This window comes from Anomaloglossus baeobatrachus, chromosome 1 (genome assembly GCF_048569485.1).
Source record: "Anomaloglossus baeobatrachus isolate aAnoBae1 chromosome 1, aAnoBae1.hap1, whole genome shotgun sequence".
In the NCBI taxonomy this organism is placed as follows: Eukaryota; Metazoa; Chordata; class Amphibia; order Anura; family Aromobatidae; genus Anomaloglossus; species Anomaloglossus baeobatrachus.
In genome coordinates this window covers 894,572,488-894,644,576 of record NC_134353.1, presented here as the reverse complement: position 1 = coordinate 894,644,576, position 72,089 = coordinate 894,572,488, and positions in this window count along the sequence as shown.

Here is a 72,089-nt window from a genome sequence, read left to right as displayed (position 1 = left end):
TGTATCCTGTATATACCTGCATTTCCAAATTGTAACAATCTGTTTTGATTATCATCATACTCGAGGCACTACTTCTTTGGCCGAAAACACACATCCGTTAAAACCACGTCCGTGTAAAACAGGCCGTTTTTCGGGTCCATTCTCCGTTTTTTAGGTCCGTTTTTATGGTATGTGTGGCCTGCGTGTGTATCCCGTATGCTAGCCGTATGTGCGTGTAGATTGTCCGTGTGTGCGTGAGTGAAATAACTGACGTGTGTGTGTTGTCCGTGTGAAATGTTCCGTGTGTGTGTGTGTGATGCAGAATGTCATTGATACATGTCGGCAGACAGAGTTGCGCGATGAGAATGAACTAGGGTGAACTTCACCCAACTTCATTGTCATGCCGCAGTTCTGTCTGTGTGCCGCGTACTGATTAGCGGTCACCCGTGAAGGACTCACCGGTGACCGCTAATCCCCTGAGTGACTGAGTTGAGCAGCCCTCTCTCATACTCACCGTTCCCCGATCTCCGGCGCGGCACTGCACAGCTGTTATAAAAGCTCAGGCGGCTTTTACTATTTTGAAAAAGCCGGCCGCTCATTAATCAATCTCGTATTCCCTGCTTTACCCACACACAGGCGCCTGTGATTGGTTGCAGTCACACACGCCCACCACGCTGAGTGACAGGTGTCTCACTGCACCCAATCACAGCAGCCGGTGGGCGTGTCTATACTGTGCAGTAAAATAAATAAATAAATAATTTAAAAAAACGGCGTGCGCGGTCCCCCGCCCATGATTAATCTAGGATTTAGTGGCAGCTATGGGCTGCCATTAACTCCTTATTACCCCGATTTGCCAACGCACCAGGGCAAATCGGGAAGAGCCGGGTACAGTCCCAGAACTGTCGCATATAATGTATGCGGCAATTCTGGGCGGCTGCTGACTGATATTGTTAGGCTGGGGGGCTCCCCATAACATGGGGCTCCCCATCCTGAGAATACCAGCCTTCAGCCATATGGTTTTATCTGGCTGGTATTAAAATAGGGGGGGGGACCGCACGCCGTTTTTTAAAATTATTTATTTATTTATTTTACTGCACAGTATAGACATGCCCACCGGCTGCTGTGATTGGGTGCAGTGACACAGCTGTCACTCAGTGTGGTGGGCGTGTGTGAATGCAACCAATCACAGGCGCCTGTGTGCGGGTGAAGCAGGGAATACGAGATTGATTAATGAGCGACCGGCTTTTTCAAAATAGTAAAAGCCGCCGGAGCTTTTATAACAGCAGTGCAGCGCCGCGCCGGAGATCGGGGAACGGTAAGTATGAGAGAGGGGGGGAACTGACCGACAGACAGCGAGAGGGACAGATAAGACAGAGAGACCGACCGACAGACATAGAGAGAGACCGACCGACCGACGGACTGAGGGTGAGAACGAAACAGAAAATGAAAAAAAAAACGACATCACATGAAAAAAGCACAAAACGTAAAGGGAACAAACAGAGAAGCGTCCGTGTCACTCGGACGTGCGCACAGACCCATTGACTTTCATTGGGTCCGTGACACCTTTCCCGCCTCCAGGCCTGTGAACTCCTCGGTGGGTGGGGCCAACAGCCTGGCTCCGCCCCACCTGGTGTGAACATCAGCCCCTGGAGGGAGGCAACAAGGGTTTTTGGTTTGGCTGTTGTAACTGCCTAGGGTGGGTGTGTGTGTGTTGGTATGTTTGTGACTACCTGGCTAGTCCAGGGCATCACACTTGTCTGGTCAAAAAATGGAGGTTATTAATTATGCAGAATAGGTGATCAATGTGAGAATGGTGGAAGCCCAAGACCAGGCACCCTCAATGATCAGCTGGTAACTGCCCTGGCAAAATACCCAGCAGGAGCCGTCATACATGGAATGGAGCTGCGTATTGCATCTCTGCTTAAAGGAAATATGTCACCAGATTTGGCGACTATAAACTGCGGCCACCAATACTGAGCCCTTATATACAGCATTCCAGAATACTGTATATAAGAGAACAGGCCACTCTGTAGAACGTAAAAAACAGCTTTTATAATACCTAGGGGGAAGGTCCGGTCCAAAGGGTGCAGTGCTCTCTGATCTGGTGCCTCCTATCTGAGGCGATCTCTGTTCTTCTACCTAGTCCAGTGTGCATGACACATTCTACGTCATCCACAGGCTGGCATTGCGGTCATGCGCAAGCGCACTTTAGTTTTCCCTGCTTAGGGCAGATCAAAGTTCTGTAATGTGCAGGTGCAAGGAAAAATTAAATACCGCCCACGCATGCGCACTACAATAATTTGATCTGCCCCCAGCATGGCAGATCAAAGTGCGCCTGCGCAGAACTGCAGTGTCGGCATATGTGGATGACGTAGGAGGTGTCATCCACACGCCCCTGCGAAGAAGGAGAACAGCCATCGCAGCAGATAGGAAATGCCATATCGGAGAGCAGTGACACCCATCAGATTGAACCGTCCCCTAGGTGAATGTAATAAACTAGAAGGTGGCCCGATTCTAACGCATCGGGTATTCTAGAATTTATTGTGTAGTTAATGTATGTTTTTTGTTATATATATCAATGTTGTTGTGTGTAGTTGCCAGTGTTTTTGTAGTGCACTGTAAATGTTCTGGGTGTTGTCTGTGTGGGGGTGTGTGTGAGAGCGGCGTTGTATGTGTGTTGCGTTGTGTGTGTTGCGTTGTTTGTGGAGCGCTGTGTGTCTACAGCGTTCTCTGTGTGTGGTGCTGTGTGTGTTGCGCGGTTTGTGTGGGTGTGGAGTGCGTGTGTGTTTTGGGGAGGTATGTTTTGTGCAGTGTGTGTGTTGCGCGGTATGTGCGTATATTTGTGTATGCTGCGGTGTTTGTGTGTTGGGTGTTGTGTGTATGCGGCGTTGTCTGTGTAGGGCGGTGTTTGTGGTTCCCAGTGTGTGTGTGGTGTGTTGTGCGGTGCACGTGTGGTGCTGTGTGTGTGTTTTGGGGGGAGGTGTGCACCCCCACCGTGCTCCATCCCTCATGCTGCGCACCCCCCATCGTGTTCCATCCCCCATGCTGCGCACCCCTTTTCGTGCTCCATCCCCCATGCTGCGCACCCCCTTCGTGCTCCATCCCCCATGCTGCGCACTCCCCATTGTGCTCCATCCCCCATGCTGCGCATCCCCATCGTGCTCCATCCCCCATGCTGCGCACCCCCCATCGTGCTCCATCCCCCATGCTGCGCACCACCCATCGTGCTCCATCCCCCATGCTGCGCACCCCCCATCGTGCTCCATCCTCCATGCTGCGCACCCCCCATCGTGCTCCATCCTCCATGCTGCGCACCCCCCATCGTGCTCCATCCCCCATGCTGCGCACCCCCCATCATGCTCCATCCCCCATGCTGCGCACTCCCCATCGTGCTCCATCCCCCATTTTGCGCACTTCCCATCATGCTCCATCCCCCATGCTGCACACTCCCCATCGTGCTCCATCCCCCATGCTGCGCACTCCCCTTTGTGCTCCATCCCCCATTCTGCGCACCCCCATTGTGCTCCATCTCCCATGCTGCGCACCCCCCCATTGTGCTCCATCCCCCATGCTGCGCACCCCCCCATCGTGCTCCATCCCCCATGCTGCGCACTCCCCATCGTGCTCCACAGTCACACATCAGACAGTATACACACACACATCTGATCGCATACACTCACACCCCACTTCTCCCTGTGCCCTCCGGTGGGCGATCCCAGCAGCTGTGCTGCACGCCGTGCTCCTCTGCCGACACTCACAGATCCGATCGCATACACTCACACACCCGATCGCATACACTCACACACCTGATCGCATACACGCACACACCCGATCGCATACACGCACACACCCGATCGCATACACGCACACACACACACACACACTGACAATATCGCACATACGCGCTCACACACTCACAACATCCGGAGATACCACATGCTTTCGGCCATGTGATCCTCCGGCAGGTCCTGGAAGGTCACTGCACGCACAGTATCGCCGCCGAGAAGTAAGCGATATCACGGGATGTTGTTGTGTGTGGATGCGATCTGATGTGTGTGTGAGGTGTGTGTGAGAGTGAGTGTGATCTGATGTGTGTGTGTCTGTTATTATCTGTGTGCGTGTGTGTGTGTGTTCCGCCGCTGCAGGACCTTGATGCGCTCACCTGCTTCCGGTCGGCGTCTGGTGAGTATGACTGCGGGGTCTTCTTTCTTCTGTCTTCTCTCTTCTGGGGGTGCCCGCTGCCTATAATGAAGTGTCTTGCAGTGTCTTTAATTCTTTCACCGCTGCATGACACTTCATTATTGACCGCAGCGTATGCCGCCTCCCTGCACATGTGTACCGGGAGCCGGTGTACGCTGGAGCGGGGCTGAGCGGGCGAGGCGTCAGCGTATGCCGACTCCCTGCACATGTGTACCGGGAGCCGGTGTACGCTGGAGCGGGGCTGAGCGGGCGAGGCGTCAGCGTATGCCAGCTCCCTGCACATGTGTACCGGGAGCCGGTGTACGTTGGAGCGGGCGATGCGTGCGGAGGTCCGGGGCGAGCGGCTAATCCATGTGGGGGGTGGGGCCAGGCCGAGGCGAGCGGCCAATCCGTGGGGGGGCGGGGCCAGGCCGAGCCCAGCGGCCAATCCGACAGTTGTCACTTTTATGACACTTACGGTGACACTGTCACGTGACACAATTTTGGAGCAAGACAGACAGACAGACAGAATAAGGCAATTATATATATAGATAGCTTTTTTACGTTATACACAGTGGCCTGGGCTCTTACATACAGCAATCTAGAGCTCTGTATATAAGAACTTAATGGTGGTGGCCGTAGCTTATAGTCACCAAATCTGGTGACAGATTCCCTTTAAAGTGTTGACTTCTTGATACCACCGGAGAAATTAGCAGCTGATCGTGGGTGTGAAAGGTTTCTGACCCCCATCGATCTCATATTGATGACCTATCCACTGCCATCAACAGTACACCATTTTGACGCTGCTCTTGGTCTGTCATGATCACTATATCCTGACCAAATATATTCCTGTTTCTGCTTGTGATACATTCACATGAATTCCAGCATTCCTATATATGCATATATATATATATATCTCCTCTTATGTACAGGTGACTGATAACTGATATCTTTGTGTAACAAACAGTTGAGTAACTACTAGAGTGGTCACTATTTGTCAGTCCTTGTACTGCATTTTGAATATTTTCAGCTATTCATTTCTATATATTATTATTACTGCATAGATTTTCTAGGTGTGATGTCCAAACTCTTTGGCCCCGATTCATCAAGGCTTTTACACCAGAATACTGTCGTAAAAATATTTAAACAGTAGTACTTTTTTTGTGCAATGTGAGGCTGTACAAAAATGTTGCAACTTTTATTGTTTTTAAGCCAGTTTCTGCCAACACCATCCATTTTGGTGGGGTGGATTCCCAATGTAGGGGACACAGTGGGCATGTAGAAGAAGGTGCTTAGGTCAGATCTGATCAATGTAGAAGTTTTTGGGCTAAATGCAAAATGCTAAATGGCAGAAAACTAACACTGCACATCACACTGAAAACACCATCCCCACTGTCAAACATGGTGGTGTCATCATCATGCTGTGGGGAGGCTTTTCTTGAGCAGGGGCAGGGAAGGTGGTCACAGTTAAAGGGAAGATGGATGAAGCTAAATACAGGGCAATCCTGGAGGGAAATCTGTTGAAGGCTGCAAAACACTTAAGGTTGGGGCATAGGTTCACCTTCCAAAAGAACATGGATCCTAAATATACTGTAATGCCACGAGTGTAGCCACAGACTCAGACTGTCTGTAAGGGGAGTCTAGAGTAAGGCTGCTCACAAAGCAGGACCCCAAGAACTCTGCAACCCTTTAACCCCTATACAGGGATTTGGAATTACACAGAGTCGCAGAGATCACTACCTGTGGCAGGCTGTAGTCCATGGTCGTCAGGCAGGGTCAAAAACCAGGAGATGCAAAACAGGAACAGAATCGGCAGGCAAGGGCGTAGTGAGGAGACAAAGCAGAGGTCAAATCCGGAACTGGCAGCAGGGTACAAAAACGACAGGCAGGAGGGTAGTTAAACAACAAGCAAAGGTCAGCGCACAGGAATCACAATACAAACAGCACATGAGCCAGGAGTACAGAACTATCTCTGGCAGTGGTCATGTGACAGGAGGGGAAATAAGAAGGGTGTGGTGTCTTCCCATTGGCTGCAGGTGAATGTTGGCAACATCAGCTGGAAGACACGCCACCTACAGTCAGCCAGTGGTACTGCAGGTTCCAGGGAAATCCATCCTACTGGATGAGCGGAGCCTGTGCTCCGCAGAGCCACGGGCACCGACTCCTCTCCCATCACTAGCACTATCCATGGTGGGAACATGGCGTCGTCTGGCGATCGGAGCAGAAGTCGCAGGAGCGGAATCTGGTGGGGACGTGACATATACTGCCAGAGCTACAATGGATGGTTTAGATCAAAGCATATTCATGTGTGTGAGTGGCCAAATCTCAGTCAGACTGAAATCCCATTGAGAATCTCTGACAAGATTAGAAAATTGCTGTTCACAGACACCTCAACCCAATCTCACTGAGCTAAAGCTGTTGGCAATTATTGCATGACGTATCTATAGGGATAACCTGTTCTACAATGTCAAACTTCCCTTACCACTATACTTAAAATAACGACACAGACTACGACTTTATTGCACGAATGGCCACAGCTTTTGTTAAACAGTATATATGTACCCAAACTCGTGGCTCAACATGCCACCCATTGTTAACAACTAAACCGTTACATATATACTTATTCTCCACAAAATCACACCTGATAGATCCGTCCGAGAGGCCAACAATCATTCCTATCCCCCGGCCGTAACCTCCAACCAGCCCAGGGGACCACCTCGGCCGTGACCAACCGACCTGAGGTGTGGGGTAATTAACGTTCCATCGTTAATTACACCTCCCCAGAACCTGCAGGACCTCCGCCCACAAGTTCCCATCTAACCGAAGCCACTCCCCCTGAGTGGCTTCATACCAACAAACCTACTGTCGGTACACCAAACCTCTCTGAACGGACCTATCACCCCGCCACAGACCGGCCAAGTGACACCTTACTTGGCCCGGGTCCTCCACACCCCCAATGCTTGCTCCAATCCATCCCTCAAACCCAACATCCACAAGTCCAAACCTATGTCCGTGAGATGGACCCCATCCCGCCTTAAATACTGCTCGGTGGACTATTCCAATTCTCTATGCCGTACCACCAATCCTCCGTTCCTCGCTACAAACCTGACAATTGCCCGATTCAATTTCACCCGGGCCCTGTTAATTCGATCCACCGATCTCCCAAAACGCCACTGCGTCCGGGCTATGATATCGGACCACACAATCAAGATGCCAGGGAACGCCTTCTACAAATGCAGCAAGTCTAGCTTGATATCCCTCTTTAACTCTCTCGCCGTTCTCACTCCAAGGTCATTTTCCCCCACATGCAGGATTAAAACATCCGGTTCCCGGTCAATACGGCTGTAATACGTCACTTCAGGGCGAACTCTCCCCCAGGTCATGCCCCGAATTCCGAGCCATTTCACACGGGCTTCCGACATCGCCACACCGAGCTGCCGACCGTCCCGACGAACATCCGCCCGCAACGCTCCCCAAAACACAAAGGAGTACCCGAGAATCCACACAAGGCATGGACCTACAAAATATAAAGACCATGAATACAACCACAATTGAACAAGAAAAACTGCCCACCAGAACCATAACACAATCAAGTACCCCTATCACCGCTATTACTTAATCAGATGTGGTCTAATATACAAACGAAACCTGGAAGATTCCCATCTCCCAATCCGCCGGATCCAATCCTAGCGGCTTCAGTTGCTGCCCCAATCCGGAAGGAGTGGGAACCGTAATCACTTGGCTCCTCCCCCGCCTGTACCAAAGCCGTCTTGAGCACTGCAATAAACTGGAATCTCGATAAAGCGGATCCATCCCCATGCCTGAGGAAAACACCGGGGCAGCCACCCCGCACCTTCAAAAACTCATTCACTTGAACCACAAGCCAAAGGTGGTGCCCTGGCAATTCAAACAACACCACCAGGCGACCCCTCCCTCCTTGATCCGTCTTTGAAAACCGTAACCGACACTCCACTCTATCCCTCCCAAGCATAACATCCTACAACAACAGCCCTCCTACCGCATGCCTAGCAGGGCTAACCAACTCTCCGATGCGGAAAGCCCCAAAGAACGCCAGTACGAAGGCAACCGAAAACAAGGCTCGTTCATAAGGGGACGAGCATATATCCCCCAAACACCCCACCAAACGAACCAACAACGGGAACGCTATCGGCCGCCTCGTGTCCCGCAACCGAGCCCCCTTTCAAAAACCCTTCATAGCCTGTCGCACCAGAAAATCCTTCGTCGCATCCCGAACCCCTTGCATTTTAAACAAGAAAGCCAACGCCGCCAACTTGTACCCTATCACCGAAACAGACCGACCCACCGAAAAATCCCCACTAATCAACGACAAGACCCCCATCACTCGGCCCGTGTACCCGGGTTCCATAAAATCCGCCTTCACCAACTCCTCCCATTCCTGCCACACAGCCTGGTATCGGCGCCAAGTAGCCTCAGCCACCAATCTCCTGATTCCCTCAAATGCTACACCGACGCCAGGTCCCACAGCCATTCCGGGCATAGTTCTCCATCCTTGTCCGCTCCTGGCACCAGACTCCTGAACCTGCGGAACTGAAACCGAGACAGTGCATCAGCCACCTCATTTTGCACCCCGGGCACGTGCCGCGCCACCACACAAATGTTTAGCTCCAAACAACGCAACACCAAATGTCTCAAATAACCCACTACCGGGGGCGATTTTGCCGACAAGGAATTGATCGAATGCACCACCGCCATGTTATCACAATGCATACACAATTTCTTGCCTGCAAATTCGGGGCCCCACAATTCCACTGCCACTATGATGGGAAACAGTTCCAGCAGCGCCAAATTTTTCACCAACCTCATTTCCACCCAATGCCATGGCCATTTGCCTACACACCAGTGCGTCTGAAAGATTGCCCCGAAACCCGAAGCCCCCGACGCATCCGTAAACAATTCCAGCTGGCTATTTCACAATGCCTTGCTCATCCATAATGTCCTTCCATTATAGCGGTCGAGAAACGCATCCCACACCAGCAAATCTCCTTTCATCACCTTTGTCACTCTGACAAAATGATTCGGAGCTGTCACCCCCGCCGTCGCGCTCGCCAAACGCATATTAAATATTCGCCCCATCGGCATAATGCGGGAAGCAAAATTCAACTACCCAATCACTGACTGCAAATCCCGTAACCGAACCTTCTTAGCCCGATACAACCACTGCACTGCCGCCTTCAAATCACGCAGCTTGCCCTCCGGCAAGCGGCATTCCATAGCCACTGTGTCAATTTCAATACCCAGGAAACACAAGGACGTCACTGGCCCTTCCGTTTTTTCCCGAGCCAGCGGAATACCCAGGCTTCCCGCTATCCGTTCTAACGTAAATAACAACAAGGAACAAACCGAGGAGCCCGCCGGGCCAACGCAAAAGAAATCATCCAAGTAGTGTATCACTGACTGGACTCCTGCAACATCCCTGACTACCCATTCCACAAAAGAACTAAACGCTTCAAAATAAGCGCACGAAATGGAACAACCCATGGGCAGGCACCGATCCACATAATATTCACCATCCCACATGCACCCTAAGAGATGAAGACTCTCTGGGTGCACCGGAAGTAAACGAAAAGCTGCTTCCACGTCAGCCTTCGCCAACAGGGCCCCTTGTCCAGCTACCCGCACCAACTCTAATGCCTTGTCAAACGATACATAACAGACCGCTGACAACTCAGGTGCAATCCCATCATTCACCGACAACCCTGCCGGATAAGACAAATGATGAATGAGCCGAAATTTATTCGGCTCTTTCTTGGGTACCACCCCCAGTGGCAAAATCCTTAAGTTGGAGAACGGCGGGTCCTTGAACGGACCCGCCATCCTCCCCAACTCTACCTCCTTTTCCAGCTTTTCCCTCACCACCCCCGGATGTTCTTTTGCGGATCTCAAGTTACCCGGGCGAAACACCGGCGCTTCAAATTCAAACGGAATCCGAAAACCCTCCGTAAAACCTTTTGTCAACAGCTCCGCCGCCCGCACATCCGGATATCTATTTAAATAGGGAAGCATCACCTCTACCCTCACCGGTGTCCTCCCTTTTACCAGACCCCTCCCCTGCCTTTCCTTTCCCTTTTTTGAAACACCTGGCGAAAGAGTGGGAACCTCCACAACCAGAACACTCATGTTTGAACCGACATGACGCCCCAAACTTACATTGCCCTTCATTAAATTGCCAACAGGCACCTTTTCTCTGGCCAGCCGGGGACCCGCCACTCGCACCCGGGCTCCCGGCTCCCCCACGAAAGGGCTGAGCCGGAGCCATCATTAATCGCATCCACAAGGAAATATCCTTGTGGTCCCACCGGATGTCAGGCCGCAGATCCTTCCGTTGCCGAAACTGCTCGTCATATCTCAGCCACCCTAAACCGCCGTACACTCTGTATGCCTCCCCTATGGAATCCATGTAACCGAAAAGGGCGGAGCAATGCTCCAGCTCCTTTTCCCCAATCACACTGGCTAAGATCGCAAATGCCTGTAGCCAATTCGTAAAAGTTCTTGGTATCAGCCTATACCTCCTCTTCTCCTCATCCTCCTTTTCTTTTTTGGAGTCACTTGGCTTCACTTTGTCCAAGTTAAACTTCTCCAAGGGGAGCAGGGAAAAAAGTTCCACATACTCCCCTTTCCATATCTTCTCCCTCACTTCCTTTTTCAAATGGACCCCTAATGGACTTTCAAAACACACGTAGACTTCACTCCATGCCCTATCGTCCAACCGCACAACCTCATCCTCTTTTTCCTTCTCCTTTTCTACATCCTTATTCACCTCCGCCACAGCCGCTAAGCCATCCGCCGATCCCGCCACAACCGCCGCCGCAGCTTCCTGTACTTCCATCTCACGCGCCGGCACCACCGCCGGAACACCAACCGGGGGGCCCACCCAAGCCCCCGCCGGAGACCCAAGCCCGCTCCGACCTAACCTCTCAGCAGACAACCCCCGTAATACCCCCAACAGCTGACCCCAAAATTCCGATCCAGGTAACCCCAAATGTCCAACCGCACTCGCACCCTGCATAACGCCCCCCGTGGAGGAACCCCCGCCCCCACTACCCGCAACATTAAACCTATCAGTCATCCTCTCACCGAGCTGCCTCTGAACCGAAGCCGGAGCAGCCGTACTGCGAACGTCCCTCAGCCGATCCATCCGTCCTGTCGCCTCCTCCGGTCTTTCTTCCTCTCCTGAGTCCGAAAAGCTGCTGAGGTCCTCCGAGGGGACCAGCGAGGGGACAGCCTGCACCTGGCGGCCGTCAACCCCCACGGTCACCGCACCCTGCTCCTCCGGATGTCTCCTGCTGGGCCTTCTCCTCTTGGTGCGACGCGGCGTCCTGCCGCCGTCCTTCCTGGCCGGTCTCATCCCTGCCTGCTGCGCTGTCATACTCCCGCTTGCTGCATCTATGATTAACCCTCCCCGCCGACTGCAGGGAGGCCGTGCCGTTCTCGCCGCCTGAAGGAAACTCCCCCCAGCCCGATCCTCGCTGGGGGGACCGTAATCACTGACCGCAGCCCAGGGCCCTGCGGACTACAGGACCCTGCCTCCGGTCCTCTCATGCTGCTGCCCCAATCTGCGCCGCCGCTCCGTCCGCTCCCCCTCCCCTGCCGCCTGCAGGGAGTCTCCCGCTCTGATCCACAACGCTGGGCACCACCCCCAGCCCGCACTTCACTGGGGGCTGCCGCCGCTCTGGTCCGGGACCGTGCAGGCCGCAAACCGGAAGTAGGCCTCGCCGAAGCTCCGCCCACTTCCGGCCCACGGGATCTCCGGCGAGGATTCCTCCCGGCGGCCGGTAACTCTCCAGCAGGTGAGTGAGGAGGGCTCCGCTGCCCCGGAGGGTCCCCGAGGGGGCTCCTAGATCTTGTTCTCCCCACGCCGGGGGAGTAGCGCTCCGGTGGTCGCGTCCGCCGAGCTCGCGTCACAGGTCCGGGCGCAGAAGCAGGAGGGAGAACCGCTCCAGCCCCGCAAACCGCCTCCAGCTGCTCCCGCAGCGCGTCCACTCCGATAGCCTCAGAGGCCCCACGCATGAGGTCCATCAGTGCAGCTAATTCAGCCATGCCAGGTGAGGGATGCAGCAGCACAGGAGGACACGCCGTCCGTAGGTCAAAAGGGGCAGTGACCTCTGTGCAGCTCTCTTTATACCCACTCCAACACCCCACCCATTCCTATGCATCCCCCAATCCCCTTTTCTGACTCTCCTACCAATCCAGTAGCCCCATATACAACCCTCAAACCTCATATCTTAACCCTTTCCTACCATAACCCTCCCGATCGTCATGGGGCCTATTCGCCCCTATGGGGCTCACTGCCCATCTTAGCACAGTTGAAAAAAACTTGTGTCCGTCATATTCAACCAGTAGATGGGAGAGGATATACTAAATAGCGATTGTGTTATCAATCAGAATGTAAAAATGAATAGATGCATGTCACATATCTTGGTGCACACTCTTGCACAAAAAAGCGAAAACGTCATCTCACTGGTTCAGGAGATTTTCCATAGTTGGTGCGGTGCACGGAGACTCCATTCCTGTGACTGTGAAGTAAGAAGTGTAGAGCATAGAGTAGAAGAGGATCCAGCAGCCGCAAAAAATTGCATTTATTAGATACATTTTAAAATAAAGGGAAAGATAATATAAAGGAGGAAAAAAGAGAGATACCAAATCCACGCGTTTCGAGTCTTGGCGATGTGTATCCTAAATGACATAAAATATTTAGACAAACCAACACCAACAAAGCCAAAATGCATTGGAAAAACGCCCTACCTTCCAAAATACTTAACCCTTGATGGTACTCAGAGCAACGCAAACGAATAAAATACCCAAATGGGCCATGTAAAAAATCAAATATAAAGTAGTATATGTCTCTACACATGTATATACTGTTTATCTCTCATGGATAACTGACCCATTTTTGAAGCTGCTCGATCACTTACTCTTCTACTTGTATTTCCATTCCTCTGTTCAGTTCACAAAAGTTATGAGAAAAATAGGCCATGTTTAATTGGAGGGCAATGCCTCATACTGGGCAACAAATTTACTAGAATTTAGATAGAAATTGTCATAAGAGAGATGGGTATCCACTAAAGAGCAAAAGGGTAACAATGTTTTGAGCTTTTTCAGTTTCAAGCTCCATATCTCCCCATCCACTACAGCTTTGAGCGTAAGATGATCTTCATTTATAGACAATCATCTTGGCTATCTCATATATAAATTTGACTTCCAACTATTCAGCATATGACTAGTTATGCAGATTATTGTCTTGTCTCCGCATTGTTACTGTTTTGCTCCTAATGTTAATAATGATATTATGGAGACAGGTGTTGTAGGGGGTGTATTATTAATTTTCTGAGGGAAATACTTCATTTTCTGGAATACAGTATATATATATATATATATATATATATTTATATATATATATATATATATATATATATACACATACAGTACAGACCAAAAGTTTGGACACACCTTTCATTCAAAGAGTTTTTTTTTATTTTCATGACTCTAAAAATTGTAGATTCACATTCAAGGCATCAAAACTATGAATTAAAACATGTGGAATGAATTACGTAAAGAAGTGTGAAACAACTGAAAATGTCTTATATTCTAGGTTCTTCAAAGTAGCCACCTTTTGCTTTGATTACTGCTCTGCACACTCTTGGCTTTCTCCTGATGAGCTTCAAGAGGTATTCACCGGAAATGGTTTTCCAACAGTCTTGAAGGAGTTCCCAGAGATGCTTAGCACTTGTTGGCCTTTTTGCCTTCACTCTGCGGTCCAGCTCACCCCAAACCATCTCGATTGGGTTCAGGTCTGGTGACTGTGAAGGCCAGATCATCTGGCGTAGCACCCCATCACTCTCCTTCTTAGTCAAATAGCCCTTACACAGCCTGGAGGTGTGTTTGGGGTTATTGTCCTGTTGAAAAATAAATGATGGTCCAACTAAACGCAAACCAGATGGAATAGCATGGCGCTGCAAGACGCTGTGGTAGGCATGCTGGTTCTGTATGCCTTCAATTTTGAATAAATCCCCAACAGTGTCACCAGTAAAGCACCCCCACACCATCACACCTCCTCCTCCATGCTTCACGGTGGGAACCAGCCATGTAGAGTCCATCCGTTCACCTTTTCTACAAAGACACGGTGGTTGGATCTAAAGATCTCAAATTTGGACTCATCAGACCAAATCACAGATATCCACTGGTCTAATGTCCATTCCTTGTGTTTTTTAGCCCAAACAAGTCTCTTCTGCTTGTTGCCTGTCCTTAGCAGTGGTTTCCTAGCAGCTATTTTACCATGAAGGCCCGCTGCACAAAGTCTCCACTTAATAGTTGTTCTACAGATGAGAAGGTGTGTCCAAACTTTTGGTCTGTACTGTATGTGTACATACATACATACATACAAACATACATACATACATATATATATATATATATTATACATACACACACATGTATTTCCAAGAGTGGCGGTGAGACTGTGGGAGGTTTGAGGGGTGGAGGTGGAGTCTCAAGGGTCCCGAACAATTTGCCAGGGGCCCTGAAATTCCTAGTAGCAACCCTGCTTTCTGATGCAGCAGCAGAGATAGAAAGAGCAGGGATGATTTTATTGTGGCAAAATTTAAAGTGGGGCACTAGATTCTAAAATTCTGCACCAAAAACAGCACCACATTAAATTCAGTACATTGAACAGAGTATTTTGGCTGATAATCTTCAAGCAAAAAAGAAAACAAGGCTAAAATCATTGTCCAAGGATTATAAAATATCAGAAAGCTGTGATTTTTGTAGGCTACAACTAGTTAAGTCCCTGAAAAGACAATTCCTCGGGTGTCCTCACTCACCACCCATTATGATCAAGAAGGGAAACAACATGTAAAATTCTGATAGGGGTTGTCCAGATATAGGTATTTGATCATCCGTATCCAGGTTAGGTTATTCGTAGTAGATCCGCTGGGGGTCCGCTAAGCGCAGTGTAGTGACCTCTGCTGGTAGCTGTCTGGTACTGCAGTTCAGCTTTTAGTCTTTTGCATAAATCCTGAACTGCAGCATCCGGCAGCGGCTGCTGCACTTTGAATGGTGCAACAGATCAGTACAAGGTGTTTGTGTGGCGCCCCTGAGGCTTTAGTCGCCACAGAGCTACTGCACCTCAGCCAGAGGTGTACTAGTATCCCATTCCCGAGTAAGGAGGGGTTCACAAACCGGTATACACAAAACACAGACACTCATTTAGCAACACTCCACTGGACCGTGGTTATGGCCAGTTGCACCTATGATATGCCATGCACAGTCCGAATCCAGGCTGGGAGGTGGAGTCTAGATAGTGGGAGCACCCTGTAGAACGTTGGCGTGTCGGGAAGGAGCAGTGGAGGAGTAAAGACCTGTGGTCTGGAGCTGCAGCAGCTTGGCCAAGGCACACGACACAAAGGGTCCTAGAGCCGATGGGAAGCGTACCATACTCCCGTGGTCTAAATACCATACTATGAAGAAAAAGACATGGATCGCACATCCCAAAAATACAATGATCTAAAGCCGCTAGGCAAAAAATTAAATAGAACATGAGGTTCTTTTGTTACCATTCTAATCAGATTGTATTAAGCCCACTGCCACGTCACGGCAAACCTCTTGAGTGGGTCCCTAACCTGACCTTTTTGTGCGGCACCGTGCACTGACCACCGCCGCAGCGACAAAGCGCCAGCAAGGCGGGCGACCTGGTGCCTCACAGCACCCATGCTGCAAGGCAAAGCCCCCAAGGCTCCAGGCCGCGCCGCCCCACTGACACCACACCACCACAACAGCAGCCACCACACAGCACCAGCACACAGTGAGAGGAGCTGTACACTCACCTCCCACTGGCTCCCATATGTGAACTGGGAGCAAAAAGAAGGCTGACCCCTCTTGCAGTCTCCTGCTGATTAAAATCACCTGTGCCAAATGGGGAGAGTGCAGATCCAAGCAAAAAAAGAGGGGGATAGAATGACATAAATACCATACTATGAAGAAAAAGACATGGATCGCACATCCCAAAAATACAATGATCTAAAGCCGCTAGGCAAAAAATTAAATAGAACATGAGGTTCTTTTGTTACCATTCTGATCAGATTGTATTAAGCCCACTGCCACGTCACGGCAAACCTCTTGAGTGGGTCCCTAACCTGACCTTTTTGTGCGGCACCGTGCACTGACCACCGCCGCAGCGACAAAGCGCCAGCAAGGCGGGCGACCTGGTGCCTCACAGCACCCATGCTGCAAGGCAAAGCCCCCAAGGCTCCAGGCCGCGCCGCCCCACTGACACTACACCACCACAACAGCAGCCACCACACAGCACCAGCACACAGTGAGAGGAGCTGTACACTCACCTCCCACTGGCTCCCATATGTGAACTGGGTTGTGCCTCCAAACTATCCGGGATTGGCTAGAGCCCATCACAGCAGGACCACCACCCCAAGAGCAACATTTGTCTGGATGTGCTAACCTGGAACTCTTAACTGTGAGTAAAGACCTTGTAACTGCATCCTTGTGTCGTCCGGTTTATTCCCTGCTACTCCAGCACTGCACCCCGCCATAACAAACTACTACTCCCAAAAGCCCTGGGGCCCAGCTCTAACTGTGGAGAGCGATTCCAACTCTGCTGCGTCACTACCGACCCCAGGGGGAACTGAACAACAGCGGCGGCACCTATCTTGCCGCATACCACAGGTGGTGTCACAACATCTCCCCTGTAAATATTCCCCCACCATCATCAGCCGCTTATTAAAACGACACCATCGAGGTCACGGAACTGGGCCCTGTCACCGTGACATCCTCCGAGTAGAACAGAGCCGGTAACGAGTAGCCCCCAGGCCCCAGCGCGGACATGTCATTTGCGTCCAGCCATGTAGCATGCAACAGCAGATGGATGGAGGTGCACCAGGTGTAGGACCACCAGGAATCTGCAATTGTTGACCTAGCCTCTGGATAACCCCAATAACATTCTATTTACCTTTATGATCATAACGAGTGGTGAGTGAGGACACCCGAAATAATGTGCTTTTAGTGAATTAACTAGTTGTAGCCTGCACAGAGCACAGGTTGGCCATGTTTTAACAAAGTACATAAAAATGATATCATGTGGAAATATGTCAATCATACAGTATTATCACAACTTGAATTTTACATCCAAGGTTTATTGCTTAGATACAAACAATGGTATCAGGCAACGTCTTGTGACTGCAGTCATATCATCTATATGATAGTTCATACAATCACATGCGTCAGATCTTTTCTTTGCCGTCTGTGGATATTTAAAATGAATTCACTAAAGAGTAAAGTCCTGCTGTGACCTGAAGTAATACATCAATACAGGTCATTTTACACATTGACAAATATTAAGTTAAAACATTTTAAAGGGAACTTGTGAGGTCAGATAACACTATGAAGCTGCAGATATTGGGCTATTCTGTAGGTTAATAGCATTTTGTATCTGCACTGAAAGTGCAGCATAAGGGAGAAAATGAACTTGCTTTCTTCTGGGAGCCGCCGGTTTTCAGTTATGCCTGAAGCAATTGCAGTCACTGCTAACAGCACTGATAGTAGTTGCTGTAACCACTCTTCAGTACTGACTGACAGCCGCCTTGGCAGTGCATCAGTAGAAAACCTGGTGTTAGGTACTTTGCACACTACGACATCCCAAGCCGATGGTAGCGATTCCGAGCGCGATAGTCCCCACCCCCGTCGCAGCTGCGATATCTTGTGATAGCTGCCGTAGCGAACATTATTGCTACGGCAGCTTCACATGCACGTACCTGCCCTGCGACGTCGCTCTGGCCGGTGAACTGCCTCCTTCCTAAGGGGTCGGGTTGTGCGGCGTCACAGCGAAGTCACACGGCAGGCGGCCAACAGAAGCAGGAGGGCAGAGATGAGCGGGACATAAACATCCCGCCCACCTCCTTCCTTTCTCATTGCAGCCGGGTCGCAGGTAAGGCGATGTTCCTCGCTCCTGCGGCTTCACACACAGCGATGTGTGCTGCCGCAGGAACGAGGAACAACATCGTAACATCGGCCCTTCCGAAATTATGGAAATGACCGACACTACACTGATCATACGATTTCGACGCTTTTGCGCTCGTTAATCGTACTAAAAAGGATTCACATACTCCGATGTCGACAGTGACGCCGGATGTGCGTCACTTTCGATTTGACCCCACCGACATCGCACCTGCGATGTCGTAGTGTGCAAAGTACCCCTTAGTCTCTGCCCCTCCTTTTTGAGCTTCACAGAGCCACAGAAGAGTGGATATCCCTTTAAAAGAGTATTCCCACATTAGACATTTAAGACTTTTTCAATGGGATCCACAACTTAAATAAAAATTAATACAAGAGGAAACTAGAAAATGTTCAAGAAAATGGTTTCTAAAGGAGCCCTTGCAGGGCTTTAAAACTGCCATAAGAGCAGACTGCTAAAATCATTGTTAATGTTTACTACAGGCGAAACTTTCTGACTTTTGCTGGGGCAAAATCTTCAATTACTTTGGCTAAGTCCAGATTTCTGCAAATGTCACGCTCAAATGCAATTTCCTCTAGACCATTGGAGCGATCTTGTGACATTGACATTATATAATTTTTCATTAATTTCAGACATGAGAAACTTTTCTCTTTCTCTCCTGAAGCTACCCTCACAGGAGCACTCACGAGGATGTGTAGCGCCACACTATGATTTCTCTACAAATCCAATAGGTTTGTATAGTAAATGTAATTAAGCATTGTTCAGTGGTGAATGGGAAATATCATCGGCTGCTCCTTATAGCTGAACATATGTCAAACTTCACGTCATTGCCATAAATATGTTGCATTTCTTCTGAGAAGTGTTTTATTCTTTAAAGGGAACCTGTCACAAGGTTATTCTCTTATGAGCTATGGCCACAACCAGTGAGCTCTTATATACAGCATTCTAGAATACTGTATATAGGAGCCCGGGCCGATCTGTATAATGTAAAAAACACCTTCATGTTACTCACCCATTGTAAATGGCGGTCTAGTCCAATGGGCGTCGCTGCTCTCGCGTCCGGCACTTCCTCCATCTTGTGTGATCACTGTCCTTTCTTCCCCGTATGGATAACACATCCTACGTCATCCACACAGAAGCCACCATTCCGCTTTGTGTAACGTAAAAAACACCTTTATTACAGTGCTGGCCAAAAGTATTGGCACCCCTGCAATTCTGTCAGATAATACTCAGTTTCTTCTTGAAAATGATTGCAATCACAAATTCTTTGGTATTATTATCTTCATTTAATTTGTCTTCAATGAAAAAAAATAAAAAAAATTGTCATAAAGACAAATTGGATATAATTCCACAACAAACATAAAAAAGGGGGTGGACAAAAGTATTGTCACTGTTTGAAAACTCATGTGATGCTTCTCTAATTTGTGTAATTAACAGCACCTGTAACTTACCTGTGGCACCTAACAGGTGTTGGCAATAACTAAATCACACTTGCAGCCAGGTGACATGGATTAAAGTTGACTCAACCTCTGTCCTGTGTCCTTGTGTGTAGCACATTGAGCATGGAGAAAAGAAAGAAGACCAAACAACTGTCTGAGGACTTGAGAATCCAAATTGTGAGGAAGCATGAGCACTCTCAAGGCTACAAGTCCATCTCCAAAGACCTGAAAGTTCCTGTGTCTACGGTGCGCAGTGTCATCAAGAAGTGTAAAGCCCATGGCACTGTGGCTAACCTCCCTAGTTGTGGAAGGAAAAGAAAAATTGATGACATATTTCAACGCAAGATTGTGCGGATGGTGGATAAAGAACCTCGACTAACATCCAAACAAGTTCAAGCTGCCCTGCAGTCCGAGGGTACAACAGTGTCAACCCGTACTATCCGTCGGGGTCTGAATGAAAAGGGACTGTATGGTAGGATACTCAGGAAGACCCCACTTTGTACCCCGAGACATAAAAAAGCCAGGCTGGAGTTTGCCAAAACTTACCTGAGAAAGCCTAAAACGTTTTGGAAGAATGTTCTCTGGTCAGATGAGACAAAAGTAGAGCTTTTTGGGAAAAGCCATCAACATAGAGTTTACAGGAAAAAAAAAAAGAGGCATTCAAACAAAAGAACAAGGTCCCTACAGTCAAACATGGCGGAGCTTCCCTAATGTTTTGGGGTTGCTTTGCTGCCTCTGGCACTGGACTGCTTGACCGTGTGCATGGCATTATGAAATCGGAAGACTACCAACAAATTTTGCAGCATAATGTAGGGCCCAGTGTGAGAAAGCTGGGTCTCCCTCAGAGGTCATGGGTCTTCCAGCAGGACAATGACCCAAAACACACTTCAAAAAGCACTAGAAAATGGTTTGAGAGAAAGCACTGGAGACTACTAAAGTGGCCAGCAATGAGTCCAGACCTGAACCCCATAGAACACCTGTGGAGAGATCTCAAAATGGCAGTTTGGAGAAGGCGCCCTTCACATCTCAGGGACCTGGAGCAGGTTGCCAAAGAAGAATGGTCTAAAATTCCAGCAGAGCATTGTAAGAAGCTCATTGATGGTTACTGGGAGCGGTGGTTCGCAGTTATTTTGGCTAAAGGTTGTGCAACCAAGTATTAGGCTAAGGGTGCCAATACTTTTGTCTGGCCCATTTTTGGAGCTTTGTGTGAAATGATCAATGATTTGATTTTTGTTTCATTCTCTTTTGTCTTTTTTTCATTGCGAGCAAAATAAATGAAGATAATACCAAAGAATTTGTGATTGCAATCATTTTCAAGAATAAACTGAGTATTATCTGACAGAATTGCAGGGGTGCCAATACTTTTGGCCAGCACTGTATACTCACCTAGTGGGCGGTCTGGCCCAATGGATGTCGCTGCTCCCGGGTCTGGCATATCCTCTATCTTGTGCAGTTGCCATATTCCTTACTAGCCCCGTGTGGATGACACTCCCTGCGTCACCCACACAGAGGCCTCCATTGTGCACCTGCGCATTTTGATCTGTCATGCTGAGGGCAGCTCAAAGTATTGTAGTGCGCATGTGCGGGCGGTCTTTGACCTTTTCTTGCGTCTGTGCATTACAGTACTTTGTGTTGCCCTCAGCAGGACAGATCAAAATGCGCATGCGCAGAAGTGCAATGCAGGCTTATGTGTGAATGACGCAGGAAGCATCATCCACACGGAGCTGGTAAGGAAGATGAAAACTGCACAAGATAGAGGAAACACTGGAGCAGAGACCAGCGACACCCATTGGGCCAGACTATGTGAGTATAAAAAAGGTGTTCTTTTTACATTATACAGAGCGGCCTGGGCTCTTATATACAGTATTCTAGAATGCTGTATATAAGAGATCACTTGTGGTGGCCACAGCTCATAAGGGAAAAACCTGGTTCCCTTGAAGCCTTTGCTTATTATTTGCAGTTTTCGTTTCCTTCCTGTTAAAAAGGAACCAAAAAAGTGGTAAAAATCGTTTACCTAAATAACTCCTTTATTTATGTCCACAACTGCAGCATCAATGAATTATAGAAAGAAAACCCTTTTCATCATTTCCTCGGTAGCGCTGTTTTCCTCATCTGTATGTACATAAATCAAATATTCTTCGCTTTGTTTTCTTCTAATTGGTAATGAAAGCCCTACATCTGCTTCTTCACCTGGGCCGTTTTTAATAGATAAGGCTGATTCAAAACCATCTTCTCTCTGATCTTGAAGGAAATGGAGTACTGATTCTGTAGCATCCAGGGATATGGGGTACTCGGTTTCGGGCAGAGTCTCTATTGGAAATGTCACAGTGGCTGTTACCCGATTCGGTGCCCTGGGCTTTTTTTGTAATGGAGGATATGTGAAGCCCCACAGGTGCAGTGTCGGTGCATTACCTTCAGGGTCTCCACTCGGCTGGATCCTGTCACAGGTAGGAAATCTTCTATTTGTCGTGACGCCACTCTCAGTATTGCGGTCAGTGGGGACCGCCACTGCAAATTAAGGGATGCCTGGGGCTGATGGTGGGTGCAGTCGGTTGTAGTAGCCTCCTGAGAGTGAGGCAAGCCCCAGGGCCCTGTGTAGGTGTGTAGAACCACAAGGCGCAGAATAACTCCACACAAGCAGAATGTCTTTCAGGGGTTTTACTCACAGAAGGTGGCAGAGTGAGTAACCCGGGCGTAGCTGGGATGAACCAGGCTGGAACCAGGTATCCTTCAGGCTGACTGATGAGGGTGACTACCGACTCGCCTTCCTTAGCCCTTTGCGTTTTGGGGTAACCCCGACTTTTAGTCCCTATGGGGGTCACCCAGGGAAGTTGCTGAAGCCTCTCTCCCCTTCGTTTCGTCCGTTTGCTTGTAGCCTGGACCAGGACACTCCGGCTGCTTGCCTCCTGTGAACTATGGGCCCTAACTGTGGCGACGTGGCTGCGGACTTTTTAGTGTGTTCTTGGGGGCGTAAAGTACCCCCTCAAGCAGGTTTGGCAAGGAAAGGTGGATCTATCCCTGCACTGGGACCTACTACCCGTTTGGGCCTGGTAACTCCCTAGCAGTCTCCTTACTTCCCACTCCGTTGCTCTTTAGCTGAAGATGGATTTCGGGTAGCACTACTAGGTGACCGTTCTCCCCCGTCGGTAGCCACTGCGCGGACGCTGTCAGACTGCCACAGCCTCAGGGGTCTGCTCCTCACGTCTGCTCCCCCTGAACTGCACACTGAACCGGCTCACTGCCCCTCCCCTCCTGTTCTTGCCTACGCCACCTAGCAACCAGGCTCTCCACCACACCCCTTGAGTGGAGATGGAGGCTTTTTACCCCCTCCACTATTCCAGTGGAGGTGAAGGCTTTGCCCCCTCCTGGGATCCCCAGGGGTCCTCTCAAAGGTACATGTGTGAGACCTGATCACTATGCGCCTGTGTAGTCACACCTCGGTCAGCCTTCTGGATTACCTGTTTGTACTGTCCCCAGCATGGGTGCAGTACTCAGTGGTGCCTGACCAGGTCAGGGGCACCACATTCCCCCTTAGTTATCACCAGCACGTCCTCGGGCTGCAAGACAACATTTTAAAATGCATAAAACATTAAAACATGGTAAAACATTTAAAACCACCAGGTACCATACATCACCACCCTCCACCCACAAGTCCGTTAACCCACCCAAACCCTTTCAGGAGGCAGGTCACCGGTCCTTTTGGTAACCAGATCTGGGCCATCTACTTCCCCAGACCTTTCCTCCAATCTGCCTCTCCCGTTGGCCGCGCCTTCAGCCACTTCTGGCAGGATGTAGAGGCGGCTTCCAGGGTCTGGTGGTTTTCAGGGTATACCTGGCCTGGTAGATCCGCACCTTCAGCCTCTTCTGGCAGGATGTAGAGGCGGCCTCCACAGTTGGTGCTGACCAGGTACCCTCTTTGTGGTGGAGAGCCAGGCCCCATAAACAGGCATGCTCTCTGGTTGCAGGTAAGCCAAGGCCCCATCACGGACGTGCTCCCTGGTTGCAGGCGAGCCAAGCCCCTAAACAGGCTGGCTCTGGTGGGGGTACCCTCTGGTGTAACTATTTACACTGCGAGAGTTTGTGGCTATAGCCAGTTCATAGCCTTACGGTTCATTTCTCACATTAGTTTATGTGGGCACATACTTAAACATCAACGTTGCAAACTTGTCAAACTGGTAACTTGCTGTACTTTACTTTTCCTCTACTCCTCCATACCAGGGCTTGGGCCTGTAGGGCTGCGGCACCTGTTGGTTTCTCGATCTCTTTCTTTTCCTTCTTCTTCTACATCTGTTTCTTGTTCTGTATCTGTTTCTTTTGCAGGACTGCTGTAAGGCTTTCTGGTACATGGGGTAACATCCAATGCATACCAGCCTCTTTCTCCCTGATGCATGGTAAATTCCACTGTATCTCCCATCTGTAAGTTCCTTCCCGGATGTCCTCTGGGCAAATGGGCTCTAACGTCTCTTCTATTCACGAATATGCCCTCTTTCATACCAGGAGCTACGATAAACCCATATCCACTCTTCAAACTGAAGTCTTCCACAACCCCACGACAAAGTGGACCTCTAACCTGGGATTTGGCCCTTCTCAGGAACCGTTTCTCCTCCAGGTCTCTGGCTGTTACTTCATCTTTATTATCTGGAGACTGCGGTGCAGGGGAAAACTTGGTTCTACTGCGGCGCCGGGTTTTGCGGGCTTGATTCTGCTGGGTGGCTGCTTCACTACTGGCAGGCTCCCAGGTGAGGTTGCTGGACAAATCTTCCTCTTCATCCCAGCGGGAATACGGCAGCATCTCTGGCTCTGGGCATGGATCCACTGCTGATGGCTCCGGGGTCAGCTCCTCAGCTTCCTGGCCTCCTCTCCCCCTTAGTTCTTCTGAGCTCTCCTTTGGTGGCAACGCTGGGGATGAGTGTTCATCAGCTGGCCCGGGCGGTGGACTTTTTGGCGTGGACATCTCCAGAGTCTTCTGAGGGGTATGTGGAGGGAGCAGATACCGGTCCACCATCTCCTTTGGGAACTGGGCCTCTAGGTCAGCCTTCAGCTTCTGGTATTCGGGGTCCTCCCCCAGCGTAGACTTCCTAGCAGGGACCTCTTTGGACTGGGGAGCGGTGTCTGCTCTGGCCTTGCAGGCCGGGGTAAATGGTGATACAACCTTGTCTTGGCGGGCCGCGCCTGACATGGCGGCGGCCTGGTCTTGGCGGGCCGCGCCTGACATGGCGGCGGCCTGGATCAGCGTCGCTGTTGCAGCTGAAGTCTTAGCGGGCATCGCTACTGTAGCCGGTTCTTGGCGGGCCGGGCAGGGCATCGCTGCGGCGGCCTGAATTTGCGTCGCAGCTGCGATGGGATCTGTGCAGGCTGGGCTGGGCGTCGCTGCAGCGACCGGAGCCTGGCGGGCCGCACCTGGCGTGGCTGCGGCCTGGTTCAGCACCTCGCCTGCGGCGTGGATGAGCGTCGCTGCTGCGGTGGGGTCTTGGCGGGCCGGGCCTAACAAGGCGGCGGCCTGGGTCAGCGTCACACCCGCGGCATGGATGAGGGTCGCGGTGGCAGCCGGATCTTTACGGGCCGGGCAGGGCATCTCTGCGGCGGCCTGGGCTTGGCGGGCCGCACCTGGCGTGGCTGCGGCCTGGTTCAGCGTCGCCGCGGCGGGCGCCTCTTCGGGGACTACGGGCGTGGCAGCAGGGGTCGGGGCACTCGTGCTGGCAGGGGCAACACTGGACTCACCCATCGGTAGCAGCATCGGGGTCTGAGTCGTCGCCGCTCGGTCTGGCACTCGTCGCGTGGCCCTCTCCTCGTAGGCCTGTACCGCCGTAGCCATCCCCAGGAGCTCCTTGCGTCCCTCGCTGAGCTGCCGTAGAACCCTGGTTTCTAGTTGGTCGCAGCACTGAGCAAGCTCTCGGGCCCACCAGGCAGCGGAGCCTGGCTCGGGATCTCTGCATCCAGACGCCATTTTCTCTAACAGCAGGCTTCTGGCTCCCTTTCTGTCCCGACGTCTCTGAACGCCTCCGCTTTCTTCACTGGCGAGGTCAGGACTCTGCAGGGGATCTCTGGGTAGCCACACCTCTTCGTGGGCGGTAACTTCTCCCAGCGCGGGCTGCTGTTGTTTTTCAGCGCGCTTTTCATGGTGGCAATATGGCGGCGCTTCCAATTTTTCAAGCGGACCGCCCAGGCACATGGTCACCTGTCTGGACAGGTCTAGTCCTTATCCTGTTCGTGACGCCAGATGTGAAGCCCCACAGGTGCAGTGTCGGTGCATTACCTTCAGGGACTCCACTCGGCTGGATCCTGTCACAGGTAGGAAATCTTCTATTTGTCGTGACGCCACTCTCAGTATTGCGGTCAGTGGGGACCGCCACTGCAAATTAAGGGATGCCTGGGGCTGATGGTGGGTGCAGTCGGTTGTAGTAGCCTCCTGAGAGTGAGGCAAGCCCCAGGGCCCTGTGTAGGTGTGTAGAACCACAAGGCGCAGAATAACTCCACACAAGCAGAATGTCTTTCAGGGGTTTTACTCACAGAAGGTGGCAGAGTGAGTAACCCGGGCGTAGCTGGGATGAACCAGGCTGGAACCAGGTATCCTTCAGGCTGACTGATGAGGGTGACTACCGACTCGCCTTCCTTAGCCCTTTGCGTTTTGGGGTAACCCCGACTTTTAGTCCCTATGGGGGTCACCCAGGGAAGTTGCTGAAGCCTCTCTCCCCTTCGTTTCGTCCGTTTGCTTGTAGCCTGGACCAGGACACTCCGGCTGCTTGCCTCCTGTGAACTATGGGCCCTAACTGTGGCGACGTGGCTGCGGACTTTTTAGTGTGTTCTTGGGGGCGTAAAGTACCCCCTCAAGCATGTTTGGCAAGGAAAGGTGGATCTATCCCTGCACTGGGACCTACTACCCGTTTGGGCCTGGTAATTCCCTAGCAGTCTCCTTACTTCCCACTCCGTTGCTCTCTCTTTAGCTGAAGATGGATTTCGGGTAGCACTACTAGGTGACCGTTCTCCCCCGTCGGTAGCCACTGCGCGGACGCTGTCAGACTGCCACAGCCTCAGGGGTCTGCTCCTCACGTCTGCTCCCCCTGAACTGCACACTGAACCGGCTCACTGCCCCTCCCCTCCTGTTCTTGCCTACGCCACCTAGCAACCAGGCTCTCCACCACACCCCTTGAGTGGAGATGGAGGCTTTTTACCCCCTCCACTATTCCAGTGGAGGTGAAGGCTTTGCCCCCTCCTGGGATCCCCAGGGGTCCTCTCAAAGGTACATGTGTGAGACCTGATCACTATGCGCCTGTGTAGTCACACCTCGGTCAGCCTTCTGGATTACCTGTTTGTACTGTCCCCAGCATGGGTGCAGTACTCAGTGGTGCCTGACCAGGTCAGGGGCGCCACAGATATTTACAGGGGATTGGTGAATAAAGTTCATTTGCGATGCCACTTGCGGTGTTGCGATTAAGTGTAGGGAGCCGCCGCTGCAGAAAGTCTCCACTGGGGCTGATGGTATTAGCAGCTAGTATAGTAATCCCTCCGCAAGTAGGGTGCCCAAGCAGGTGTATGGTGCGGTGGGCGTCGGAAGAAGGAGTCCAGACAGGTATTCAGTGCAACTGGTTTAATCACTTGGATGTTAACTGGTTGCCCAAGGCTGGCTGGTTTCGCCTCCAGGTCCCCTTTGTCCCAGTGCTAGTCTGGTGTTCTGGTACCTTCTGCCCCTGCACCTGTCTATGGTAAGTGGGTCCCCGTGGTATGGAACACTGGGGGTCCCCGGTCTGTGGTTTGCCAACTTCTGTCCGCCTGACGGTAGCGTAAACCATGTGGGGTCGGAGTCTCTGGTCCTGTCCCCAGTTCTCCCTTTGCTACTGAGTCTTCGGATTCTTTACGGTCAACAAGGTCCTTGATGGTACCCTTTGCTGTGTAGGTGTTAACAGGTCAGCTTGAAGCTCTTTCCTGTCCTAGGGTCCTGTACCCCGTCGGTGCATAGTTCTGGGAGTACTCCACCATACTCCACCGGCAACTACCTCTCCTGGGTACCAGGTCACCGTCATCACGAGCAGGGCATCTCCTCACAGTCACTACTATTCTCCTTTCAGACTGACTATTTGTGCTCCCGACTACTCTCCTCAGCCTGCCCCTCCAACCTGGTCAACTAGTGGACTGGAGTGGCTCCACCTCTAGGCGGCCATCCATTGTCCCACCCTAGCTGGGTATGGGTGTTGGGGAAAACTGGGATTACCTGGGTTTTTGTTGTTACCGGTACTGGGGTTCTGGGTCCCTAAGGGAGTAGGCCCTGCATCCCTGATGGTCTCAACGGCGCTACATTCCCCCTTGGTTAATTCCAGCATGTTCTCGGGTCGCAAGGTAAAACTGGTTACACATTTTGTTTAGTTTCAACAGGCAAATATAACAGGTTTATCCCACGCAGGGGAGGTGTATTACTTAAACGTTACAACCTGGGTATCTCTCCCTGCACCCACCACCCAAAAAATCGTGGTCCCAGAACCCGTCTCAGGAGGCAGGTCACCGGTTTTCCCAGTGACCAGGTCTCGGCCGCCCCTGCCGCAGACCTTTCCTGCACCCGGCCTCTCCTGGTGGCGATGCACACAGCAATGTCCGCTGGATGGGTGTACCCTGGTGGGGCACAACTGGTGCAACTATTTACAAGAACACAAGTTTGTGTTGGCTGCTGCCAGTCCTGCAGCCTGAGTCCATTTTTATCAAAGCATTAACTGGTAACTTTGCAATCTGGAATAGTCCAATGTTCAAACAATAAACAATTTTCAGTTAACGGTAATTCAACTTAACTGGTAGCATTCATGTCATAGCTACCATGGTGCTGGGTACGGACCATCAGGTCCACTTGGCCTCCTAGGATCAGCACTTAGAGTTTGCGTGCACTGGTCCGGTGCACCTGCACTGCCTTCTGGTGGCAGCTGAGGGACTGGTGCTGCAGTGGATGCCGAAATGGGAGCGGGGGCTGGTTTTTCTGCAAGAACCTCCACATCAAGGGCATACCAGCCCCGCTCTCCATAGTGCCTGGTGTAGGCAACCTTGTCACCCACATGCAAGTCCCAATCAGGGTGTCCTCTGGGGAGATGGGGTCTCACATCCCGGCGGGAGATGAGTGAGCTAGACCATTAGTTCCCACTTTTTCATCCAGTACTAAGAGAATATAACGAATTACGAAGTGAGACTGTTGACGCAGTTAATTGCAATGCAATAGCGTCAAGTCTAGTGTGCCGTTAAAATATATAGTTATATTGCATACTGTAACCCTCAGTAGGGTGACACTGACTATCCCAAGACAGAAAAACTGGGATTAGGTTAATGCTAATGGAATTAGTTAACTAGACTCTTTAGTAGTTATATGTAATAGATAGCACGCTAGGTATGGGGAAGTACCAAGCAAGTGGCGAAAGGGAAGGGGAACCCTGCGTCTAGGAAAGGGAGAGATGGTGAGCCCTGACCAAACCTACTGCTGGTCCTTGGAGTGCCTCACAACCCTAGATTGGTTCCGCACTTAGGCGCAAAGCTGGATACCTGACCCTAGATATCCCTAGTTCTGTACCCTAAATAGGGAACGGATGAGATGAGCTCTTCATCAACCCCACTACACACTAAAGGAAGACACAAGGATGACACACGGGGAAAAAGCATGAACTACTTATCTACAGATGACTCATGTAGTAGTTCAGCAGAGCTTCAGCAACAACACTACAGATGAGTACAAGCCACCTGCTTGCAAGCAGAGCTAGAATGAACTGAATATCACCAACACCAGTCCAGGGAAGAAGGGTGTATTTAATAAGCACCAAGAAAATACTGACGATCAGTAGATCAGCAGCTGGGTGGAAGGCAAGCTTCTGCTGGGTCCAAAAGGGGGAAAGATGAAAATCCAGCAGGAAAGCTACCTATACCAATGAATACTAACAGCAGGAACAATAGAAAGTCAGGGAGCATTTTGCTTTATTGCCAGAAACCACATGATTGTCTGTCACCTGTGACAATAGATCAGTCGATTGTTACCCTGCATATTGCCAACTGTGAAATGAATTGCCTTATCTTGAATGTCCATATCACTAGTTGATCACCTGTTCTCCCTCTCACTCCCTGCTGCTGTAGTAAATGCTTGTTGTGAGTCTCCTTTGAGTCACTTTACTTGCGTTGTTGCTTTCCTGGCACCTATTTACATCAGCAAGAGATTATCACTACAGATTAGGTGTCTTGTGCCTTCTAGTCAACTGCTCTGTGTAACCCTGCCCCATCAGTGATTAGCAGGTTTCTGTCAATGTACAGTGTACACAGACCGCTGCCAATCAGTGGTGTGGGCGGGGTTACACAGTGCTCAGCATTCAAAGCACTACTAGATCTGCAGTAGATAAAAAAGCAGTTGTATCAAAATGATGGCATGCAGACCAGCAAGGAAAACATTGCTGGAATCAGTGTCTCTGCCCCCACATCATGCTGCTCTCGGCTTTTGTGACACCCCTGGACTAGTCAGGTTGTCACAGGGTACTGCACAATCTTTCTCTCTCAGTGCAGGACTCAACCCCCCATGGTTCTGGGTCCCCATCTTGCAGCACTGCTTCCACCAGCATCTACAAATCCTAATGACACCTCGCACTACAGCCTGTCAGGCACACCAGTGGGCTGCTAAGCTGGAATAAGCCTGCCCAGCTAGGGGTCAGGCAGAGGGGTGGGAGGTGACAAATCAGTTGAGTGGTAGTCCTCGAGCTGTGAGGAGCTTGAGGAAGCTGGGAGTTGGAGCTCCCAGGAGAGAAGTAACTAGGTTGCAGACGGTGGTCTGGACCTGGAGGAGTTGGAGACCCAGTCGTGGGAGATTGGGACTGGGTGCTTGGCTAGTCTTGGAGGATAGCCAGCAGCCGCAGTTCAATACCCGGGCTGGGACCGAAGGCACATCGAGGTACATGGACCCTAGGTCAGGGAGAAGCTTCAAGCAACCCGGCAATTAACCTGCGGAGGACAGGGCTTTATGGACTGTTCCCACAAAGCTCAGAGATCGGGGGCACTAGCGCAACAAGGGGGATAGGGCTTTCCAAACAAGTGGCCCACTGAAATCCCAAGCATGAGCCCCTGAGAGCAAGCGCCTCTGCTACTCCTAGTAAGGAGCGGGGCCCAGTAAGCTCCAAGCTGACGGGCCACTTGGACACTCTAAAATTACTGTGCCAGGAGGCAGGCGACAGACCACCAGGCATTGATGGACACCTATAGTTTGATTTCTTTAAAGAAACAACAAAGAGCCAGCACCAATGTGCACTAAGGCATCAAATATTCCAAACTGCATTATAAAAATTTTTTTTGAGATTTTTGGCAAAAAATTGCAATTTCTTGAGCTGCTTCGCCACGTCACGGCAAATCTCATTTGAAGCAGTCCTACACTAAAATATTTTTATAAAATGTTCCATGCGGCCTCACATATAAATAGCAGAACTGCTCTCAGCAGCACTCACCTGGTCTATTGCAGTCCCGTACCCATGACTGAGTCATGGCTGTGGGCGGGACAGGTCCAAGCAAATGCTGCATGAAGTATATATATAGCCTGTGGACAAAGCCTGATGACCCAATGTGAACAGTCACCAAACGCCAAAATCTATACAGATGGAATACATCCCAAATTGGGGTGCATAGCAAGGTGGAGGTCAACCACCGACCAATTCAACAAAGAAACAACAAAGAGCCAGCACCAATGTGCACTAAGGCATCAAATATTCCAAACTGCATTATAAAATTTTTTTTTGAGATTTTTGGCAAAAAATTGCAATTTCTTGAGCTGCTTCGCCACGTCACGGCAAATCTCATTTGAAGCAGTCCTACACTAAAATATTTTTATAAAATGTTCCATGCGGCCTCACATATAAATAGCAGAACTGCTCTCAGCAGCACTCACCTGGTCTATTGCAGTCCCGTACCCATGACTGAGTCATGGCTGTGGGCGGGACAGGTCCAAGCAAATGCTGCATGAAGTATATATATAGCCTGTGGACAAAGCCTGATGACCCAATGTGAACAGTCACCAAACGCCAAAATCTATACAGATGGAATACATCCCAAATTGGGGTGCATAGCAAGGTGGAGGTCAACCACCGACCAATTCAACAAAGAAACAACAAAGAGCCAGCACCAATGTGCACTAAGGCATCAAATATTCCAAACTGCATTATAAAAATTTTTTTTGAGATTTTTGGCAAAAAATTGCAATTTCTTGAGCTGCTTCGCCACGTCACGGCAAATCTCATTTGAAGCAGTCCTACACTAAAATATTTTTATAAAATGTTCCATGCGGCCTCACATATAAATAGCAGAACTGCTCTCAGCAGCACTCACCTGGTCTATTGCAGTCCCGTACCCATGACTGAGTCATGGCTGTGGGCGAGACAGGTCCAAGCAAATGCTGCATGAAGTATATATATAGCCTGTGGACAAAGCCTGATGACCCAATGTGAACAGTCACCAAACGCCAAAATCTATACAGATGGAATACATCCCAAATTGGGGTGCATAGCAAGGTGGAGGTCAACCACCGACCAATTCAACAAAGAAACAACAAAGAGCCAGCACCAATGTGCACTAAGGCATCAAATATTCCAAACTGCATTATAAAAATTTTTTTTGAGATTTTTGGCAAAAAATTGCAATTTCTTGAGCTGCTTCGCCACGTCACGGCAAATCTCATTTGAAGCAGTCCTACACTAAAATATTTTTATAAAATGTTCCATGCGGCCTCACATATAAATAGCAGAACTGCTCTCAGCAGCACTCACCTGGTCTATTGCAGTCCCGTACCCATGACTGAGTCATGGCTGTGGGCGGGACAGGTCCAAGCAAATGCTGCATGAAGTATATATATAGCCTGTGGACAAAGCCTGATGACCCAATGTGAACAGTCACCAAACGCCAAAATCTATACAGATGGAATACATCCCAAATTGGGGTGCATAGCAAGGTGGAGGTCAACCACCGACCAATTCACAAAGAAACAACAAAGAGCCAGCACCAATGTGCACTAAGGCATCAAATATTCCAAACTGCATTATAAAAATTTTTTTTGAGATTTTTGGCAAAAAATTGCAATTTCTTGAGCTGCTTCGCCACGTCACGGCAAATCTCATTTGCTATGCACCCCAATTTGGGATGTATTCCATCTGTCTAGATTTTGGCGGTTGGTGACTGTTCACATTAAGTCATCAGGCTTTGTCCACAGGCTATTTACTTCATGCAGCATTTGCTTGGACCTGTCCCGCCCACAGCCATGACTCAGTCATGGGTACGGGATTGAAATAGACCAGGTGAGTGCTGCTAAGAGCAGTTCTACTATTCATATGTGAGGCCGTATGGCACATTTTATAAAAATATTTTAGTGTAGGACTGCCTCAAATGAGATTTGCCGTGACGTGGCGAGGCAGCTCAAGAAATTGCAATTGTTTGCCAAAAATCTCAAAATTTTTATAATAAGTACAGTTTGGAATGTTTAGTGCTGAAGTGCACATTTGGTGCTGGCTTTTTGTTTTTTCTTCATTGAATTGGTCGGTGGTTGACCTCCACCTTGCTATGCACCCCAATTTGGGATGTATTCCATCTGTCTAGATTTTGGCGGTTGGTGACTGTTCACATTAAGTCATCAGGCTTTGTCCACAGGCTATTTACTTCATGCAGCATTTGCTTGGACCTGTCCCGCCCACAGCCATGACTCAGTCATGGGTACGGGATTGAAATAGACCAGGTGAGTGCTGCTAAGAGCAGTTCTACTATTCATATGTGAGGCCGTATGGCACATTTTATAAAAATATTTTAGTGTAGGACTGCCTCAAATGAGATTTGCCGTGACGTGGCGAGGCAGCTCAAGAAATTGCAATTTTTTGCCAAAAATCTCAAAATTTTTATAATAAGTACAGTTTGGAATGTTTAGTGCTGAAGTGCACATTTGGTAAAGGCTTTTGGTTTTTTCTTCATTGAATTGGTCGGTGGTTGACCTCCACCTTGCTATGCACCCCAATTTGGGATGTATTCCATCTGTCTAGATTTTGGCGGTTGGTGACTGTTCACATTAAGTCATCAGGCTTTGTCCACAGGCTATTTACTTCATGCAGCATTTGCTTGGACCTGTCCCGCCCACAGCCATGACTCAGTCATGGGTACGGGATTGAAATAGACCAGGTGAGTGCTGCTAAGAGCAGTTCTACTATTCATATGTGAGGCCGTATGGCACATTTTATAAAAATATTTTAGTGTAGGACTGCTTCAAATGAGATTTGCCGTGACGTGGCGAGGCAGCTCAAGAAATTGCAATTTTTTGCCAAAAATCTCAAAATTTTTATAATAAGTACAGTTTGGAATGTTTAGTGCTGAAGTGCACATTTGGTGCTGGCTTTTTGTTTTTTCTTCATTGAATTGGTCGGTGGTTGACCTCCACCTTGCTATGCACCCCAATTTGGGATGTATTCCATCTGTCTAGATTTTGGCGGTTGGTGACTGTTCACATTAAGTCATCAGGCTTTGTCCACAGGCTATTTACTTCATGCAGCATTTGCTTGGACCTGTCCCGCCCACAGCCATGACTCAGTCATGGGTACGGGATTGAAATAGACCAGGTGAGTGCTGCTAAGAGCAGTTCTACTATTCATATGTGAGGCCGTATGGCACATTTTATAAAAATATTTTAGTGTAGGACTGCCTCAAATGAGATTTGCCGTGACGTGGCGAGGCAGCTCAAGAAATTGCAATTTTTTGCCAAAAATCTCAAAATTTTTATAATAAGTACAGTTTGGAATGTTTAGTGCTGAAGTGCACATTTGGTGCTGGCTTTTTGTTTTTTCTTCAGTTTGATTTCTTTGCCTGTATAGATTGGATGGGTTGTTATATCTGCTGATAAATTCATGTCAATAGCACCTTTAGAAATATATTTACTTAGAACATTGTTGAAGGAGAGGTCTTGTTTTTATAAACAATTTCAAAATACATATAATAGAGTGGTTCATTATGAGGCCATCAAATGCATTTGTCGGGATTAAACCAATAATAAAAACTTTGGTATTTGGAGAAAGAAATATACAAGTGCATCTCAATAAATTAGAATATCATCAACAAGTTAATTTATTTCAGTAATTCAATACAAAAAGGGAGACACATATATATTATGTAGAGTCATTACACACAGAGTGATCTATTCTACATATTATATAGAGTCATTACACACAGAGTGATCTATTCTACATATTATATAGAGTCATTACACACAGAGTGATCTATTCTACATATTATGTAGAGTCATTACACACAGAGGGATCTATTCCTATATATTATATAGAGTCATTACACACAGAGTGATCTATTCTACATATTATATAGAGTCATTACACACAGAGTGATCTATTCTACATATTATATAGAGTCATTACACACAGAGTGATCTATTCTACATATTATATAGAGTCATTACACACAGAGTGATCTATTCTACATATTATATAGAGTCATTACACACAGAGGGATCTATTCCTATATATTATATAGAGTCATTACACACAGAGTGATCTATTCTACATATTATATAGAGTCATTACACACAGAGTGATCTATTCTACATATTATATAGAGTCATTACACACAGAGTGATCTATTCTACATATTATATAGAGTCATTACACACAGAGGGATCTATTCCTATATATTATATAGAGTCATTACACACAGAAGGATCTATTTCACGTTTATTTCTGTTAATGTTGATGATTATGGCTTACAGCCAATGAAAACCCAAAAGTCATTATCTCAGAAAAGTAGAATAATTATCACAAAACACCTGCAAAGGCTTCCTAAGCGTTTAAGATGGTCCTTTAGTCTGGTTCAGTAGGCTACACAATCATGAGGAAGACTGCTGACTTGACAAATGTCCAAAAGGCAGTCATTGACACCCTCCACAAGGAGGGTAAGCCACAAAATGTCATTGGTAAAGAAGCTGATTATTCACAGAGTGCTGTATCCAAGCATATTAATGGAAAGTTGAATGGAAGGAAAAAGTGTAGTAGAAAAAGGTGCTGAAGTAACCGGGATAACCGTAGCCTTGATAAGATTATTAAGAAAAGGCCACTCAAACATTTGTGGGAGACTAACAAGGAGTGGACTGCTGCTGGAGTCAGTGCTTCAAGAGCCACCACACACAGACGTATCCAGGACATGGGCTACAACTGTCGCATTCCTTGTGTCAAGCCACTCATGACCAATAGACAACGCCAGAAGCGTCTTACCTGGCCAAGGAGAAAAAGAACTGGACTGTTCTCAGTGGTCCAAGGTGTTATTTTCAGCTGAAAGTAAATTTTGCATTTTATTTGGAAATCGCGGTCCCAGAGTCTTGAGGAAGAGTGGAGAGGCCACAATCCAAGCTGCTGAGGTCTAGTGTGAAGTTTCCACAATCAGGGATGGTTTGGGGAGCCATGTCATCTGCTGGTGTAGGTCCACTGTGTTTTATCAAGACCAAACTTAGCGCAGCCGTCTACCAGAAAATTTTACAGCACTTCATGCTTCCCTCTGCCGACAAGCTTTTTGGAGATGGAAATGTAATTTTCCAGCAGGACTTGGCACCTGTTCACACTGCCAAAAGTACCAATACCTGGTTTAATAACCACAGTATCACTGCTTGATTGGCCAGCAAACTCGCCTGACCTAAACCCCATAGAGAATCTATCGGGTATTATCAAGAGGAAGATGAGAGACACCAGACCCAACAATGCAGACAAGCTGAAGTCTGCTATCAAAGCAACCTGGGCTTCCATAACACCTCAGCAGTGCCACAGGCTGATCGCCTCCATGCCACGCCGCATTGATGCAGTAATTCATGCAAAAGGAGCCCCAACCAAGTATTAAGGCATTTACTGTACAGACTTTTCAGTAGGCGCCAACATTTCTGAGGGTAAATCATTTTTTCAGTTGGTCTTATATAATATTCTAATTTTCTGGGAAAATGACTTTTGGGTTTTCATTGGCTGTAAGCCATAATCATCAACATTAAATGGAACCTGTCACCGTTTTTTCGGCCTATAAGCTGCGGCAACCGCCAGTAGGCTCTTATATACAGCATGTTAACATGCTATATATAAGAGCCCAGGCTACTGAGTACAACATAAAAAACACTTTATTTTACTCACCTAAACTGGTAGCTGCAGTGAATGTGGCTCAGATGGGCGTCTTTGTCCTCTGGAGCGGGTGCCACCACTTTCGGCCATGTTAGTCGCTGCCTCTGTCGTCCTTCTGAAGCCGCGGTATATGACGTGTCCGACGTCATATACACTCGCCGGCATTAAGGTCCTGAGCAGGGCAGATCAAAGTATTGTAGTGCGCCTGCGCAGGACCGGCGAGTGTGTATGACGTAGCTGCGTCATACACCCAGGCTTTAGAAGGAGGATGAAGATGGCCGAAAGAGGCGGCGCCGGCACCGGCACCGGAGGACGAAGACGCCCATCTGAGCCAACTCCACTGCAGTGACCGGTTTAGGTGAGTATTATAAAGTGTTTTTTATGTTATACACAGTGGCCCAGGCTATTATATACAGCATGTTAGAATATTGGATATAAGAGCCCACTGGTGGTGGCCGCAATTTATAGGCCGAAAAACCGGTGACAGGTTCCCTTTAACAGAAATAAAGACTTGAAATAGATCCCTTTGTGTGTAATGACTCTATATAATATATAGGAATAGATCACTCTGTGTGTAATGACTCTATATAATATATAGAAATAGATCCCTCTGTGTGTAATGACTCTATATAATATATAGGAATAGATCCCTCTGTGTGTAATGACTATATAATATATAGGAATAGATCCCTCTGTGTGTAATGACTCTATATAATATATAGGAATAGATCCCTCTGTGTGTAATGACTCTATATAATATATAGGAATAGATCCCTCTGTGTGTGTAGTGACTCTATATAATATATAGGAATAGATCCCTTTGTGTGTAATGACTCTATATAATATATAGGAATAGATCCCTTTGTGTGTAATGACTCTATATAATATATAGGAATAGATCACTGTGTATGTAATGACTCTATATAATATATAGGAATAGATCCCTCTGTGTGTGATGACTCTATATAATATATAGGAATAGATCCCTCTGTGTGTAATGACTCTATATAATGTGTTTCCATTTTTGTATTGAATTACTGAAATTAATTAATTTTTTGATGATATTCTAATTTATTGAGATGCCCCTGTAATAGTTAGATCCACATCCTTCTCAAAAATGGCACCTCATCGCACGCTGTCGGAAATAGATTGTGCACTTTGCAATTTTCGGAGCTCTATGGCAATGATTGAGGATGATCGAGGTGATGTAGGACCTATTTTTATGGAATATCTTGTCTTTATGTCATTACTGAGGTCTAGATTTTTTAACATGGCGAGCTTTACAAAACATTAGGGTTTTTCCGCATGGTGACATACTATATGTATATATATATTTTTATATATATATATATATATATATATATTTGTGTTTTTATATATATATATATATGTATATATATATATTTGTGTTATATATATATATATATATATATATATATATATATATATATATATATATATATATATATAAAAACACAGCCCAAGGTTCTGATCATACTGAACTGAATGTATATAAGCATCTATGAGACAGGTAAACTTCACTGTGAACACGTAACAAGTCTTCTGAAGATCCCGCACAGGTAGCTACTGGTTCCCGCACCTTCATTTTTCTCAGACCCTTTGACAGGTACTTTCCACAGCTTGTAATATGACAAGGAGTATTACAGATTGCTAGTAAAGGTACACAGGGTCCATATTTACAATGATTGCTAGAAGCCAAATATATTAGATAGTTTAACTGCTGTGCACGACTGCCAGGACAGGTGGTGTGCTGAGAGACCTACCTAAAGAGTAGAGGAAAGGACATTCTAATGCATCCAAAGGAAAGAAAAAATCCATTGTACCAGTGCCACCATCACTCAGCCCAGATTCTATTGGGAATATAGGGGGTTTCCATACAAGAAACCTAACAAACAGAAAACTGATCATTCTTTACTTCAAAATGATGGATTATGAAACTATTCTAGTGGATATAGTACAAATTTGTTGATAATAGGCAGTATTAAAGTAGTTATTTTCTTGTATATATGAGGCGGTATTATATTAGTTATATTCGTGTACATAGGGGACAGTATTATAGTAGATATATTCTTGTACATAGGGGACAGTATTATAGTAGTTATATTCTTGTACATAGAGAGCAGTATTATAGTAGTTATATTCTTGTACGTAGGGGGCAGTATTATAGTAGATATATTCTTGTGCATAGGGGGCAGTATTATAGTAGTTATATTCTTGTACGTAGGGGGCAGTATTATAGTAGATATATTCTTGTACATAGGGGCAGTATTATAGTAGTTATATTCTTGTGCATAGGGGGCAGTATTATAGTAGTTATATTCTTGTACATAGGGGGCAGTATTATAGTAGTTATATTCTTGTACATAGGGAACAGTATTATAGTAGATATATTCTTGTGCATAGGGGCAGTATTATAGTAGTTATATTCTTGTGCATAGGGGGCAGTATTATAGTAGTTATATTCTTGTACATAGTAGCAGTATTATAGTAGTTTTATTCTTGTACATAGGGGCAGTATTATAGTAGTTATATTCTTGTACATAGGGGCAGTATTATAGTAGTTATATTCTTGTACATAGGGGCAGTATTATAGTAGTTATATTCTTGTACATAGTAGCAGTATTATAGTAGTTTTATTCTTGTACATAGGGGCAGTATTATAGTAGTTATATTCTTGTACATAGGGGCAGTATTATAGTAGTTATATTCTTGTACATAGTAGCAGTATTATAGTAGTTATATTCTTGTACATAGGGGCAGTATTATAGTAGTTATATTCTTGTACATAGGGGGCAGTATTATAGTAGTTATATTCTTGTACATAGTAGCAGTATTATAGTAATTTTATTCTTGTACATAGGGGCAGTATTATAGTAGTTATATTCTTGTACATAGGGGGCAGTATTATAGTAGTTATATTCTTGTACATAGGGGGCAGTATTATAGTAGTTATATTCTTGTACATAAGGGGCAGTAATATAGCAGTTATATTCTTGTACATAGGGGCAGTATTATAGTAGTTATATTCTTGAACAAAGGGGGCAGTATTATAGTACTTATATTATTGTACATAGGAAGCAGTATTATAGTAGTTATATTCTTGTACATAGGGGCAGTATTAAAGTAGTTATTTTCCTGTATATATGAGGCTGTATTATAGTAGATATATTCTTGTACATAGGAGCAGTATTATAGTAGTTATATTCTTATACATAGGGGGCAGTAATATAGTAGTTATATTCTTGTACATAGGGGCAGTATTATAGTAGTTATATTCTTGTTGAATAGGTAACTGCAAAAGATAGTTAAGTTCTATGTAGAGTATAGGAATGCTGATGATGATGACGATGATGAGGGAGATATTCCTGATAACATATCTGTCTCCCCATGAGTCATCATTTCAGAAACTTTGACATCAGAGCAGAATATACTGTGGAGAATGTGAAAGTAATGTCCGTCTGTTAGTTCATGTCTTACTCATCTGTGAAAAAAAGACAAAAAGGCACTCATCAATTACACAGGAATATTCTGAGCACATAGACTCTTATAATAAAAAAAATAAGTGCAAAAAGAAGAAGAATGAAATAACATTTTATACACTTTATCATTTTCTTACACTGTCCTTATAGTCATGTGCATATGGGCAGTATTATAGTAGTTATATTCTTGTACATAGAGGGCAGTATTATAGTACTTATATTCTTGTACATAGGATGCAGTATTATAGTAGTTATATTCTTGTACATAGGAGCAGTATTATAGTAGTTATATTCTTGTACATAGGGGCAGTATTATAGTACTTATATTCTTGTACATAGGATGCAGTATTATAGTAGTTATATTCTTGTACATAGGGGCAGTATTATAGTACTTATATTCTTGTACATAGGATGCAGTATTATAGTAGTTATATTCTTGTACATAGGAGCAGTATTATAGTAGTTATATTCTTGTACATAGGAGGCAGCATTATAGTAGTTATATTCTTGTACATAGGAGCAGTATTATAGTAGCTATATTCTTGTACATAGAGGACAGTATTGTAGTTATATTCTTGTACATAGGGGTAGTATTATAGTAGTTATATTCTTGTACATAGGAGCAGTATTATAGTAGTTATATTCTTGTACATAGGGGGCAGTATTATAGTAGTTATATTCTTGTACATAGGAGCAGTATTATAGTAGCTATATTCTTGTACATAGAGGACAGTATTGTAGTTATATTCTTGTACATAGGGGGTAGTATTATAGTAGTTATATTCTTGCACATAGGAGCAGTATTATAGTAGTTATATTCTTGTACATAGGGGGCAGTATTATAGTAGTTATATTCTTGTACATAGGGGCAGTATTATAGTAAATATATTCTCGTACAGAGAGTCAACATTATAGTAGTTATATTCTTGTACACAAGGGCAGTATTATAGTAGTTATATTCTTTTATATAGGGGCAGTATTATAGTAGTTATATTCTTGTACATAGGGGACAGTATTATAGTAGTTATATTCTTTTATATAGGGGCAGTAGTATAGAAGTTATTTTCTTATATATAGGGGGCAGTATTATAATAGTTATATTCTTGTACACAGGGCAGTATTATAGTAGTTATATTCTTTTATATAGGGGCAGCACTATAGTAGTTATATATGCTTGTACATAGGGGCAGTATTATAGTACTTATATTCTTATACATAGGGGGCAATATTATAGTATTTATATTCTTGTACATAGGGGGCAATATTATAGTATTTATATTCGTGTGCGTAGGCGCAGTCATATTTATAGATTTATACGTAGGGGGTAGTATTATAGTAGTTATATTATTGTATATACGAACAGTATTATAATAGTTTATAATAGTTATCTTATGGTACAAACGAGCAGTATTATAGTAGTTATATTCTTGTATATAGGGGGCAGTATTACAGTATTTATAATATTGTACAAAAGTTGCAGTATTATAGCAGTTATATTCTTGTACATAGGGGGCAGTATTATACCAGTTGTATTCTTGTACATTCAAGGCAGAATTATAGTAATTATATCCTTGTACATGGGGCAGTATTATAATAGTTATATTTTTTCTACTTAGGAGCAGTATTATAGAAGTTATAATATTGTACAAAAGTGGTAATATTATAGCATTTATATTCTTGTACATTGGGGCAGCAGTATAGTAATAGTATTTTTGTACATAGGGGGCAGTATTATAATATTCTTGAACATACAGTATGTCTACTATTATAGTAGTTATATTGTTGTGCTTGTGGTGGTATTATAGCAGTTATATATTTGTCCATAGGGAGCAGAATTAATTTGCTTTATTATAATGGTCATATCCTTTTGTCCAAAATCAGTATTATTGTACTCATTATCTCTTACGGGTCGTGGCTCTGCTGCTCCGCGTTCTCCTTCTTCTCCCTCTGGTTCTCTGCCACGGCGTTCTACCCGCCTGAGAAATCGTTAGTGGCTGAGGCTAAGCCCTGAAATGGGGCTTTTGCGCATATGTGAGTAGACAAGCTGCTTTCTGCACTAAGTCAGCTTTGGCTCGTTCTGAGCATGCTCACCACGTGGCAGCTGTTGATTGGCCGCGGGTGACGTCATCGATGATGCGGGATCACTTGACTGTGATGCTCTGCTTCCTGATTGGCCACGGGTGACGTCACCGCTAACGTTCTCGAATCTGATTGGCCGAGAGCCGATTGGCTGCTGGGCGCCTCCATCTTGTGGGAGGTGCTTCATCTATAAATATTCCTGCAGTATGCTGCTCGGCGCGCAGTCGTTCTTGGTGCATACATGGGGTAGACGCCTCATGTGTGACGTCTCCTACTAGCCTATACTACAGTCACAAGCCAGTGATCACCTGCTGGTTAAGCGCTCCTTACCTACTAGTGCACCGCTAGTGCCCGCTTCCTCGCACGTTAGTGGAACCGGGCTTAGGCAGGGATCTCGTTCACTATGCTCTCAGGTGACTCTCTGTGGCTAGCATAGAGAGCTCCCTTGCTCCCTACAGTGTGGCTAGCACAAGGGTTTAGGCAGGGAGTTATTCATTGAGCCTAGACAGTACGGCTAGTACTGTTCGCACCTACACATTAGGTACATACCCTTTATGAGTTAATAATAATAATAATAATTAATAATTTTATTCATTTATATAGCGCTATTAATTCCACAGCACTTTACATACATTGGCAACACTGTCCCCATTGGGGCTCACAATCTAGAGTCCCTATCACTATGTCTTTGGAGTGTGGGAGGAAACCGGAGTACCCGGAGGAAACCCACGCAAACACGGGGAGAACATACAAACTCCTTGCAGGTTAGCGTTATGGATCACCGTGACCTGTAACGGATTTCCTACCTTCTTACTATATATATATTACTTACCTCTGTGAGGCAACAGAGGAGTTAGTTAGTGGACTACGGTTAGGGTTACCATCCGCACGCTTTTGTAGTTTCTGTGATTGGGCAGGAACTACAAGTCCACCTCTATTATTATTCTTCTATTATTATTTAGGCACTCGCCATAAGTTTATTAGCATTCCCTTATTTACGTTTATGCTAATTCGGTAGTCGCTGTGAGCTAAACAGGGAGTACCGCAGCTGGTCCTAGTGCCGCTGTGAGGTAACAGCGACAAGTACCGCTTTTGTGGTACAGTTTCCCCAACCCTCTGCTATCACCAGCAGCAGGTTACTCTGCACGGTGGACCCTTACTGCCTGATGGCCTGTATCCACCTTTTATTAGGCAGTTCTGTAACAGATATCATTGCTGTATTAGCTTTTTTTCCTTAGTAATTAGTTCTATTACAGCTACGTATGAGCAAACTCACCTGATCTCTATTCCACCTAATAGATGGGATTCATCATTACTAAACTTCATGTATTATGTCCACATATCATGATAAACATATCAACCCATCCTTGACCAACCTTTTAGTAACAAATATCTCTAATGTAATCAGTCTCCAGGTTCTGTCCTTATTGGAACTGTAATAAATTTGGCTATTGTATGTGGTCAACCGCAATCAGCACAGCTATTCTATTCTTGGACCGTCTGTTGGGTTTGCTCGGCTTTCTTGGTCCACTGGATCCTCCTGTGCTGGAAGGGTGGATGAACTTGGCTGGTGAGGACAAGCTTTGTCATGTTATTCATACCAGAACATAATAAAGACTATCAGATTTTCTCATTTATGATTTGATTAGATATTCAGTGCTGAGCGGATATGATGAGATCCTGCCAAGTGCAGCCAGACGCTTTGTTACAAGTCTGGTCAATGGTCAGAATGTTTGCTAGTTGTTTTTCTTCCCTGGGTATTAATTAGGACAACGTCAAGGTCAATTTAATTTTCCCCTAAACTACGTCCAAAGCATTTCCTTGAAATTCTACAGGAAAATGTAGGTACAGACAGTTACATTGATCCACAATTAGTAAAAACTAGAGACAAGCGGATTTTTGGAAAGTCGACTTTGCAAATTGTTCCACCAAAATTTGATTTGTAGCAAATACAATTGCACAAATTTCAATACTGGAAAGCTTGTAATTGATCGAGAAGTACATGTGCAGGAGAGGAACGAGAGAGAGCTAGAAAGAGAAAGAGAAAGAAAGAGAGAAGACACAGCAGACCATAAGAGCTTACACTCTACAGGAAAGAGATAATCCCACTGACTGTAAGAGATTACACTCTACAGGAGAGAGAGAGTGAGGACCCCACTGACCATAAGAGCTTACATTCTACAGGATATAGAGAGAGGATCACACTGACCATAAGAGCTTACACTTTACAGGGGAGAGAAGATCCCACTGACCTTGAGTTTACACTCTGCCGAAGAGAGAGAGAGAAAGAGAGAGGATCCTGCTGACCATAAGAGCTGACACTCTACAGCAGTGAGAGAAGACACCACTGACCATAAGAGCTTACTCTATACAGGAGAAAGAGAGAGAGCACCCCACTGACCGTAAGAGATTACCCTCTACATTAGAGAGAGAGGAATCCTGCAGACCATGAGAGCTTACATTGTATAGGAGAGAAAGAGCGAGAGGACCCCACAGACCATAAGAGATTACACTTTACAGGAGGAAGAGAGACAGAACTCCACTAACCATAAGATAAGAGCTTAAAGTCTACAGCAGAAAAACAATCCTGCTGACCATAAGAACCTATACTCTACATTAAGAAAAAACAATCACTGATCTCGGGGAGACCAGCCAGAGAAAACACTGCCTGCAGCCAGCGAAGGCGCTCAACACTGTGAACTCCTAGGTGCATTGCCCCCTGGGAAGTATGCAGATTAAAAAGATCCGTGGAGCCTCTGTTAGGAGTCTCGACATGGAAAATAGCCAGATATCCCTCCGGGAAGGACCTAGCCAAGGAATGGCTCTTTTTAGGAGACCACCATAACCACCATATTAAGTGGCCCTTTTAATCAATATCCAGCTCTTGATGAGTTTAAAGATTGGAATAAGTGCTCAGTCTCATTGGCTTATGATTGGAATAAGTGCATAGTCATTAATTCTATTTGTCTTTCCTTCAGTGGTCTGGGTTTGTGCTTTGGATCACAGAAAGGGAACGTTTTCCCTAGTGAAGACTGAAAACAGCCAGGATTTTATCATTTTACTCTGCATATACGCAAGTGATCAGATAAACATTATCTTGGAAATTGGAGCTGTAAAAATGAATCGAGTTATAGTGGACCTAAATATGACATGGTGATTATGAATGATGTGGAGACCTTCACTTGACTATTAGAAGCAGATTCAGAGATGTAGTTCTCCAAATTCATAAAAGGTCCAAAGACTATAATAATTCATAACTGATGCAAAGCTCACTGCTCTTAGATAACATGCCAGGTTGCTTTTTTAACATCATGAAAGCATTGTGTCAAGATAATGTTTATAGCCAAGGTCAATGATGTTGGCCCAGATGTTTGGATGCCATTATGTTTTCCTGCGTTTCCTTCTAAATCTGACATTAGGAATGGTAACGGTTTTTGACTTCCTAATTAGACTCGTTACTATTAAATATTTCATTACTTTATGCAGAATCCTGTTGGAAGAAACAAGGATTGTTTTCTAAGTGTCCAAATCTTCGAGCATAGCAGGTAAGTCCATCCTAAAGCTTTCAAAGTTACGCATACCTCCCAACTGTCCTGGATTCAGCTTGACTGTCTCGATTTGAGGGCTTTCTCCTGTAGACCCACTGGTCACTGCTTTTGTCCTATCTCCTTCTCTCAGTACGGTGAATAAATTTCGGTAACTCAGGAAGAGCAGTGCATAAATTAAATTCTGGTTTCCCAGAACTCATAAACTTGTGAGCTCTATGTCCATAGGCAGCAGCTCTACCATTGAGCCACTACCTGTATTGAGAGGCATAGGGTGATTTGGTAATCTTGACTTGTGTTGCAGGCAGAGAACCCAGAAGCAAATTTTCAGCTACATAGAGATATAGATAAATATATACTGAATCTTTATGTAGCTGAAGGAAAAAGGCAGATTCTTTTGAACCTATAAAACTACTATAAAAAAATGACAAAAATATAAACTTATATATTCTTGTCTTATGGCTGTATAAGCGGCTTATTTGGTTAATAAGGAAAAACATTTCTGAGGCTTATAACATCTCAAGTATTTCCTTCAATGGTTTTTAAAAGAGGATAATTGCCATGTAAAACCAGTGTGTTTCAGATAGAGGCATAAAGTGGCTGAGGCGCTGATGGAAAATCATGGTACTAGACTCATATTTTGCAGAAGGTTATTTTCTTTTCCTTCACCAGGCACCTGAGCCTGTAGGTGCAACCACATATTCCATATAACACTGCCAGACACTGTGCACCAGGAATCCCACCCTTGCCACCAGATTATCACAGAGATCATGAAGATATCCCTCACTGCCACCAATTGTCAGGATAATCACACGATGGACTTACAATTGATGTATGATGCAATGGCTACTATTCCTAGTAGGTAGATTATTTGGAGTTTTCACAGTGAACACAGTGAAGTTTATACACATACGATGCCACCTTTGACCACCAACTATCCAGGAAGAATCCAACACATGGGTATATATTTATACACTTTGGTATGGTCACTGCCAAGTTCCGAAATAACCAAACAAAAACTAGCTGCCACCACCAATTGTTTATTGGACACCTGCTACTGGTAACATTGAGCCTCATGAGGCTTCAGGCATTCAGTTTTTAGTGCATGAGAAACAAAGCTGTTACATTTTACATGGAGCGTGCAGATCCTGGGAAAGGGTGCACTCCGTTTAGAAAATGGAGTAGTAGTAGCCCTCACAGCACGCTGTAACTCCCAGTCTTGAACATGGGTTTGAGAAGATAATCTGCTATTACCAGGGACCAGCCACTCCCATCTATCTCCACAGGTAACCTTAGATGGAGGCTGGTAAATAAGATGTGACTCAGGTATCAAAAACTATGAGATCCTAGATCTTAAGGATATCTGCCCTCCTGGAGGTCCCCGGTGGGAAATATCAATGTCATATTTCCAATCACGATTTTAGCTTTCTACAAATATGAGATATGGCATTATCCACCTGGTTGATATTAATTCTAGACTGATAGGCAGGTCGCACAGCATTGCAAGTGAATGGATTATGTTCGGCACTGTGCCACGATGCCAAAGTTATGTATCTTTAGAACCTACACCTGTCACAAAAAAAAACAACATTCATAGTGGGTACATGGCTCCACAAAGTCCAGGATCATTGGTCTATGTTACTTTGAAGTCAGGAAAAGCCTAATTTCACATTGACAGGAAAGTATCATCATACCGTTTACTTTTCGTTCTGACCACTTCGCCGGAGGTGGCTTCATCACAGCGGGGAGTCTGTAGAGCAAATGGGAGGAAGAGAATGTCAGCACTTCTTTCCCATGGCCCGGATTTACCAATCATAGTGAAACCATTTTTCTATGGTTGATATGAGTGTGAGACACTGTATGTAGGGAGTTATTCTCACAAGTGTGACGCCCCAGGGGCTGTGGGGTACTCGGTCCCGGGTGTGCGGTGCGCAGTGGGGAACGGTCGTGGTCGTGGCCCGGTGCCGTAGCCCTGGGGTGCCATCCCTCAGAAAAAGGGAGTGAAAAATAAAAGTAAAAGGGGAAGAATAAAGATAAAAGAGTTCTCGACTACTCCACTTGCGGTGTGCAGCCAGGTTATTGGGGCTGCCGCTGCAGGGTCCTGCTGGGCTGATGGAGTGGTGCATCTTGGGTATTTGAGCCCTCTGCAAGCAGGGACAGGCCACAGCAGTGAATGATGGGGATAGTAGTGGGAAACTGTCTGTGTACGTGCACGGGGTGATAATAAAACCGTCCACACCAGTATTGCAGTTTCAACTTGCCTTGCTTTTACTTTTGGTACTTGGACCCGTTGGTGCCGGGTTCCGGGTGTTCCCGCTCCCCTTGTTCTCCATGCCAGCTGTGACCTGGGTTCACTGTCCTCTGTGCACACTTGTTGTGGTTGGACTCCCGTGGCCTGGAGCTACTTGGGAGTCCCTTCTCTTCAGTCTTGGTCCTACTGCAGGCAGCCTGGACTATTTAATGGGTTCAGTCCCCGGTCCCCTCTTTGCTGCTTGTGCTTCAGACTTTTTGGGTTGGCAATGGACCCTGGAGATCTTCTCACCCGGCAGAGTTAACAGCTGACCATAAAGTGTCCCGCTGTCCTAGGGTCTGCACCCTGCCTTGTGCTGAGTCCTGTAAGCCTTGGTTCCAGACTTCCACAGGCGTCTCGCGGTTCCTGGAGTCTTTCACTTCCACAGGTAACCCACGGCGCCTGGAGTCTTGGTTCCATACTCCACAGTCCCTCACTCCTTTTACAGCACTCCGGTGTTGCTTCAGGTCTTTTCTGTACCTTTCTCTCTTTTCTCCTCACAACTCCTATACTACTTCCTTCATACTCCTCGACATCACTAAACTCAATACTCAACTGACTACTTCCTCCCGCCAACTTCTCAACTGACCACTCGCCCCTCCCCCTCGCTGGGTCTCTTCCTACAGATTGGGTGGCGACTATCCAGTCAGTGCCCATCCCATTTACCTGTTGCTAGGCAGTCTCCCAGTCCCAGTCTGGTGTTGGGGTTGTGTATGTGACCTGAGGGTGCTGGTGTACTGGCCGGCACGGATATTCCGGGGTTTGGGTTTCCACTGCTTACATTTGTGGCACATGGTACCGCAGGGGTGCTACACAAGTATTGTCTTTAGGGTAGAATATATCAGTCGGAGTGGACTTGTATGGCAGTAAATGGAGACTGGAGGACTATATGCCAAAGGAGTCTGGTGAGATAGCTGCTGACAGCACAACTGACCAGAGGATGGTTAGCTATTTGAGGTTTATGGGTTGCCTAAAGGCCACGTCTCACTAAGCAACATCGCTAGCAACATCGCTGCTGAGTCACGGTTTTTGTGACGCAACAGCGATCTTGCTAGCGATGTTGCTGTGTGTGACATCCAGCAACAACCTGGCCCCTGCTGTGAGGTCGCCGGTTGTTGCTGAATGTCCTGGACCATTTTTTAGTTGTTGCTCTCCCACTGTGAAGCACACATCTCTGTGTGTGACAGCGATAGAGCAACAACTGAACGTGCAGGAAGCAGGGAGCCTGCTTCTGCGGACGCTGGTAACCAAGGTAAATATCGGGTAACCAAGAAGCCCTTTGCTTGGTTACCCAATATTTACCTTAGTTACTATCGTCCGCCGCTGTCAGGCTGCCAGTGCTGGCTCCCTGCACACGTAGCCAGAGTACACTTCGGGTAAATAAGCAAAGCGGTTTGCTTATTAACCCAATGTGTACTCTGGGTAGAAGTGCAGGGAGCCAGCGCTAAGCGGTGTGCGCTGGTAACCAAGGTAAATATCGGGTAACCAAGCTCTTGGTTACCCGATATTTACCTTAGTTACCTAGCGCAGCATCGCTTCCACGCATCACTGCTGGCTGGGGGCTGGTCACTGGTCGCTGGTGAGATCTGCATGTTTGACAGCTCACCAGCAACCCGTGTAGCGACGCTCCAGCGATCCCTGCCAGGTCAGGTCGCTGGTGGGATCGCTGGAGCGTCGCTTAGTGTGATGGTACCTTTAGTCTCTGCTTTGTTCTACTCATGAGGATTAGATGAACAAACACCTGCTCTTATCACAGATCTCATTTCTCTCAAATACAGGAGGCAATAAAATGATTTCTACTTGGTTTATTGAAACCAACAGGGTTGGAAACTATGTGTCTCTGCCAATTTCTGTCTGGCATCTTCCATCTATGAGGAAGTGAGAGCTTATGATTAAATATATAGTAGGCTTATACTCATATTCATGAGCTTTAGTAGTTTAAAGCTGTAGAACAATATAACTGAATGAGCTTCTAATCACTCATCAAACTCTTAAGCTGGTGTCACACATAACGACGACGACAACGACGTCGCTGCTACGTCACCATTTTCTGTGACGTTGCAGCGACGTCCCGTCGCTGTCGCTGTGTGTGACATCCAGCAACGACCTGGCCCCTGCTGTGAGGTCGCCGGTCGTTGCTGAATGTCCAGCTTCATTTTTTGGTCGTCACTCTCCCGCTGTGACACACACATCGCTGTGTGTGACAGCGAGAGAGCGACGAAATGAAGCGATCAGGAGCCGGCACTGGCAGCTGCGGTAAGCTGTAACCAGCGTAAACATCGGGTAACCAAGGGAAGACCTTTCCCTGGTTACCCGATGTTTACGCTGGTTACCAGCCTCCGCTCTTGCTGCCAGTGCCGGCTCCTGCACTGTGACATGTGGCTGCAGTACGCATCAGGTAATTAACCCGATGTGTGCTGCAGGAGAGCAAGGAGCCAGCGCTAAGCGCGGCTCCCTGCTCTCTGAACTGTGACATGTAGCTGCAGCACACATCGGGTTAATTAACCCGATGTGTGCTGCAGGAGAGCAAGGAGCCAGCGCTAAGCGCGGCTCCCTGCTCTCTGAACTGTGACATGTAGCTGCAGCACACATCGGGTTAATTAACCCGATGTGTGCTGCAGGAGAGCAAGGAGCCAGCGCTAAGCGCGGCTCCCTGCTCTCTGAACATGTAGCACAGCGACCTTATGATCGCTGCTTCTGCTGTGTTTGACAGCTAAGCAGCGATCATAACAGCGACTTACAAGGTCGCTGTTACGTCACCGAAAATGGTGACGTAACAGCGACGTCGTTGTCGCTGTCGTTTAGTGTGACACCAGCTTTAGAGATGTGCAAACAGCTTATCTCAGTCCAGACAAGTCCAATTATAATACTCAATGGAGCAGCACTCAGCAGATACTACATAGGAGCTTACTGGATTCACCCAGTGAAGTGAACTGAGTTTATTCCATATTTACTCACTTTTTCTGCTGTAACGATGGTATCCACTTTGGAATGTAACACTGGCATCCATTTTGTTTTCTGTATAGCATTTTTGAACACACAATTGGTTTATATTTGACTTTCTAAAGAAGATTAATTTCCTACACAAACTGACCTTCAAGCTATCTCTTAAGGAACATTCTGTCTATGACCTTGAAGCTTCCTGCTGATAGAGCATGTAATAACCAGTCTCAGAGATATTGATTATTTCTCCCACAAAGGTGAAATAATGAATTTTTACATCTGTCAATTTAATATTAGTCCTGGAGGTCCATTGCCTACTCAATAACATCCAACATCCAAGGGTTATTGATAGCATATTAGTCTAGAATTTAATAAACCTATATGTTTCATAGTTTGTTTGTAGAGATGAGCGAAACTCACAAAATTCAAATTTCGGCAGGAAATTAAATGCAAATTGAATGTGTGTTATTATCCTCTGGGGTTTCTGCAGATCCCAAAGCAAAATAAACATAAGGAGGAAAAAATGTTAAAAAATTATACTCAGCGCTCCCCAGCCCTCAATTCACCTTGTCCGTGCAGCCCGCTTCTTGGCTGATGGTCTTCATTATGCAACGGGTCCATTGGGTCTTTGGTGCCTCATGTTGTTTTGATATCATAGATCAACTCATTTCATGACGTTGTGTGAGCCGTAGACATTCTAGGTATTGGATATTGTCAAGTCATTACGACAGAATCCCTAACACACCCCCTCATTCCCTTGAGAAATAACCAGACTGCACACCGACATGGATTTAAATGACCACAGCAGCCATTTATTATAACAAACAACATAAATATAAATATGTAAACTACCGAAACCTGGAGGGGGGTCCTTGAAGCCCCTAACCCGCCAACGGGTAGTCCACTCAAAACATAGCCAGGCTGATCTTCACCTCGAGCTGTTCAAGCACCAGTTCAGAGGCACCAGTTAAGCAACCTGGTTTCATTTTAACACTGTCCCCATCCCGTGACCCATCCGGGCCTACCACAGGTATACCTCTACCCGCCAGCATATAAAAAGTCCACTTGACGGATCTAGAACCTTTTGGGTTCCCCCATGCCAATTCGTCATTAGCGTAAAAAAATCACCTATTTCGAGGACCCTCCTCCCCTTGCCCCGCTGCTATGACAAAAAAAGACAAACAGCACCATCCTCTTATCATCCCTTTTTTTTAAATTACATCAAAATCAATAAAAACCAGAAAAAAAGAGGGTAGGCGGGTGGGAAATTGTTCCCTTACTGTGTCTAAACTGGCTGCCTTCCCTAACAAACATTGCCTTATAACCCCCCCACTAGCTCTACCCCTCCTCTGAACTACACCCCAAATGCCTTTTCAAATCCATAACTTCCACTCTGTATAACTTTATCCACTTCCTAACAACAAATCCATCATTTCAAGTAATTCCCACTTTAACGCCGTCATGTCGACCTCCCTTTAATGGTGTGGGCCCAGTACAGCCTCACTTGACTTTAAAAGGCTTATTAGGCTCAGGAGACCTCAAAGACCCAATGGAAACTATGAAGAAAACAAGAAACGAGAAGAAAAAACGCACTTGATAAACCAAGTGAGGAACTGCATGGAAAAAATGCGTATCAAGGTGAAGTATTAATTTTCGGTAATCACTTGCCAGTCGTTACCTAGCATCAGGCCAATTGGTCCTCTAATGACAATCTATTGTTGATAAAATCGTGATTTTATAAAAACTACAGCAAGCATGGTCCCCGCTGACAGATTGGGACTCAGAGGTGCAAAGTTAAATGTCAAAATCCTGTAAATCCTGAAATTCGTTGACAATGGGAGTATCTGGACCAGCTGATGCAGGCAATTAATATGATGGCTACTCAGAAGCAGGATGTGTCCACCTTTGTTTCCACCTTAACTGCACCTTTTGCCATGTCTAGACATCTTCCTTCTGAACTGGCCGCCTCTCCCGGGGTACCGCCGAAGGTTTCAGTGTCCTGTGCTGTAGTTAAGATTCAGCTGCCACTTCCATACCGCTTTGATGGAGATACAAAGGAGAGTTGTGGCTTTATTAACCAGTGCCGGATCCATTTCATGCTCCACGCTCATCAGTTTCTTTTGACCCAACTTTTAAATGTCTTCCTCTCTCTCTCAATTAAAATCACCAGTGTACAGAGTCTTCACAATTGCAGTCTCCTTAGTCCCTGGTGACAACTCGTGTCATGTTTTCCACATAATGCCCTAATCTGTATGACACCAAACTGATTCCACCCAATTCAGCATGCACGGGCCAAATCAATGCTATCAATTACGTTGCTAAGCCCCTTACTGCTTTCCAGGCACGAGGAACATTGTGATCCGTTGTCAAAGCTGCAAACATGCGATGACCAAAAATCCAATCAAGATCCCTTGGCATCTAGCAGGGTAGATTGGGAACAGCTGGGGACCCTGTGGAGAAGATGGAACTCTTCAGTCCTCATTAGTGATGGGCACACCCGAACTGTAAAGTTCGGGGTCCGTACCAAACATATAGTGTTCGTGTACACGATCCCGAACATGAGCTTTCCTGGGAAACTCGTATTACAGTTTGGGCCCAGGGGCTGTAAAAAATGCACATTATTAAAAAACATTATTATCATACTTTTAGGTCCCGCGATGCGTCCTGCAGACTCTGTCTCCTTGTCACTTCTGCTTCCGATCATTGCTGTGACCACCACTTACTACAGGACCTTCCATGATGTCATAGCCATGCGACCAGTCTGGTATGATTGTTGTACAGACATTGGCTTAAGGATTGGTCCCATGGCTATGACATTATGGAAGATCATGTTAACCTCCGGGGGTATTCACTGCACTGCTTGTCACTTGGCAGTCTTCGGCTGTTTTCGGCCATGTACGCGGTGATGTCAGGTTCACCCGAGTCCATGGCGTGCCACTGCCATCAGGGCCGCTGGACAAGCTGGGTAAAACGCCTGGAAATGGTGCTAAGAAACAATGCACCATTTCCAGGGGAGGCTGCGGGCTGTGGCTTTTAGTGTGTTGGACCCAGAACGCTTGGGTCTTACCACGTTGAGAATTCCAGCCCCTAGCTGCCTGGTTTTAACTGACTGGCGATCAAAATACGGTGGAGCCCACGCATTTTTTTTTAATTATTTTTTTAAATAATTAAAAAAAATGGATGGGCTTCCCTGAATTTTTATTGCCAGCAAAGGTAAAGTCAGGCAGCTGGGGACTGGGATTCTCCGCAGCCCACAGCTGCCCCTGGAAATGGTGCATTGTTTCTTAAAGCTATTTCCAGGCACTTTAACCAGCTCGTCCAGCAGCCCTGATGGCGCTGGCATGCTGGGTAATAAAGGGGTTAATGCCAGCTTTGTATTCTCAGCTGGTAGTAAGCCGAAATTCATGGTGTCATGCCAAATTAGACATGGCCACCATGAATTTCTAGTAAACAGTAAAAAGAAAAACACAACACATAGAATTTTTTTTATTAGAAATAAAACAAGAAAATATTTAGAGACTCCATTTTATAATTAAAAAAATCCTTTGTCCAACGTAGTCCACAGGGACAGCAATATCAGCTCTGCTTCATTGCTCTGTACATATAGTCTCTACAGAGTGAGAAGCAGGCTTACACTGACAGTGATAGTCAAAGTTCAATTGGTATTCACTGCAGTGCTCGTCACTCGGCAGTCTTCAGCTGTTTTCGGCCATGTTCGCGGTGACGTCAGGGTTCATCTGAGTCCATGGCGTCACTCGGCAGTCTTCGGCTGTTTTCGTCCGTATTCACGGTGACGTCAGGGTTCACCCGAGTCCATGCCATGGACTCGGGTGAACCCTGATGTCACTGCAAACACGGTCGAAAACAGCCGAAGACTGCCGAGTGACGAGCAGTGCAGTGAATACCACCGGAAGTTAATGATCGGACCCGGAAGCAGAACCGGCCGGGAGACAGCGGCTGAGTGGGTCCACAGGATGCGTGGGGGGACCGGTAAGTAAAATTGTAAAATCCAACTGTACAATCCAAGTTCGCTGTTCAGATGCAAAAAGCTCGGGCGAGTCTCCCGAACATTGGGGGGGGGGGTTCGCCTATCACTAGTCCTCATTTCTCCACCTTAGGCCTCCTCCACATGTACGTATTTCCGGTACTCGTGACATATGTTTGTTTTCATGGACATCACATGTACTCAGTATAACCTATGGTGATCTTCACATGTCCTTCTTTTTTCCGGCAGCATGGATGACAAAGGCGAATACAAGTCTATGGATCCGTGTAAATGTGACGCCCTGGGCAAGCCAGGGGTCACAGGTCATAACACTACCACACCCTACACCCCGGATAGGTACACCGAAGCTACACCAAAAATCCTTGTTGCCTTCCTCCAGGGGCTGATGTCCACACCAGGGGGTGGGCCAGGCGGTTGGCTCCGCCCACCGAGGAGTTCACAGTCCTGGAGGCGGGAAAACCAGGCAGATTAGTGGGAGCTGAAGTTGAAGTTAGAGTGAAGTGGTAGAGGAGCAAGTGAGAAGAGTAAAAGTGGAAGAGAAAGTGACAGTTGAGGAAGCCTGAAGTTGGTCCGGGTGTGTGCCCCAGACTGAGACAGCAAGGTCAGCAGACGGCAGTGACCGTCTGCAGGAGAGGCTGATCGGAGGTTGCCGAAAGGACCGTGGACGGGTGGTGGCCCGGCGGTAACGGAGCGGTATACGAAGAGAAGCCAGCACCATTGGCAGGGGCCTTTCGGATCCCGGCAAGGCTAGGAGTCGCCGTGAATTTGCCAAATCCGTCAGTGAAGGGGACCTCCTGGGTCTCCCAACAACTAAGTCCCGATTGAAGGCAACAGTCCAACCATAGGAGAGAGACACCGCTACCGCCAGGGCACCAGTCTCTCAGGGCCAGCGCCTGCGGGCAAAGAGGGGCTCCTCCGGCCCATATCCAAGCCGGGGAGCGGGTTACCGGTGGGAACCCATCACTACCAACAGTTCATTAGGTGCAGGGACAGAGACCGTCACCGTCAACTACCGGGGAAAAGCAACAGCAGCCGTCCGTGGGAACCGTCTTTCCAGCCGTGTGTTTTACCGAGAACTGTGTCACCGTCTCAGGCTGAGTGAGTACCACCGTGCCGTGAGGCACAGCGCTGCCCCCACGACCCTGCACCTCACCGGGCCCTGCACCGGCCCTGCCATCCCTCATCCCCTACCTCATCACTGGGCCCCGGGACAACCACCCCCTACCCACGGAGGGGAGAACTAACAACTTTGCTGCTCCCTGTCACCGCTCACGGGATCCCCATACAGAGCAGCGGTGGTGTCCACACAATCACCACAACCGTGGGTGGCGTCACGGACAATAAATCCCCAAAACCAATCCCCCCTTTTCACTCACGGGCGAGGAGCGCCGCTCGAGTCCCCGGGATCCGGCACATCGCTCGAGCCACCGAGCAGCAGAGGCCGCAGCAGCAGCGGCGGCCGGACCCGAGCAGAGGGAGATCGCAGCGTCCCCTCCTCCGCCCGCGACATAAACACATCCAGCACAAGAATGGCATCACCGAACAGCCCATATGCAGTGCAAGTTTAACATTGCAATGTATAGGAGAAGCTTTGTAATTTCATTTTTCTTTATCCAGACTGGAAAAACACTGAGGACAATTGATGGAAACACTGATGACACTGGTACCGTTTTTCACAGCCCCCCCCCAGCATGCATTATCATCAGCCTCCCCTTCCCCATTCAGCCCCCCAGCATGCAGCATCACCCCTTTGTACACACAGCTCCTTGCGTTCAGTATCATTGCACTGTCCGCACAGCCCACCAAGCATGAAGCTTCACCCCACAGTCTGCATAGGCCCCTCAGCATGCAGCATCAGCCCATTCTCCACATAGCCCTCTGCATTTAGTATCATTGCACTGTTTGCAAAGCCACCACAGCATATGGCTTCACTCCATTGTCTGCCTCGCCCGCCCAGTATGCAGTATCACTCCATTCTCCACACAGCCCCCTGCATTCAGTATCATTGCACATCTAAAGAAAAAAAGGGAACCAGCACGATCTGAAATTGGCATGCATCATATAAAAAGTGAAAATTCACAAATTTATTCCAACTGTACTATAATAAAAAAAATGAGATTTTTAGCAAATAATTGATCCATTTTTTGAGCCACCCCTGCCAACGTCACGGCAAATCTCAATAGGGGGGTCCTACTCTACATTCTGTATTTCATGTGCCATGCGGCCTCCTAGATAAAGTTAAAAGCAGAACCATAATGGCGCACACATACCTGTAACCTGTATATAGCCGCTTCCATGTTGCAAAAAAGGCACTTGTGGATAGAGACCAGCCCAGGTCCCAGCATGTGGAGCAAGCTCTACACATACCAGGACTATATCAGAACTGATCCTCCCAGTGCCAAACAGCAACCATTGATAAAGGCGGACCAGATCCAAGAATGGTGCTTAATTAGCATTGCCTGTGGAAAGGGGTGAGGTAACTGAATCTGAACAGCTACCAACAGGAGGAATACATTGCAAACCAAAATCAGGCGTGCATGGTATGGTGTTGGTCAGTCACCAGAATTGTAGCAATTCAATTATTTGCTAAAAATCTCATTTATATTACAGTACAGTTGGAATAAATCTGTGAATTTGCACTTTTTATATGATGCATGCCATTTTCAGATCGTGCTGGCTCCCCTCTCTCTCATTGCACATCTGCACAGCCCCCCAGCATCCAGCACCAGCCCATTTTCCACACAGCCCCTTGCAATCAGGATCATTGGACAGTCCGCACAGCCCCACCCCCTTCTCTGCATAGCTCCCCAGCATGCAGCTTCACCCCATTGTCTGCACAGCCCTCCCAGCATGCAGCTTCACCCCATTGTCTGCACAGCCCTCCCAGCATGCAGCTTCACCCCATTGTCTGCACAGCCCTCCCAGCATGCAGCTTCACCCCATTGTCTGCACAGCCCTCCCAGCATGCAGCTTCACCCCATTGTCTGCACAGCCCTCCCAGCTTGCAGCTTCACCCCATTGTCTGCACAGCCCTCCCAGCATGCAGCTTCACCCCATTGTCTGCACAGCCCTCCCAGAATGCAGCTTCACCCCATTCATTCTTTTTTAAGTGCAGCAGAATCAGGGTATGTGCACACGTTGCTTTTTTTTCCGCGCGGAAAAAAACGCACCCTCTGGCCTAGGGGAGAATAGTAAACAATGCTTTTTGAGAAACAACGCATCGAAAACGCATGCGTTTTTTATGCGTTTTTCATGCGTTTTTCATGCGTTTTTTTAGGTGCGTTTTTTAAGACTTGGGTACCTATACGTCAGAAAACCCCCACAAGTGACCCCATTTTGGAATCTGCACCCCTCAAGGATTTTATTCAGGAGTATATTAATCATTTTGAATCCACAGCTACTTCTCCCAAAATGTAGCTGTAGCAACAATATTCTCACTGTTGGGCTATGTGGCCATGATCCAGCGACACGGCGTCTAGTACCCAGTGTCGGCCTTCCTGCAGAGATGTGAGTGTTTCCCACGGGAGAACGCAGCTGCCCATGCCCACGATTTGGGTTCAGGCTGCTGTGGAGCTCTATGCTACCTGCAGAGAACACTCATCTCCGCAGCATAAATTGACATGCTGAGGCTCGGGAAGCTGCGCCACCGGTCGGTTTATGCTGCGGAGAAAAGAAGCACAGTGGGCATGAGATTTCTAAAAATCCTTCCACTGTGATTCTACTGCACAACGCAGCGTCATGGACGCAGGGAAAACAATCTGCGCCCAAAACGCTGCAAACCCCGATTGTGGGCATCCAGCCTAAAAAGCGTCAATGGAGGTCAAATATATATACAACGTCCCACCCCCCCCCTGCATATTCTAAGCTGGCACCTTTAGTACCTTTCATGTGGCACTAAAGGGTGCCTAGCCTAGTTTTTATCACAAAAACAAAAAAAAAAAATGGCGTGGGGTCTCCCCTATTTTTGATAGCCAGTCAGGGTAAAGCAGACAGCTGTAACCTGCAAACCACAGCTGGCAGCTTCATCTTGTCTGGTGATCAATTTGGAGGGCTCCCCAGGTTTTTTTTTTTTATTTATAAATAAAAATAATAAAAAAAAAATAACATGGGGTCCCCCCAAATTAGTTCACCAGCCAAGGTGAAGCTGACAGCTGAGGTCTGGTATTCTCAGGGTGGGAAGAGCCATGGTTATTGGACTCTTCCCAGCCTAAAAATAGCAGGCCACAGCTGCCCCAGAAGTGGCGCATCCATTAGATGCACCAATCCAGGCGCTTCGCCCCAACTCATCCCGCGCCCTGGTGCGTTGGCTAACGGGGTAATAAATGGGGTTGATACCAGATGTGTAATGTCACCTGGCATCAAGCCCAGCAATTAGTGATGTCACGGCGTCTATCAGACACCCGACATAACTAATTGACAGTAAACAAAAGCAAAAAAAAACCAAAAAATTTTTATTAGAAAAAACACTCCCCAAATCATTCCCTTGTTCTCCAATTTAATAAAAAAAATGGGTCCGCAGAAATCCATTTGGATGTCCCACGTCGGCTCTGGACCTTCTAGAATATGGGGGCACGTTCAGGGAACGTATCCCCCATTTTCTAGGAGGGCAGACCCTCCATTTGAGGAGAGTGGGTGCAAAAATCTGCACCCACTCTCCCCGGGTCACAACTGCAGAGTGCCGAGCAGCAGCACAGCTCACACTGAACACAGTGCTGGCTGTCAGCTGCTCGGAACATGTGACCGGCCGGCGTCTGCTGTGAAGGAGGAGGGAGCCGCGGGGGATCAGCGCTGCGACCGGACAGGTATGTATGACACCGGGGGGAATTGGGGTGAACGGGCAGGGCCTGGGTGCATTTTTCTGTCGCATGTCTCAAGGCACATGCGACAGATAATATAGGAGCAGGGCGGCCGGTGCGCTACTGTGCGCGCGGCCATGTTGGATTTTCGGGAGGGGGGTCGGGGGTCGGGGCGGGCACTTTGGCGACACCAGGGGCTTTGCCAGGAAGTGAGGTCAACAGGAAACCTCTTGACCTCACTTCCAGGTAAATGCCTGCGTTCTGGCGTGCCGACAAAGCCCGCGGACCGCAACAAAAAAGCAGGTCCATGCGGTGTAGCTGCGTTCTGACCCCACATCATTGATTTCAATGGGGGAGAGAACGCAGCCACAACGCACAAAAGAAGTGACATGCTGCTTTTCTTTCCGCACCGATTTTTGGCATCCAAAACGCTGCGGAAAGAAACGCAGCGTGTGCACTGATTTTTCAGCTTTCCCATACACTTTGCTGGGAAAGCTGAACGCATGCAATTTGCCACTGAAACGCTGCGGTTCAAAACGCAGCGTTTCCGCGGTAAAAAACGCAACGTGTGCACACAGCCTCAAACCTTTTCTGTAGTGTAAAAACACTTAAAAACAAAGCTTCACATCTGCACTAAAAATGCATGAAATAATGGGGAAAAAAATCATAAAAAATGCAGCTAGAATGCAATAGCCAGAGAAGATTTTTTTATGCAACGTGTGAACATGGTCTTACAGACACAAAAAAACAGCATGTCATTTAATGAAGCTACATAAATATGAGAAAGTTCTGGCTGATACAACTATGAATAAACATCTGCTGAATGTCCCTCATTGCCAAATGGGTGTGGGTTATAGTGTTGCTAGGGGCGTGGTCAACCTTTGCTTTGGTGCACTGCACGCGCCACTCTTTCTGTTCAGCAAAGATTGGGACGTATGCCATTTTCCACCAAAGGTCCGCTGCATGCATCATGCCTGCATTACCTCAAAGGGCAAGAGAGTCTTTGGCACTACAGTGAAGCACCTGTATTAGGGGCGAAGCTAAACCAAAAACACATGGAAAGGATAGGTCACGCTGCAGACAGAGTCTTTCTCGGGCCCACTTATTGAGGTTCATCAATATTCACTGCTTCCCCCACCACCCTCTGTGCCTGCGTTTGTGATTGGTTGCAGTCAGTTTGCTGTATGGTAGTGTAAAAAGAAATAAATTATTTTAAAAAGTGACAGGCTCCCGCCCTATTTTGATAGCCAGCATGAGTAAAAAAACAGCGAGAATCTGCAGCCCCCACTTGTGAGCTTTACCATAGCTGGATATCAAAATAGAGGGGATCCTACAGAGGTTTTTTTTTAAAGTTATTTAAATAAATAATTTTAAAAAAGGCGTAGAGTCCCCCCCCATTTAACGGTAAAGCAGACAGGTGGAGGCTGGCATTATTAGGATGGGAGAAGCCATGGATATTGCTCCCCAGCCTACAAAAAAAAAAAAAAAGCCCACATCTGCCAAGAATTTGCACATCACATTAGATGTACCAATCCTGGCTCATTACGTGGTACATCTTGATTGACCTGGTGCGATGGCAATAGGGGTAATATAAGGGGTTAATGACAGCTGTGATTTGTCAAAAAATGACAGCTGCCAATGAGCCCTGGATTAGTAATGGGAGGTCTCTATGAGACCCCACCTCTGACTAATCCTGTAAGTGAAAAGAAATAAAACGCAAACACCAAAAAAATCCTTAATTTGAAATAAAATACACACTCTCTCTTTCACACCTTTATTAACCCACGAGGATCCTCAACTCTGCTACATCCAGAGACTGTAAAGAGGAAAAACATATCTGATCTATGCAGGCTTTGGGAATCACTGACAGCCAAGGGGGACCCGGCTGTGAGCAAGTGACATCACTCAATTCACTGGAGATCACACCCAGGTTCCATTGTTTGACCTCAGGTGACCTGACTGCCAGACTCTCAGACTGTGGGACACGGCCGTCAGGTCACCTGAGGTCACACTGGGAGCTCTACCGCTGCCCACAGTGAAAGTACTGCTCGATTGTCAGACTTTGGGACACGGCCATGACACGCAGTCTGACAGTCTGGCAGTCAGGTCACCTGAGGTAACTCTGGGGGCTACCCTGCTACCCTCAGTGAAAGTACTTCCGAATTGTCAGATTGCATATAATGTAGTGAGCAACCTCTTTATGGTCAGTGAGGTCCTTTCTCTTTCTCCTATGAGTGTAAGCTCTTATAGTCAGCAGGGTCCTCTCTATATCTTTCTCTCTCTTTCTCTCTACCGTAGAGTATAACTTCTTATGGTGAGCAGGTTCCTCTCTGCCTCCTGTAGAGTGTAAACTCCTATAGGCAGCAGGGTCCTCTCTCTTTCTTTCTTTCTTTCTCTCTATCCTGTATAGTGTAAGCTCTTTTAGTCAGTGGGATCCTCCCATTCTCTCACGTAGAGTGTAAGCTCCTTTGGTCAGCAGGGTCCTCTCTCGTTCTCTCTCTCTCTCTCTCTCTCTCTCTCTCTCTATATATATATATATATATATATATATAGAGAGAGAGAGATAGATAGATAGATAGATAGATATAGAGAGAGAATCTCCTGTAGAGTGTAAGTTCATATGGTCAGCAGGGTCCTCTCTGTCTCCTGTAGAGTCTAAACTCTTATAGTCAGCAAGGTCCTCTCTCTTTCTTTCTCTCTCCAGTAGAGTATTAACTCTTATAGACAGCAGGACTCTCTGTTTTTCTTTCTCTCTCCTGTAGAGTGAAAGCTCTCATGGTCAGTAAGGGTCCTTTCTCTCTCTCCTGAAGAGTTAGAGTCAAGCAAGGTCTTCTCTCTTTCTTTGTCTCTCTTTCTTTCTTCTTCTCTTTCTCCTGTAGAGTGTAAGCTTTTATTATCAGTGAGGTCTTCTCTCTCTTATGTTGAGTGTAAGCGCTTATAGTCAGTGGGGTCCTCCCTTTCTCTCCTGTAGAGTGTAAGCTCATATGGTCAGCAAGATCCTCTATCTTTCTTTGTCTCTTTTTCTTTCTTGTTCTCTCTCTACTGTTGAGTGTAAGATTTTAAACTCAGCAGAGTGCTCCCTTTTTCTTTTTCTCTCCTGTAGAGTGTAAGCTGTTATGGTCATCAGGGTCCTTTCTTTCTCTTTCTCCTGTATAGTGTACACTCTTTTATAATAAGCAAGGTCCTCTTTTTCTTTCTTCCTCTTCTTCTTCTCTCTCTCTCTCTCTCTGTCTCTCTCTCTCTCCTGTAGAGTGTAAGCTTTTATTATCAGTTCTTCTCTCTCTTATGTTGAGTCTAAGTGCTTATAGTCAGTGGGGGTCCTCCCTTTCTCTCCTGTAGAGTGTGAGCTCATATAGTCAGCAAAATCCTTTTTCTCTCTCCTGTAGAATGTACACTGTTATAGTCAGCGAGATCCTATCTCTCTCCTTCTCTCTTTCCTATAGAGTGTAAGCTCTTATGGTCAACAGGGTCCTCTCTGTCTCCTGTATAGTGTAAGCTCTTATAGTTGGCAGAACTCTTTATTTCAATCTCTCTCACCTGTAGAGTGTTATGGTCAGCAGGGTTCTCTTTCTCTCCTCTGCCCCACATACAGCTCTGGCAAAAATTAAGAGACCACTTATACATTTTCAGTTTTTCTCATTTTTCTCTTTATAGGTATATTTTTGAGTAAAATGTAAACTGTTCTATTATTCTATAAACTACTGACAACATGTCTCAGAATTTCCAAGTAAAAAATTAATACGTCCTTCGCAAAGATGTTTGTTGAATTTTCTTTACTTAATTTTCAACTTTGCCCAACACCTGGTCGTCTAATGGTTAGATGGAGACCTGAAAAGGCGTACAGGCAACAGTGTCTTGCACCCACTGTGATATTTGATGGAGGATTGGTGATGATCTGGGGATGCTTCAGTAAGGCTGGAATTGGGCAGGTTAATCTTTGCAAAAGACGTATGAAATCAAGCCACATACAAGGTTATCCTGGAAAAACAGTTGCTTCCTTCTGCTCAGGCAATGTTCCCCAACTCTGAGGACTGATTCTTCCAATAGGACAATTCACCATGCCACACAGCTAGGTCAATCAATGTGTGGATGAAGGACCACCACATCAAAACCCTGTCATGGTCAGCCAAATTTCCAGACCTGAACCCCAGTGAAAACCTCTGGAACGTAATCAAGAGGTAGATGGATAGTCACAAGCCATCAAACAAAAAACGGCTTACATTTTTGTGCCAGGAGTGGCATAAAGTCAATCAAAAGCAGTGTGAAAGAATGGTGGAAAGCATGCTAAGACGCATGAAAGCTGTGATTAAAAATCATAGTTATTGAACAAAAAATTGATTTCTGAACTCTTCCTGAGTTAAAACATTATTAGTATTATTGTTTCTATATGATTATGAACTAGTTTTCTTTGCATTATTTGAGGTGTCTTAAAGCAATGCATTTTTTTGTTATTTTGACCATTTCTCATTTTCAGAAAATAAATACAAAATGTATTGCTTGGAAATTTGGAGACATGTTGTCAGTAGTTTATAGAATAAAAGAACAATTTACATTTTACATTTTTTTTTAAATTATTTTTCAATAATTAAAATGAAATTAATGGGTTTCCGTGTATTTTGATTGCCATGTCTCTGAATTTCGAAGCAACAAATTTTGTATTTATTTTCTGAAAATAGTAGTTTATAGAATAAAACAACAATTTACATTTTACTCAAAAATATACCTATAAAGAGAAAAATCAGAAAAACTGACAATTTGGAAGTGGTCTCTTAATTTTTGCCAGAGCTGTAAATTTTCTGAGCAATTACAAGTTTTCCAACATTGAAATTTGCACAAAATTATTTGCAACATATCAAAATTTGGGGGGCAAATTTGTCAAAGTTGGCAAACTCGAATTTCAAAAGATTCATTTATCTGTACCTGTGGCAGGAACCTAAATGAGGAGCCGGTTGAGTTCAGCTTTCTGCCTCGGCACAAACTTAAATTTATTTGGATTTATTGGTTACAACATATAGGGATATATGGACTTTATAGTCTGCAGGAAATAATTAAACAACAATACATGACAGAATATCGCCTGCATAGGTTTGGCACATCTTATGACACGTGATATTCCACTGAATGAGTTAAATGACTTTGTTGTTGTATCTGGCGGAGAATCAGCCCCTCCGGAGAGACATATTTTAGCAATCACATAAATGCCAGTTGACAGGAACATTTTAAACAAAATGTGATAATTTGCCAGCAGCTTAGTATCCCAAGATTAGCATTTGTCAAGTGAAAGGAAAGCGATGTGGAGTTTACTTATTTACGGACCGCGCTCTCCTTTCCCAGCATTATGTTAGATGTTTTCTTTTTATTGATGTACAAGTAAGCAGAATTAATAACTTTACGTGATTTTTGGCCCGGTGATATCAGCTCAGATAGAGGATTAGGTTTCGTTTGGTTGAACTGAAAAGGTCAATATATAATTAATGCCAAAGATAAAGCAAGGAACTATGACTTTGCAAATCTTATCTTTAATGAGCATTTTTACTTACATGTATATTTTACTATAATTATGCAATAAATAATGAACTAGTGGTACAAACATGGACATTGTGTCTCACCAGGATGCATAAAGCTTTCTTCACAAGGAGGAATTGTTCTTGGCTATCGGGTAGTAAAACATGGAGTAGAGGACGCTGGAGTAGATGTAAATCTAGAAGAGACAAAATGAGAGGACAAGTTGAACATGTATTGTCACTGCACGTTCCATTTTGTTAGAGCCTGCAGTAATGACCGAAGGTCCAATAGGGATCCAGCGAGTCACGGGACAGAGACGCAGGCAGAAAGATAAGAACACTGAGTTTAATGACAGGGTTGGGGGAGGGGGAGGAGACAAGGTGCAATGCGCAAACTCTTCCCCCAGACTACTACACTAAAGCTGGTGTCACACACAGCGACAACGATAACGACGTCGCTGCTACGTCACCATTTTCTGTGACGTTGCAGCGACGTCCCGTCGCTGTCGCTGTGTGTGACATCCAGCAACGACCTGGCCCCTGCTGTGAGGTCGCCGGTCGTTGCTGAATGTCCAGCTTCATTTTTTGGTCGTCACTCTCCCGCTGTGACACACACATCGCTGTGTGTGACAGCGAGAGAGCGACGAAATGAAGCGAGCAGGGAGCAGGAGCCGGCATCTGGCAGCTGCGGTAAGCTGTAACCAGCGTAAACATCAGGTAACCAAGGGAAGACCTTTCCCTGGTTACCCGATATTTACCTTCGTTACCAGCCTCCGCTCTTGCTGCCAGTGCCGGCTCCTGCTCTGTGCACATGTGGCTGCAGTACACATCAGGTAATTAACCCGATGTATACTGTAGCAAGGAGAGCAAGGAGCCAGCGCTAAGCAGTGCGCGCGGCTCCCTGCTCTCTGCTCTGTGACATGTAGCTGCAGCACACATCGGGTTAATTAACCCGATGTGTACTGTACCTAGGAGAGCAAGGAGCCAGCGCTAAGCGCGGCTCCCTGCTCTCTGCACATGTAGCACAGCGACGTTATGATAGCTGCTTCTGCTGTGTTTGACAGCTAAGCAGCGATCATAACAGCGACTTACAAGGTCGCTGTTACGTCACCGAAAATGGTGACGTAACAGCGACGTCGTTGTCGCTGTCGCTTAGTGTGAACCCAGCTTAATGCCGTACAATGAGACACAACTCGTGGGTCAGTGTGGCCGCCTCAGAGTTCCCCAATTTGTGTTTTACAGCAAAACCTGGAACAAATTTACCTAACAGTACTCAGGCTGGATAACTACCGCACAGCAACAGGGGAGTGTAAATCATGTAAGTGCGACTCCAGGGGAATCTATGAGGCTTCACACTAATTAACAAAGTATCTGCTTCTATCTGCAACACAACATATAAACAAAGACACAGCATATGCGCATATACACTAGTGTGCCGCCCTGGAAAAAACAGGGTGTCACAGAGGTCTGCATCCATGTTTTTGGTGCAGATCTCACACTCCCTTGGGGAGTTCCCACACACAGAAACACACCATCCAATCAGGCCCACTCACCCCCTCCCCAGGAAAAGGGAGGGGCGGGAGGAGCTTAGAAAGAGCAGAGCAGAGTTTAGTTTCAGTCAGTCTGCAGAAGGAGAGGAGCAGCCCCTGTGTGGGGCTAGGAGACGTGGTAGTGAGGGCCTCTGGAATAGGCCAGCCGCTCGTGGGGACCCGAAGTGTGGGAGAGGGTAGTGGCCCCCCCCGGTGCCAGCTGTCGGGACCCAGTCCGGACCAGTATGCAAAGCAGACACAGACATCAGACAGGAGAAGAGCACCTGAATTACACACACGGGTGTGGGACCCGTCCTCACAGCAGCCGGCCGTGGGCACCAGTTACCAGCAACTTGGTTGACAAAAGACTGTGTATTTTTTCCATCTCTGTTCCTGACCCTCCACATCAATCCAGCTTCATCCAACACCACGATAACCGAACTGTGAGTGTACTATTCCCTGCAATCCCTGCCACCACCACAACTCCCAATTGGGCCCCGGGACTACACCTTCCCTGCCCGTGGAGGGGATTTCACCTTGCTGCCCCACACCACCAGTCCCGGGCACGGTCCCCAGAGGCAGCGGTGGTGCCACCATCTCATCACCGCAACCCACGGGTGGCGTCACGGACAATTCCCCCTAACTGATCCCCCTTTTATTGTGGAGCCTGGGATCACGGACCGGGTCACGCCACCGTACACCTACAAAAGTGACCCCTTGGCCCAGATCTGGGTACCCCTTATCCCTGGGCGACACACTTGCAATTGGTATACCCGAGTATATCTGAACTGAAGGTATAATTAACTCTGGCAATGCCCATCACAGGCCTATCAAGGGTCCTGACTGCAGCCGCTTCCGGGGTTTTTGGTGCCAAACAACAGAATTCAACATGCTCAAACAAGGCTGTACTTTCTATTCCACAGCCTTCAAAGGCCTTCGGCACAGGGATGATAGTCCTCCACCCGGGTGTCGTCTCTAAGGAAAAGGTAATCCGCTCTCTTCTTAGGAAGGAAGCTTCCTCTCACTCTCCAGGTCCCAGGGTAACATCCTATTCAGCAGCTGACCTTCACCTCAGAAAACACTGTGTTCCACAATCGTCTCAGCTCCAGACAGCAAGCCTGCACTGTCTGTTTTCCTGTTTCCCGCACTTGTGCAGGCACATCCTCTCCAACCTGCTAGCTCTCAACCAGGCCCCCACCTTGGTCAAGCAAGAAACCTCTGGGTCCAAGTGCCCTCTCCACACTTGTTGAGACACACACAGAGAGAAGGAACTTGTTAGGATTTACAGCAAAGCTCGCAGTACTTTTAACACTGTTACACTGCTACTAGTGATTGGATCTACACTACTCCCGTGTCCTGACTCCAGAACCGGATTTTCCATCCTCCTGCTCTTATAGGCCAGCTCAGGTGGTGGTACATTGTCTGAGTATTCAGGTTATTAGTGTGTATGCCAATAGTAGTTTACCACAGAAATCTGCTATACTACAGGACTCTTTTGGACTTGGCTATTTTACTTGAGCCACCTGGCATACCACTCTGCTATACCACTGATCTCTGTCACATCACCACTTTGCATATCCAGCTCTCCTGTGGGACTCAACTCTGTGGACATACCCCCTCTGCTAAGCTGTGCGTTCTGCTACAGTGCTCAACTTTTGTTACATCACTGCTTGTAAGCCTATGTTCACAGGTTGCATTTTTACTATATTTTTTTGCTGCGTTTTTTTGTGCAAATTAAAAGCTGCTTTTTATACTGTACCAGCAAAAGCTATGAGATTTCAGAAATGTCATGCACATACCACTTTTTCTCCTGACTGAATTGAGAAACTGTTGCATATTTGAATCTGCATCATTTCAATTCTTTCAGCAATTTTGCAGTGTTTTTTCACTCATAGAAAGCATTGAGTAAATCCATTTTGGCAAAAGAAAAAACAAAAAAACTCGCAGGTATAGGAGGATGTGAAACCATTTAATTTTGTGATTTTTCTAAGTATAAATCATAAAGTCTTCTTTTCACACCAAGTACAATTTAATTAAATTGGTGATGTGTTTAAGTATACAATGCCTACACAACCAACATGTTATGTATTTAATGGCTTACCAAAGTGTAAAAGTAAACAATGCTCTACAAACATGTTAGGTATTCAATGCCCTACCAATATGTTAAGTACATAATGCCCTTTGATTGCAAGTTGGCACCAAGAAAAGCAGCAGGTATGGCTGGAAAACCTGTGTTTTTGCTGCAGCTTTTTTTACTGGCAAAATTAGGGACAAAGCCCGGGAATATTTTTAAACAGTAAGGGTACGTTATTCCCATTTACAAATTTTTATTAAAGATATAAAACACACCATTAATGGAAAAAATAGACCAAAAGGTCACAGTGAAATAAATACAGTGAACACATACAAAATATATAATTCCAATTTCTGTGGGACCAGAGGGCTCAAGACTTAACTTGGAAATAGAAATACATTCAGGCAGCGCCACAAATAGAAGATTTTGGATGCTTGCTGTCCATGAACGTCCAAATGAATGTAAGTCAGCACTCTCCAGGTGTCCCCTTGTTTCTTGTTAAATCAAGGAATGGCAACTGTTTCCTTCAGTTTAGTAGAAGTAAGCCATTAAATTCAAGATTTACATCAATCTCCACCTCAACGCGTTTCCCCACATAATAAATATGTGGTTCATCAGGAGGCTACAAAACAGATAAGTTCTATCAGCAACAAGTTGGAAAAAGTATTCACCTAGATTGCATACTCATACATTGCATCAAAAATAGGCATGTAAAATAACAGAACAACACAGTAATATAATAGTACCTGCCCAGGGAGAAAGGGGTATTAGATGTGCAGATCCATGGCGCCCATCACACAGGATCAACGGCTAGTCAGGCAATGCTGAAAGGAATGTACTGCCATAGTCCAGAGAGGCGTCATGGAACTGCACAAAACTGGGAGATTTAAATAGCCCACGGTCTTCTAATCAGCTGTAGGCGGTCAAGGCAATCATACTGATGCCGATATCGCCACATGTGCGCATGCCTGATAGGATTGCGCACACCTGAGAAAAACCAGGGAGACTGATATATTGGAGGCGCCTCCGTCCACATCACGACTGCGCCTGCCCAGAGTCTCATTGGCAGCGTGCATGTGCCGACGGAGGCCCTCATGTGCCAAAAAGTAGATGGATATAAACACAAGGACTGCGCATGTCCGAGGATCATGAAAATCGTGACGCCCACAAGAGCGCCGCCGTCCAGATCACCACTACGCCTTCGCCAATCAACAGGCAGCGCGCACATGTGGACGGAGGCCTCAGGATGCCAAACTTAAGGGAAGGTAAATAGAAGCACAGCGCATGCGCAAAAACCAACGGAGCCTGCATATAGATAGTAGAATAGTGCAGAAAACCGTATATTATATGCGCAGGTATAGGTAAAAAAATTAATAAATACTAAGTGCCTCTTCCATGAATATAATATTAACTTTTAACCCCCATTAAAAAATATCCTTATGTATATTCATAACGATGATAGGGATTAGGGGGTCCCTTATTCGAGGAGGATATAAATAAGATAGATACTGAAAGGGACGCCACGATAGACATGACCCTCATCTATAGCAACATATGCCACAGAGGCGTACATAATCATACAGGAGCGCCATGTCAGATCAAATCCCTAGTAGGCACATAGATTACATAGGCATAAAAATGGAACTTGATGAACAAACTGATAACATCATGCTGCATCAAATACTGTCAAAGATATTCAACAGAAATACAATCGTTCCCAGTCAGACACATCCCCCAATAAGTGAGGGTACATCTATAACCAGGCTCCCATAGCAAGGACTACAATGCATAGATATTTACCAACAATATGGTCCATTCCAAAAGGAAAGGAAGTTTGTAAAGTAAAGCAAAACAGGTTTAAACTATACAAATTTTAACACCGCTTCAAAGCTAGGTGGGAAGGAAGCAGCCAAAGGAAAGCTGTTCATTCAGCCCCCTTGGGGTTAGAGATCCCATTTTGAATATCCAAGCGGATTCCTTCTGCAATAATGTCCTATCAAAGTCCCCTCCCCTAAGGTTGGGTTTCACCACCTCCAAAATGGAAAATCGGATTTGGGCTACATCTCCCCCATGTATCATATTAATGTGACGGGAAATTGAGGTATCCCTTTCATTCCTAATATCCGAGAGATGTTCACCCACCCGCCTCCGGAGTTCTCTTAGGGTCTTACCTATATAGTCGAGGGGACAAGTACAGGTAGCCCTATAGACAACTCCGGAGGTTTTACAATTGCCAAAATCACGCAGAGGGAAAATCTTCCCTGTAGCTGCACTAATCACCCTTTTACACTGTTCCATAGATCCACAGTATTTACAGTTCCCACAACGAAACATCCCACAGATGCGTCTATCTAACCAAGTCCCCTGAGGTTTAGGTCCCTGGTACATACTATGTACTAGCTTGTCGCCTATGGTACGACCCCGCCTGTAAGTAATACTTGGAAGCTTATTGATATATTTCACCAGATCAGGGTCAGCTCTCAGAATCTTCCAGTGCTTTTTTATCACTGAGAAGACTCTTTCAGACTGTACATCATATGTACCAATAATACGTGTAATGTTCTGATCATTATCACGCACTCGGGGGACCATGATGTTATGTCTCTTAGTATTCTTAGCAAAAGCATAAGATTGCTGAATGATCTTTTTTGGGTAGCCACGGTCTAAAAATCGACCGAACAGGTCAGTGGCCTGTGCCTTAAAATCTTCTTCCCTAGAGCAGTTTCTGCGTATTCGCAGAAACTGCCCTTTAGGGATACCCCTCTTAAGGGGAATAGGATGGTGGCTGTCCCATTTCAAAAGGGAATTGGTCGCTGTGGGTTTTCGGTGGGTCAAAGTGTGAATCTTACCCCCCTCATCTTTTTGTATGACCAGGTCCAAAAAGGTGATGGATGTCGGGTCGCAGGTGTGGGTGAATCTCAGGCCTAAGGAATTGTTGTTGAGGCCCTTAACAAATTTCTCAAACTCAAAAATAGACCCTGTCCAGAGGATGAGAATGTCATCAATGTATCGGACCCATAGTCCGATACATTGATGAGGTTCCCCATCCTCTCCCCCAAAAACCACTGTTTCTTCCCACCAGCCCAGGTACAGGTTCGCATAAC